Source organism: Pygocentrus nattereri, chromosome 28 (assembly GCF_015220715.1).
Source record: "Pygocentrus nattereri isolate fPygNat1 chromosome 28, fPygNat1.pri, whole genome shotgun sequence".
NCBI classification, from domain to species: domain Eukaryota; kingdom Metazoa; phylum Chordata; class Actinopteri; order Characiformes; family Serrasalmidae; genus Pygocentrus; species Pygocentrus nattereri.
In genome coordinates this window covers 24,574,043-24,634,990 of record NC_051238.1, presented here as the reverse complement: position 1 = coordinate 24,634,990, position 60,948 = coordinate 24,574,043, and the positions used below count along the sequence as shown (strand labels likewise).

At 41.6% G+C, this 60,948-nt stretch overlaps 4 protein-coding genes across 8 annotated transcripts in view; 1 reads left to right on the top strand and 3 right to left on the bottom strand.

Moving 5' to 3' along the window:
* The first annotated feature begins 311 nt into the window (after positions 1-311).
* prf1.5 (perforin 1.5) lies at positions 312-4,602 on the top strand. The gene is made up of 3 exons (XM_017714791.2): positions 312-439; positions 846-1,389; positions 2,074-4,602. Exons 2-3 carry the CDS (start codon positions 854-856, stop codon positions 3,092-3,094), a joined length of 1,557 nt encoding a protein of 518 aa, XP_017570280.2. The 5' UTR covers positions 312-439; positions 846-853; the 3' UTR covers positions 3,095-4,602.
* Positions 3,521-14,112, bottom strand: smarcad1a (SWI/SNF-related, matrix-associated actin-dependent regulator of chromatin, subfamily a, containing DEAD/H box 1 a). Of its 5 annotated transcripts, none has more exons than XM_017714787.2 (23): positions 13,706-14,112; positions 12,339-12,438; positions 12,065-12,194; positions 11,618-11,690; positions 11,331-11,407; positions 11,099-11,209; positions 10,918-10,999; positions 10,105-10,577; positions 9,070-9,266; positions 8,826-8,916; positions 8,601-8,700; positions 8,439-8,498; positions 8,182-8,257; positions 7,903-8,038; positions 7,628-7,759; positions 6,802-6,897; positions 6,525-6,642; positions 6,196-6,311; positions 5,727-5,915; positions 5,522-5,640; positions 5,214-5,396; positions 4,181-4,287; positions 3,521-4,080 (listed from the first exon to the last, which is right to left on the bottom strand). In XM_017714787.2, exons 1-23 carry the CDS (start codon positions 13,842-13,844, stop codon positions 4,019-4,021), a joined length of 2,967 nt encoding a protein of 988 aa, XP_017570276.1. In that variant the 5' UTR covers positions 13,845-14,112; the 3' UTR covers positions 3,521-4,018. The 5 variants fall into 5 exon arrangements, with proteins under 5 accessions (XP_017570276.1, XP_017570277.1, XP_017570278.1 ...); XM_017714788.2 differs by having other exon boundaries at positions 10,105-10,574; XM_017714789.2 differs by having other exon boundaries at positions 11,624-11,690.
* A 38,344-nt stretch (positions 14,113-52,456) lies between these two features.
* On the bottom strand, positions 52,457-54,003 carry atoh1a (atonal bHLH transcription factor 1a). Its single transcript, XM_017714796.2, has one exon. The coding sequence runs from the start codon at positions 53,834-53,836 to the stop codon at positions 53,309-53,311; it is 528 nt and encodes a 175-aa protein (XP_017570285.1). The 5' UTR covers positions 53,837-54,003; the 3' UTR covers positions 52,457-53,308.
* Positions 54,004-59,453: 5,450 nt separating this feature from the next.
* The window catches only part of grid2 (glutamate receptor, ionotropic, delta 2), a 652,613-nt gene continuing 651,118 nt past the window's right edge, over positions 59,454-60,948 (bottom strand). The window contains exon 16 of the mRNA XM_017712844.2: positions 59,454-60,948. This exon is cut by the window's right edge and continues 952 nt beyond it. The gene's annotated coding sequence lies outside the window, so the exon portion shown is untranslated.

Below are 60,948 nucleotides of genomic sequence, written 5' to 3'. Positions count from 1 at the left end.
GCATTTTTATTCTTAAAGCATTTGAATTGAATAAATCTATTTAAATGGTTTGTTGCCATTAGATACACAAAATATTTTTCAGCTTGAACTGAAATCTTTCTACAGTGTATAATAGAGCATACAGGTCACTAATCTCAGCCCAAACATTCTTTGCACGTTGGAATACCACACAAAAGGATATGATCTCAAAAGCCTCTTCTCTCTACATAATCCTGCCTCTGTCTATGCCAACCCTCTATTGCCTCGGAAAGTCTCGTGAGCACCCTCCCCCACAGCTGGGAGGGACTGGATATCAAAACAAAACCAGTCAGCGGACAAGATCTGTCTGCATCTGGAAAAAACGGCTGGAAAGGAATACACTCTTGCTTCAAATGCCTCAACCTTTCACAGAAGAAGTGCTGTAGCGATTCGTGAACAAAGGCCAAAACCAAGCATAACGGTAAGTGGGTCAGTGCCGAAAATCTTTTTTTTTTTTTTTTTTTTTAAACGCTCGTTTTGGGTTTTTTTTTTTTGCTGCACTGCATGAACAGAACTAAAGCCAGCAGTTGGAGGCCTGCCGGTTTGACCTCATTTGAAATAAAAGTGTTTAAGCAGTCAGTGAGTCAGTAGTCTTTACCCATGTTGTAAACATAGATCAAGTAATTCACAAAAATGAGTTAAAACTCTGTTCTTTAAAAATTTGACATATACTGCAACTTCCCTCTGGACATTTATGCTGGCTTTGAATCTCAATAAGATAACTCTGACTATATATACAATCTGGAATAAGCAATAGCTTAGAATAAACCATTTTGTAATACGAGCAATGACCTCACTTAAGTCAACCTTATATTTCCTCTCTTAAGAAGCAATCATGGGTCTTCAGAAACTCACTGGTCTCCACCCGTTACTATGCATCACCATAATCTTGACCACGTGGCACAGGAACTCAGGATGCCGTACAGGAACAAGGCCAGAATGTGGGGAAGCACCCTTTGTGCCTGGCTACAACCTGGCAGGAGAGGGCTTTGACGTGGTCCGTATGCGCCGCAAAGGTGCCTATGTGATAAACGTTAAATCCCACATGGTGGACAATCACACTTGTACAGTATGCGAGAACCGCTTCCAGGGAGGCCAGGTGCAGAAACTGCCCTCAGCTGTGCTGGACTGGCGTCCCTTCAGCCGCTGCAACAAACAGCTTTCAAGCACTCTTCACCATTCTATTGACACCCTCATCAAGAGTTCGACATCGCTCATCAACAAGAACTGGGCAATGGACCTGAGCCTTGATGATCTGGGCAAGGTGATCTTAGGAGGAAGCCATTCAGATATAGCCAAGTTCGCTCAATCACAGCACATGATGGACAAGGCGACCTTTGCCCTTCATGACATCAGCTGCATATATTACAGGTAAGTGCAGATGACTTGGTTTCAAAATTTCTGATGGTGTAGTATTTGGCACATTGACTCCTAAAGCCAGTCCAAAAAAAAAACAACAGGTCTCATAAATACAACGGAGGTACAGTAACCAGAAAAGTAAAAGACAACCATTAATTTATTAATTTCCTGTCAGAACAGCCAAGTTTATTCCACAGCATCAGGGGAAAAAATATAAAAAGTTTAACTGGAAATTACACAGATTCCTCAACAACTGAAGACATTGGTTGTTGGTTAGTTTAGTGGGTAACATCTGTGCCTTGTAGACTGGGGTTCAATCCCCACCTGGGCAAGCACCCTACACTATACCAATAAGAGTCCTTGGGCAAGACTCCCAACACCGCCTTGGCCTCCCTATATATAATGATCAAATTGTCGTTGAAGAGCGGCAGCCAAATGCCGTAAATGAAGACAAAAATTTAATATTTAGTGTGTTCATGCTTCCATTTTTGAAATAGTCATATCAATCAACAAGAATTTTATCTTCTTATTATGATTGAAAATCAACATTCTTTCATCCAACAACTTTGTACTTGGACAGATGTTTTCCTGACTCTTGTGACCACATTGACTGGCCAGAGAAAACAGATGATTCACCAGCCATTTTCAGATACCAGTGTCACAGCTGAACAATGAGGTTTTCCTTTTTCTCCCCAGTTACAGGGTAACGGATCACCCAGAGCTGAGTGCTGAATTCTCCAAGCACATACTACGACTACCTAGACATTATGACGAGAAAACGAAATCCCTGTACCGCAGGACTATTGACACATATGGCACACACTATATCCGTCACGTCCACCTAGGGGGACGTGTGAGACGAGTCACAGCTTTTCGAACTTGCCTTGCAACCTTAAAGGGCCTCTCTGAGTCAGAGATAAAGAAATGCCTGAACTTTGAGTTAAAGATGTCTCTAGGATTTGTGCCTGCCAATGCATCCCTTTCTAACAAATGCACAGATATCCTCAAGAATAACATGAACATGGGTTTCTACCAGGGCTTTATGACTCACAACATTGAGGTCTTGGGTGGGGAAAAATACTTTCCAGACCTCGTGCTCCATCAAAGTCCATCTGAGGCATACACGAGCTGGATGAAGAGCTTGTATGAGAACCCAGATGTCATTTCATATGCTATTTTTCCTCTCCATCACCTGGTCACTGACCCAGAGCTGAATGCCAATCTGAGAAGGGCAGTGACTGAATACATTGAGGAGAACATGCTTCCTGTGGAGAAGCAGAATCAAGATTGCACCCCCACACCAAACCTGGACCACAACTGCTGTCCTCTCAGAGCAGGGCGTGGCACCTTGAGAGTGGCAGTGCAGCGAGCTACAGGTCTAAACGCAGATTTCTTCACTCAAACAGACGGCTATGTGAAAGTATGGTATGATAACAAGTATGAAGAGACTGGAGTCGTGATGGACAACAACAACCCAGAATGGTACATCAGTTATAACTTTGGCTCGATAGAGTTTGGCCACGAGTTAATATTTGAAGTGTGGGACAGCGACGTCTTTTACAATGATCTGGTTGGAAGATGTGTGGTCTATCCTGAAAGAGGGATTCACTCATACAGCTGTAGACTAAAGAAAGGAGTTTTTTACTTCAGCTACAGCACCATGTGCGATGCTCACCTGACTGGCCATAAGTGTGGAAGATACTCTCCAAAACCATAAGTGCCTCTATCAGTCACTTTCATTAGTTTACACTGCTCTTGCTTCAAAATAGAAATAATGGAGATATCTTGAACACATTTCTGTAAATCTGTCACATGTTCCTAGAATCTCTTGAGGGAGCTGAAAGTATTTTTACTCGCAATATACATTTTTTTTTTTTGTTTTCCCGCTAATCAACACAGCTCTTCAAGAACCAATGACTGAACACAGAAAGGCAATACATTAGTTTCAGTCTATCATCTACATCTTTTTTTCTTTAAGGCACCATGGCTACATGATCACTGCTTGTTTTGAGCAATATTTTTGAATTGATTCAGAATTAATTTTTATTGCATGTACTGCATATACACAGAATTGTTACGTTTTACAGTAATGCATAACAGCATAAATTTAGACTTACCCCTTAGTCAAGGAAGCAACTCATGATTAAGGCTATAAAATGTCTTTATTTCACAGGGACAGGTTTATATAAATACAACAAGAACATATATACAGTTCACCAAAAAGACATAAGGAGGTGGCACAAATCCCCATGACCACTAATGTGAATCATGGATTTGGATTCAGCCCGGGAGTCTTGTACTTTCAGCCTGAATATAGGATATGAAACATGAGGTAAACATTACATTACATTACAGCACCCATACAAATCAGTCCATGGAGTTTTTCTGTGAAGTTTAGAGCGTCACAGCTGCTCTCGACAGGCCATTTCAGCTTTTTCTTTCCCTCTAGAAGTTGTGCGTAATTTAACACGGATTCAAAGTAACATAACATTCCCAACAGAAAGCAGGTACCGGGTTGTTCGGTCTGCCCATTAGTGGTCTTGCTCATATTTGTACTAACCACTGTCTTCAGATGAGTGGAATGAGAATGATGCACTGAGACAGGACAGTTAACACACTGGAATTCTTAGCTGTAAATGTGTCAAAGACCCAGCGATACCTTTAGCAGCTCTGCCATATCCTCAGACATGGTGCCCTCATCTCCTGCAAGAAAGGAAAAAGGTATAGAATTGGAGCTGAAGCAGTGAAACGAGTATAGCAAATGTAAAAGTTGTGTATGTGTTGACCTATCGCTTATCCTCACCTTCATCAGTAGTCATGTCTTGTTCAAGTTTGAGCTTTTCCTGTCCTACACGAAGCATACAGGCCTCTATGGAGTCTTTGCTAACCAGTTTAATAACCCGTACAGTCCTGCAAGTACACCATTATATTACCAACTCTTCATTTGCTTAGGCATTATTGTGATAATGTATTTTCAGTTTGGGAGGCAAGTGCCAAAAAAAGAGGACCCTCCAACAGCAATGTCCCTTGCCACTATTGTACAGGCTTGGCTTTTGTTATCAAAACTTTTATGAAAAATCCTGTTTTGTGAAATACAATTCTCATGACTCAACATGTAATCTGCCCGTTTCTATACCCGAGTTTAGACAGCAGGGTCAAATACACAACATGTAACATAATTGAGATGTTGTAAGAACCAAAGTAAAATGAGAAAATTAAAATGTGTTTTGATTTTTTTTTTTTTTAAGTCTTCAACAGACTGGGTATGTGGAGAGGGGAGGGTCAACTGGCATGACAAAAATGGCTATTTGAACTATGAAAATCCAACTGTAATGATGGTAAGCGGTTAGTTTTTAACACGGAAAGCACATGGACAAGGCTCTGAAGAACGACTTGCACTGTGAGCAGAATATCCTAAACGTACATGCAGTTTGCAGTAACGTTTATTTTACTGACCAACGTTTTGTTTTTATCTCTGAAATGATTAGTGCTTACAGAGCGGATCCTCCTACTGGTCACCTTTTCTTTTCAGAACATGAGTCCTTGCCTACATTTAAACACCAAGGTTAGTTAACCAAACGTTCAAGCTGTTCCTCTTCTGCAGTTACAGATACTGACCACAATGACCTTAATTCTAAATTCCCGACTTACAGAAAGACAACTAAAAAAAAAATGTAAAAATCACACATATAAAAGTATTGCTACATACAGCACATCTATTTCAGACCACGTCTTAATTCCACTGTTTGGGATCCACGTTTAAATTCTTAGCACAGGGCTAGAAAGAAACCTCTTTGCCTGGGTCTTCACCCGTTTCACACTGCTACTACACTGACCTGGTCTGCCCCATTCGATGACAGCGGTCTTCTGCTTGCTTGTCATTGAAAGGATTGCAATCAATATCATGAAGGATCACCGTGTTGGCAGAGGCGAGGTTTATTCCTTGGCCACCAGCACGAGTCGAAAGAAGAAAGACAAATATCTCAGGGTCTGTGTTGTATTTGTCAATAAGGCCAATTCTAGGACAGAGGGAGCAAAGAGGTCACCATCATCATCATCATCAACAACAACAACAAGAGACCGCTGTGAAGAGCACTAAGAATGAGCCCAGCATACTGATTAGGTGAGTGATATCCATGCCAACCTTTCTGCCATAGGTGTGGAGCCATCCAACCGAACATACTCATGGCCAAGGTGTTTCAGCAGAACCTCCACAATGTCCAGCATCATGGTAAACTGGCTGAAGAGCACCACCCGGTCACCCTGAACATTATGCAAGTTAGCAGGCAGTATTTATAATTAACATTCACACAAATGGATAAGGCCAAATCTCAAAAGCGCCATATTACCTTCTCTTTGAGCTTTTCCAGTAGGTTGGTGAGCAAAGCGAACTTTCCAGAGTCTAGGATGAACTTCTTTTCCAGCTGGAACTTACTGATGGATGCATACTCCTTACACAGGTTATGCAGCTCAAAATCTGACATGACTTCCATGTCTTCCTGGATCAGTGCAGGATCTGCATCAAAATGTGTTGGTTCCTAATGGAAAAAAACAAGATTACTCAGTGTCAAAACAGCAACCTGGCGAAAGGCTGAGTCTGTGCAGTACAAACTCGGCCAGCATAAAGGTTACGCTAAACAGCAGCCAAACCTCTTCATTAGTAAGAGTTTAAACATAGGTTTACTGGTACAGACATAAATAGCTTCGTATTATTTTGTCGTTTAACCAATTCTTTACCCCCAGAGTAACATACCTTACTGCACATAGTTTCTCACTACACAAATGCCAAATAATCACCAGTGATAGCCCTGTACTGACCTTCAGCATGGCTCGACTCATGGCAGCAAGTTTTTCAGTGGTGTAGTACTGCCGATGCAGGAGTGGGTGGTTGGCCATCTTCCGCAGCTGCATCATAACATTACTAAGCTCGCGCTCTTAAGGTGCACAAACGACAAAGGAGAACAATGAACTGATGGACATGCAAAAGAGTGACAGGGCCTGGTCTATTTTAACTCCAACATATTAGAAGAGTGATGTCAAATATACGAGCCCCGACCTTGCCAAGACACTGCATACAAAAAAAAAAAAGAACTAAAGGTGCGTCACAAATATCTAAATACTCCTGCATGCACAATTTGAATACATACTCTCCCCACTGACAGTCTTCTTGAGCCTACTGAAGAGTTTATCATAGAGCTGCTGCTGAGCATCACTCATGGGACACATTTCTATCTTCTCCACTTTGGGTGGCAGTTGCTTCAGCACCTGTTCGGACATTAGGAAGACACTTATTTCATTCACAACACTTTTAAAGATGAGTCACTTTAAAAACATTAACCTTTACTCATATTTATCATGGGGTCTAACGTGAAAGCTCGTCACTCTTTCTAATACAGGTTCCTCTCTTATTTTGGCAATCAATACCTCACTCTTGACTCGTCTCAGTATGAAGGGCTTCATAATGAGCTTGGCTTGAGCAATTCTCTCCTTATGGAAAGTACTCTCCTCTTCTGATGATTTCTATGGAGAAGGGCATCACAAAAGTTACAAAAACATTAACATCATGTATTATTTACTTGGTGAAAATTAAAAAAAATTGTTTTCTAAACAATATAACATGTGGGCATGTTTCTAGAATGCACAATAAATCAATGCTGCAAGCTAGCACTATAATTGAACTTTTTCCTGGCAAAATCAATCCTCATACTCAGTTGTTAATATGTGTAACTAATGAAATAAAATTTCATATTTGCAAAACATGTATTGTAATGATTAGGTTTAAAATACTTAGTCTGACAAATGTACACAGACTAAACACAAAGTTGTGCAAAAAAAATAAAAGGTACTGCTAACTGTCACTTAAATCGGAAAACGCTACTAAAACTATAAAATAATTCACTAAATTACTAATACAGTTTTAGTTAATTTGGGTCTAAATATGTCATGTTTCTGACAACAACAACAACAACAACAACAACAACAACAACAACAACAACAACAACAACAACAACAACAACAACAACAACAACAACAACAACAACAACAACAACAACAACAACAACAACAACAACAACAACAACAACAACAACAACAACAACAACAACAACAACAACAACAACAACAACAACAACAACAACAACAACAACAACAACAACAAAAAATGACGACAACAAGCTTGAGAACACAGCTGCTTCACTAAACCCGCAAAATTCCCCCATTTCTAATTGCTCCTTTCTAATTGTCTCCTTACCGTGGAGAACATCTTGGAGATTTGGGAGGTGCTGCTGGAGAACATGGAAGGCATGATGAAGTTGAGCAGAGATATTAGTTCGAGCAAGTTGTTCTGTAGAGGAGTTCCAGTCAGAAGCAATCGGTGTTCAGCCTACAGACAAATAAGCGATTTCTCACTGAAATTGAAAAATATGAGCACACCAAAAAAAAAAATAATAATAATAATAATAATAATAATTCTTGACTGAACACATTACATTACTATTGCCTAACATTTAATGAGAGTGCACCAACATTAATGGCCATGAGATGGCGGTAGCGCAGCGAGTTCATGTTCTTCAGCATGTGTCCCTCATCAAACACAGCATATTTCAGTTTCAACTTGCGGAAGAGGCTGCGGTCATTTTCATTCCCTATTGTGAGATTATACCTGCAATGGAACAGACAACCACAAAATGTAAACATTTGTACCTCCTCAACATTGTAATGTGGTATGCAACATCACTGAGAAGCACAAATGTATTTGAAACCTCAATCTTAGATGCTGTGCAAAAAAAAAAAAAAAACCCTTACGTAGACACTATGACATTGAATTCCACTTGATTGTTGAGAATGTCATGTCGGAGGTATCTACGGTCCTCCACAGAGCCTGCAAGAACACATAAGTAATAATTACAAGATATGAAGTTCACAGTTCATCTTTTGGTTTGGGGGAAAAAAAAAAAAATGTATGAACACTTTATAGTGTAGAATGCCCAAGTTTACAACTGCCTAAAAACTAAATCTCACCAAAGTAACATCAGAATATAGAATGACTGCAACTTACTCACCATAGTAAACAATCACCTTCAGACTTGGGCACCACAGCCTTAGCTCTCTTACCCAATTATCTGCAGGGGAGAGATGAGTTATATTCAAAAAGGTACGAAAAAAAAAAAAAAAATTAACGTGATGCATTTCCTGTATGTGGTTCCCAGAACTTCTTGCCTTACCTACAGTGGAAGAAGGTACGGTGATGAGATGAGGGCCCTTAATCCCCTTTTGATAGAGATACGCTAGGAAAGAAATTGCCTGAATTGTCTTTCCCAATCCCTGAAGGCAAAATAGAAAAAAAAAAATATATATATATATTTTTTTTTTCTTTTCTTTTCATATTCAGGTAAACAACTAATTCTCTATTTTAAAAAAAAATGAGTAACCAAAAGAACGACACTTACCATTTCATCAGCCAGGATCCCACTGAGCTTGTGCTGGTGAAGAAGTATAAGCCATTTCAAGCCTATCAACTGGTATGGCTGTAATTTCAAGCTGAAAGAAGGCAAAAGATAATTACAGATAATCTCAAACTCAAAACATATCTGGAAACAAAGCGTTGCCTTTCCTGTACTTATGCTGTATGTGTAGGTTTAACAAATAAGAAACTTGAAATAATTTCATCTCTGTAAGGAATTGCTTCCTTACTGGCTGTTGAGGATGGCTGGCTGCTTCATAGAGCACATGCCATTCTTGATGACCTGGGTGACATCTTTGGTCATCTTCCTGGAAATACTCTCACACCTGGTCATGAGCTGCTTCAGCACCTGCCTTTCTTTCAGCACCATCTTACAGCCGTGCACCAGCTCCATAGACAGGCTGTTATCCTTACAGAACTGCTCATTCTGGGGAAGAGATAAGTGATACTTTTTTAATCCCACCTCCCACCTCCGCATTTCACCCATCCGAGAAGTGAAACACCACATACACACTAGTGAGGCAGTGAGCACACTTGCCCGGAGCAGTGGGCAGCCCAATCCACGGCGCCCAGGGAGCCGTTGGGGGTTAGGTGTCTGTCGGCCCTGGGGATCGAACCGGCGACCTTCCGGTCACAGGGCCAGTTCCCTAACCTCCAGCCCACGACTGCCCATGAAGTGCAAACGAGTGCAAACACAAATGCCAGGGCAAGTCAGTTCATTGTCAATGTCAATCTTGTTGTGTTTCATATCAAAAGTAAACTTAACCTCTTGCTTTTCAAACTTATTAGTTTAAGTGATGGCACTGCAATGAAACTCCAAGAAAAAATCCGCCAAAAATGTAGAAGCACCTAACTGTTTAACTCAAGTCAACGAGTTGTCATATTCACTATATATAAGAGTAAAAAACGTGACATCTTTCTCTTTGTGCTCCGAGTTCATGTGTAGGGCAAAAGAGTGATCTCGCCACACTGTAGATTCTTTATACAATGTCTAGATTTACAGAAAGATAATACTAAATGGTACACTAACCCACCTGCAAAGACACTCCTTCAAATAAGCATGCAAAAGGTCTTTTAAGCAAGTCTGCTTGCTTAGTTTCGCATCAGCTGAAAGGACTAGTGGCATGAACTCAAAACACAATTTACATTTTTCCAGGATTTAGAAGTGGTGAGACTGAAGAAAACAGAAAACTCAAAAGCATTAAGTTGCGCAACTGTGTCTGAAAAATAAATACAAGAAAGTTGAGAGTACACGGAATCCTTACCACATCTTCCCATGTGTTAAACGGCCTCAGTAAGATTATCTTCTGGGCCTTCTTCAATGAACAACCAGATATCAAAGTCAGTTCATCTAAAGAAGCCTCCTGGAGAAACTGTAATATCTGGTCCTTGATACAATCATCAATGCTACTGTCTTCGGCGTCCGAATCAAAGTCGTCGGAAACACTGCCAGCTTCGCTATCAAGCTCTTCGTCATCTGAATCACTGCTTTGCTCGATCTTATCTGCTTTTTCTCTCTTAAAACGAGCGAGTGTTTTTGTTTCTATGGATGTTGACCTAGTAGAGGCGTTTTGTGTTTTTTGAGTGGATTTGCTCGAGACAGCCGAGAGCCATCTGGAGAGACCGGCATCTGGCCTTTGCTTCCTCTCTCTGTTGCTCTCTTGGCTGCTCTCTGCAGGCTTCAAAGTATCTGATGCTTTGGATTTGTTGTCTTGATCTCTTTTAGGGCTGGAGTCTTCTGAAGTTCAACAGAAAAACAATACGTTTCAAAATTCACAATTTACATTAAAAGACAACTTTTCAAAATTTCTGCATAATTCAACTGTTATGACGTTAAAAAGTCAGTCACGTTGGTTTGATGTAAAAAGCTACACTGCAGAGAAACTTTGTGTTTCTGACACAAATATAGAAAAAATATCTGCTACCCAAAACAACCAGTGAACCTTTAGCGAATTAGTGAATTGAGCTTTTATATGTAATGTTAAAAAAAATGTTAATGGTGTATAATTTGAAAAATTAGTGGACTTCCCAGTTGCTGTGTCCAGAAATATTTCAAGGATGAAATACATTTCATTTACCTGATTCCGATGAAAATATCAGTAGAGATCCCAAGGCATTCTCAAGATCCCAGTCATGCTCTCTCAGGACATCCCTCAGCACCTGTAAAGCACACAGAGCGAGAAAATAAGAGCAATGAAATAAGAACATAAAGAATACGAATTCTTGTCTCTCAGAAGCGCTTTACCAACTTCAGCCCACCTCATTTTCAAACTTAGGTAGGTTCTTTTTCAGTTTGCGCACCAGAGCTTCCTGTTGCTTTCTGCTCAGCTCCTGACTCTCTTCCTCAGGCTCAGGATCAGAGTCAGATTCCTACATTAAGATAATGAACTCAATAAACGTAGCAGGCGTATACTGTTATTATTCTGAAATAAAGTCCCAACAGTTGGCTGAGCCAGCTTTACAAACACCCGGGAGTTATGAAACATTTTACCACAGTTTTTCTCCGCTTCTTTGGCTGCATCTCACATTGATCACTGTCTACCGACGTCCCTTTCACTTTGGATGAATCTATTCACAGACCACAGACATTAACCACAGAACTTTAGTAATAAACATTCCTTACTTTGCTGTTTTAATATCATAAATTTTCCACAGGGGTTACTAGCTACTACATTTCATTTCATGTCACATTTTGTGTCAGTGTATGGAACATGTTAAACAAATGATCACCATACTCTGACCAGGTGGATTACAACGTGTTAAATGTCTGATGTATACCTTCACCTTTCTCTCCATAAACCAGCAAACAACACGCTACAGCTCCCTCCAGTGTGCTTGTGTTCTCAATCACCTGTTGGATTTCAAACCGTTTTACAAAAAGGTTAACAGCACAATCAAACCTTCAAACTGTAATCTGAACATTGCACGCAAAAGGTTTTATATTTCAACACATCTACCTACATATATACACATACATACACACATACACATATATACATACACACACATATACACATACATACATATATGAATCTTGAGTCATTTACATCATCTATTTTTTTATTTATTTATTTTTTCTTCAGCAGCAGCTCTAAAACCTTTTAGCCTAAGGCCCTGAGTTTATCATAAAACAATATAGCAGCTACACCCAACTGAACTGTGTCATTTCTCTCTCGCCCTAAATATCTAGGCTCGGCCGACCATCATCAAGAAAAACTAAATTACCTCCAGTATTTCACTTCGGCTCTTCTGGGGGAACATTTCCAGGAGTTTGGCCACTTTCTCCTCCAAATTCAAATCTATGTGCTCTTCACACTCTCTTGCCTTCTTCGCTGACGGCTGTACAGCAGGCTCCCTGCAAAGCAATCTTCATTTGGTAACTCGACCAATATTTTGAGAGTGAAAGCATTGCACTTTTCACATGTGACCAGTGAAGCAGCGGTCAAAAGCTGCCCAATTTCATGGTAGCATATCCATGTTATTTCAGCGTAAAGCTTACTTGACTTTTCTAACCACTTCATCATCAGAAGACACATCTTCCAGTGCATGCCTTGGGACTTTTCCTGGTGCACGTCTGCCATCTGGTTTCACCTGGTGCGCTGCCGACACAGAATCGAAGGTTTTCAGTCAAACAACTCGTTCAATTTTAACAGCACTGTTAAGTAGAGGTGGAAGACGAAGCCTCTCACTGCAACACACAAACATTTTCCTGACGGATAACAAGCATCATGATGTTTAATTTCACAAGACAGGCCAGAAAAAAGGATCCAGTGGTGCTACATTTTAAGGGGACCCTTCCTGTCAGTACTTGCATGCCTTAAATCGGTATTCATGTGCTACACTATTAAAGCATGATCTAAACCAAATGGGAATGTTTAGTGTATTATTTAAAAAATGAATAGATAAAACATTCCTCGACGAGGAGGCTACCGTCGTCACACCTGGTTGAACTGGAATCAGTCCTATGACAATAAGAGCATCAATAAAAGTTTCTCCTGAGCATCCCACTCTAGCCAAGGTTGAAAAGGCTGAATGATCTGCTGGAGTTAAATGAAACATTTCCTCACTCTGCGGACAAGACAGCAACCATTTGACGCAGAAGAAGAAAAAAAAATAGTTTTAAGTCATATGAACCCCAATACGGTGCTCATGTCCAACACCATTAGAATACACAGCATTCAATATATTCTAATGGTATTGGACATGAACACCACATTGGGGCTTGTATGTCTTAAGTCATTTAAAATCATTACCAAAACCTGAGCATTAAACGTTTAACCCGTGTTAGACAGAACTAACTGTCCTCTCCTCGCAACGAAACATGCAGCTGGACAGTCTGTAAATGACCATAAACTCAGCACGCTGGAAGGAAGGGTGTGACGTCACGTGTCACCCTGATGACCAAATGTATCGGCCGTCCAGGCGACTGAACCAGCTCCAGGGACGGACAGGGACGGTACTTATTCGCATACAAACCCGATAAAAACTCTCTGCTTCGCTAATTTGCTACCGTGACCGTCTCGACTCGCCAGAGCTAATGTTTCCCCACAGACGGCTACGCGCTTGCTGCTTCGCGCTATTTAAGACCACTCTCCTCACAAAACGGGGGGGCGAACAAAAATTCAGCCAGTCGGTAAATATGAGGAGCAGTGATCACACCGAAAGGGCCCAAGCTCATTCCTAGACGGCTAAAACCGACACTTCGCATCGGGTGGTTTACCGGCAAAGGAGCTAACGGCTAACCGGAGGCCTTTGTTATTCCCAGCAAGCTAGCTACCGCTAACGGTACTCCTTTGAACGTAACGGTCACTCTCGTGGCCTAACGCCTCTACATGCCAGCAGTAAACCTTCGCCGTAAATTCTTACCCAGGTAATTCTCTTTATCCGAACTGGACTTACTCAACACTCTGCGCTGCTCTTGTCTGGGAAGCCGGACCGGCGAGGAGACGCTTTCACCGGGCTTTTCTTTCTGGAAGCGGAATCTATCGAGGTTGAACAGACTCATGGCTCTACCTCAAAGGACCTCTCAGCAGCTAACGCGGCTCTAGAGAGGCTTCAGCAGCGGCTTAGCTACCGCGTCCCCTGTGTTCGTACGGCTGAAACAGTCTGCTGCTTTTCTAGCGGAACGCAGCGCATATCACTCCATCCTTAGCAATATAACACAGATACACTAGCGAGCGATAACCTGCACTTTCCTAAGGTAAACTGTCATAACCGATTCAGCCTCCTGAAGAAAGGATGCCGGGCCACACCAGTGAAGCTCATTCCCGCCACAAGCGAGGTTGCGTCATCCTCCCGTCATGTCCAAGAACCAATAGGAACGTAGCACGCAGGACGAAGCTGATTCCAGATCAGCTCATTTTGCCAGCATCCACCTGGGTTGCCAGACCGCGCTTTATTAAAGCTGACTTCCACCGATTTTTCGAGATTTCTGCACACATGCGGCCACGACCGGCGAGCCCACGCTTCTTCTAAATGTGTTGTGTAACGCTGACAGTGGTAAAAATGTGGTCATTCAGAAAAAAAGATTTTTTTCAGGTTTTTATATAGTTTTAATTTTATAATTTTTTTTTTACAACACTACATGTCTCTCTCTGCCCTGCCAGGAATGTCAAAACTTTAATATAGGACTGTAAAACCATGTCTGAGGCAAACATGCAACATATTCGCAAAATTTTCAGGTAAAAGTTCTCTCTGAGGCAGCTTTTAGAGGCATTCATGCTTCAGACGTCTGGTTCCTATCACCGCCACTATGAACAGTTCTGCCTGTGAGAGTCTGTAGAAGGACCAAGTTCACACCAAACCACTCTGAATGACTTTTAAATCTCAATGGTTGAATTATTCAGAAAAAAAAAATCAATGTAATTTTCCTTTTAGCACATTTTATGTGATGTATAATGACACCATATATAAGAACCAATGGGAACGCGACACAATGAGATGCTGATTCCAGACCAGCAAAATCCATAGCTTCTATAAAAGTGTGCAGCAGTACATCTGAAACAAAAATAATGATGTATCAAATTCCTATTGATCTGTTTGTGAGTATAGTGCTGGTATTCTCAAATATACTATTATTTTACATTGGCCCTTAACCACATTGTCCACTAGGTGACATACTTTCATAAGAAAGTCATAGTCGTGTCACCTGGCCTTGCTCAGCCTGTGGAGGGCGCCACTCAGCATGCTTCAGAGGTTGGGGGAGCAGCAAGCTCTTGCATAAGAGAGATGGCTAGCTATCCATGAGTGCCTCAGTGCTTTATAAAGGCCACAGACTGCATTTGGTTTGAACGTATGAAATGTAATGGAAAATTTTAGTGATTATAGTTGGATGTTTTACAGTTCAGTTGCATATGAACAAATAATCATAAGCCAAGAAATGATAACGGATAGATGTGACACATTAGTTATAGCTCATCCCGATTATGATTGTAAGTCGCTTAGCTGTGTTATAGTAAGGGTTTGTAGCATCACCTCTATTGGTGTTCACGTGTAGCAGGATTTCAAATCCATTTCCAAATCATTCAAAAACAGCCATTATTATTAAAATAGTTGATGATCGTCCTCGAATACTGCACTTTTGACAGAACTCGTCAGAGTCGTCAGAGATTTGGGCGATTATCCAGGTGTGCACTTGTTATTAATGCCTGTTATAAGGTAAATCATCTCTCAGCCAATCACATCTGTGTTTCTGTTAGTCTGAATTAGGCCTAGAGATGGGAAAAGGTGTTACTGAGGAAAATGTAAGCATACCTTATGCTGTTCATCTGTTTTTATTGCACTCACAAGGCGAAAAAATGTTTTGGATTAAACTATATGGAAGACTATGCTATTTTATTATATCTATTTCTAACAAATAACATTACAGAGCAATGATAAGACCCGTTAGCTAGCTACATTAAAAGCTAATACCACTGATTTTTACACTTTTAAAAAAACGCTCAAATGGTTAAAACGTAAACGAATTCATTCCGAGTGATTTGATGTGAAACGCTCTGATATAGAGAAATTTACCAAGCCAAAATTGTTTTACATTAAATAAACATTAATAGTGATAGGAGCCAGACATCTGAAAAAATTTCTAATACCTCCCTCTAATACCTGAAATTGTCAAGAAAAGGCTGCCGGATATCTGAGACATTGGTGTACAATAGTTCTGACAGAAGGCTTTGACCTAGCAGAGTGAAACACTAGGTGTTGAAATGACCGGGGTTCAATCCCCCACCTGGGTAAGCCCCCTACACTATACCAATAAGAGTCCTTGGGCAAGACTCCTAACACCACCTTCGCCTACTTGTGTAAAATGATCAAATTGTAAGTCGCTCTGGATAAGAGCGTCAGCCAAATGCCATACATGTAAATGTAAACACACAACACTCTTAAAACAGTCTTGGGGCAGTCGTGGGCTGGTGGTTAGGGAACCAGCCTTGTGACCGGAAGGTCGCCGGTTTGATCCCCAGAGCCGACAGCACATGACTGAGGTGTCCATGAGCAAGACACCTAACCCCCAACTGCTCCCCAGGCGCTGCGAATTGGGCTGCCCACTGCTCCAGGCAAGTGTGCTCACTGCCCCCTAGTGTGTATGTGTGCTCACTAGTGTGTATGTGGTGTTTCACTTCACGGACGGGTTAAATGCAGAGGTGAAATTTCCCCGTTGTGGGACTAACAAGGGTCACTTAATCGTAATTAATTAAAAAAGGTAGGACACTGTCACTCTGTGGTGGTACCATCTCAGTACCTTTACTCAGGGAGCATAGCTGAACCATAATCCAATAAAATTATATTTTTTAAGTGGTACTGACTCCACACACCCCGTCTCGTCTCCAGGCTTTTTATTTTATTGTTCTATTTTAAAACATTAGTTTATAATAAACATACAAATGTCTCCTTTTCCACTAGGAAAAACTTACTTAAGGTAAACAGTTGGACCTTAAAACTGCTGTTGCACCTTTGAGGGTCCCCCTACATTGTTTGTACCTTGATGAACGAATCATGTACCTGCATGGTACCTTTATTTCTAACAGTGAAGGCAGCATGAGGCAAAGTACCCCCCCCCCCCTCCCCCCCCCCAAAAAAAATACAGTCATTATTTCAGCATCATCAACCTTTTATATAAAAGTCAGAAGACACATGTAGATGGGTAAGTTCCTTTACCATCAACCATTTCACATCAAATCACTCTGAATGACATTGGCAACTGAATTCTGCTGGAATTCTGGAGAATCCATGGAATTCCCTTTCAACTCACGTTCAACTCATAACATAAATAACGTGATTATATAAAACGAACATGCGTTTATTAAAGCTTGCTAAAAGACCTTGTGTACAAGATGACATCTCCTCAGCATACACTGCTGTTCCCACTAGCTACAGTGTTAGCTTTAGCATTAGCTCATTTAAAGGGGTGGTTTTCTTGGCTTAAACGTTCCCGTTTCTGTGGGTGACAGATGCATCCTGATATTATAAATTTCCTGATATTATAAAGGCATGAAAAGAATATGTAAGTATTTTAGTCTCATTGTAAGCTTCTGTGCAACAGTAAACAGGTATCAGATTGTTTAGTGCCCCTGATATGTTCAGTGCGGTTCCTTCATAATGACATAGAAACACCCACCAGTGGCCAGCAGAGAGGTCAGGTGCAGCAGGCTGTGGCGAGATAAAGTGCAAGTGGACATTTACTAAATAAGTAGCCTAAACTGAAAATTGGACAGGCATAGCAAGAGTAATTAAGGGAGGCAGATCTTCTCAGGTCAGAATTTTAAAAAAAAACTGAGTGCCCCTGGAGGAGCACTCACTATACATCTTCTCAGTTTTTCAGGTGCTAGGGGGCGCTCATGAGCAGGACCAAAATGAATGGGCTCCTATGGAGATTTTTTGCAAAATTGTAGTTTGCAGATGCAGAATCATTTATTATGCATAAATAAATACACATGCTTTCCCAACATAGGATAACATAAAATATTTAAATATTTTTTTCAAAGCTTTTGAACTTGTGTTGAACTTGTGTGATATCAGTGAATGCAAACTGCTTTACTCTGCCAAGGAGCTCATGAATTTGCCAAACAATGAACATTCAGTAGCATGAATGTTCAAATCTGATACTGCCCAAAACCTTTTAACTGTAGAAAAACGGAAAAATACCGGTTTGATTTTTTAATGGAATATATTCTTTTGCGTACAAAATTAAAGGACATTCTTGCATTAATGGCTAAATGCCTGTTTAACATTTTGCTTTTAGCTGTTTAGCTCCATCCATCCCCATTCATTGGAGACTTGCTTGCAGGAGCCCTCTAGTGTTTTGCAGTCATTTGTTGGTATAATGGGAGAAACAAGAAACGGCCAGGCTCACCTTAAGCTTTGTTATTAACTTAAAATACCTTTAAAAGTGTGTTCTGTTTTAATCACACTGTCAGTTTCAGAGGAGCTTCAATTCTTAATGAGCAGGTAGCTGTTTAACTCAAAGTAATACAGTAAAGTGATACAGTTCAGATGAACCAGAGCAATTTGCCTGATTTGACAGCCCCGGATGAGCAAACCTGCCAATTTTCTCTTATCCAGCTTATGAAGTAAGCAAGTCACCAAATATACGCAATTACATCTGCAAACAATGCGGTGATTAATTTTTGTCTGTCATGGCCCGAGCCTGGGAACTCTTTGGACGTCATTTTTGGCACCAATGATTTCCATTACCCATAGGGCCAAATGTCAGTGGAGCCAAGATAAGAAAGTACATCCAGCACAGCGTACAGTCCTGAATTGTGCTAACTGGCCCATGCTGCCGCCACTCAGTCTCCCCTTGCTTGTCTCTATGGAGACCCCTATAACTTACACGAGTGCCATGCAGACAATGGCTGCTGTGACACTGAGTTTGATCAGAGTTCTGACCTCTCACAGCGGGGCTCCGAAATCATGGCTCCTTCTAAAGTTTTTTTGCATTTTTATTGCATAGATAAACCTCTTTATAAAGGTAATCTGGGTACAACCCAAGACTGATCTAATAAATATGGCGTTGCTCTCATAAGAAAACCTTGCGTCTCCTAACTAGTAACTCTACAGAAGAAGCAAAGAGCATTCTTGACTTTCAGCGTACATTCATGAAACAAGATTTTAGTCCAAGTACTTTTGAATCAGTTCTAATGGTCCATTCTTCAGTCACAACGTAAAGGGCGTGATTTACAAATGAGTGTGATAAAAACGGGGCATATAAAGTGTATGTAAAGATTATAGCTGCAGTGGAAAATGCATCAATGATGTTATTGTGTTTAAGGACGAAACACACTATAAGCAACTTCTGCTGTGAATACTACATAGGTTGGATACTCATGACTAGACAGAAAGCTGGTCAGCAAAAAGCTGGACCTCCTAATCAAGCAGCAAAGTGAATGGAAAAGCATTATGGGCACTAGGGTCAATGGCAAAGGCCTCTTTCCATCTAGTCTGCGCTGAGAGCAAATCAACACATAACAAGACTTGTTCTGGTAACTACTGAGTGCCCGCTTGAGGCTGACCCGCTATCCCTGTCACTGAGTCTGTCACTATCCAGTCTCCATGGCTCCCCACTCGTCTGAGACCCGACGGCGGCGGGGACTACCTTATCACCACGGCAACATGTCTGGGATCTGAAACCCACCCCCCTTTCTGTAAAACACAATGCTGCCCCCACCTCTCAGCAAGATCATCAAAAAATTAATTGCCATTGTGCCATTCTGTATCCATCATACATTATCTAACAGCCGTCAGAGCCGGGTTAAAAATGGCAAGAAAGATAATAGCAGCAAACGAATGATGTTGATATATGAGCATAGTTTCATGATTAAATGTAGGTGGTGATTGTTGCATGAGATAAATATATTAAGGTCAAGGGGCATATATGTGAAAATACTGTGTCAGTTGTAATGCACAGTTCCAGCACACTGATTACAATAATGCACTGTAGGGTATGTAGGCAACATAAATCATTCAGCGTACATTACAAGGTCTACATTCTTTCCAGTATGGAAAATATATGCATAGAAGATCTATAACAGTATTTGAAATAATCAAGTAACCACTGTTAAGGTTTTGTTCCAACAGCGAAAATATGTAGAAGTAAATATAGTCTAAGCAAACAAAAACAAAGCACTTTTTCATAACAAAGCCACAGTTGTCACATTTATTTGCACCCTTGCGTTTAATGCTTTGTGTAACCTCTCTTTGCCAATGCAACAGCAATGATTTCTCTCCCATAATGTTTAATGAAGATTAGAGAATGCAGAACAAGGAATCTGAGACCATTCCACAATACAGATCTTCCATGGTTCTAAGACCTCCCTTCTGGACTCTCTTGTTCAGCTCACCTGACAGGTTTTTAATGGAGTTTAGGTCAGGGGACCAGGATGACCATGTCAAAAGCTTCCTTTTGTGGTCATTGGTCCATTCTTATGTGGATCTGGATATATGTTTTGGGTCATTTTCCTGCTTGAAGATCAAACTACAACTCAGTTTTAGCTTTTTGGCAGAGACAGCCAGCTTTTCATTTAAAAACTCCTGGTACTTCATGGGGTCCATAAGGCCATCCTAACAAAGTTCCCAGGGCCTCTGGAGGAAAAACGGCCCAAAACATGATGGATCCTCCATCATACTTAACTTTTTGTGAAACTTAGCATGGAGGTGGTGTCTAATGGTAGTTTTGGAGACTTGGTAACCTCAAAATGTTGCCATCATCTATTCTGTTTACCTCTCTACCCATTCTCTACACTATAGGTGGTTTCACCACAGCTCTGGTTGTTTTAAACCATTTAAATATTGTCCTATTAGTCGATACAGGCAATTTCAGGCAAGTAGCTTCTCTTTAGACATTGCCTCATCTGTTCTGCCTGATCTGTCTAATAGTCTCATCTTCCTTTTTTTTTTGTTTATTCTCTGTTTAAATTTTTTTGTTTATTTGTTTTTTGAACATCCATTATATGTTTGTTATAAAATTATATGTTTTGCTGATGTTCAAAGTGAAAATAAGTGAACATATCCACAAAAAGAAACAAATACAATGAATACAAATATTGCCTATATATATATATATATATATATATATATATATATATATATATATATATATATATATATTAAATACAAAAAGTAGTGCAATGTAGCAATAAGGCAGCGACATTGAAGGAGAAAGTAAAAAGTAAATAAGAAATAACTTAAAAACTTCTTGCATATTTTTGTTGGATCTTAAGATCAGTAATAATGTCCAAATGAGGGGCAAGGTTATGAATACCTTAGATGTCCTATCATAAAATATGGATATGGGTGGAGTGGAGATGAGGCGCTAGGTGTACTGGCGGTGGTGGTGGGAGGGTGCAAGAAAGGCAAGTGAAGAGACATCATGTCACCCAATCAGGACAGTGACTATCATGAGAACATCACCCTTGTCTAAGAATAAGTAAGTGTATGTATGTGTGTGTCTAAGGTAAGTGACAGTGTCTCCCTACACTCCAGTGAGGGGTCGTACCCTGGCGCGCGGAGGCCCAGGGTGGTGCTGCTGGGGATTTTAATTAAATCAGGCCACAATGAGCGAGGCATGGCAGAGAGCAGGGGGGGAGGGAGGGGAGGAGGGCTGTGCTGGGGTTACTGAGGGGGGATTTGACCATCTCCAGGGGTAAAGGCAGTGTGGGAAGAGAATGTGCACCTCCTCGCTGGGTCTCCTCTTTGTGTCACACTGTTGCTTATATACTGTGGGAATTCCCAAGGAATGAGAGATGGGAAGGAGATCTGAGTCAAAACTCACACGTCAATACTGAGAAATCGTTGTCATTATGATGATAATTAATCTTAGTCATATGACCAGAACTGATATTACCCAGAAACAGCGTACAGAACATAGACAGAATGAGCTGCCTGAACTGGCATTAGCCTACTGAACTAGACTGACTTAGCACCGTGTGAGCTCAGCATCAGTTTGGGTAGTGGTGGATGGAATCTATGTTATGTAATCTGATTACAGAAATCAAGTACTTGTAATCTAAGTAGAATGCATTGGAAAATTTTAGTAATCAGGAAACTGTGGTTTTCTCAAACATCGCTGCTTTTGAAAGACGACTTTTTTGATAAGATATAGTCAATAAATTTGTCTGTTGAAGTCTTATTTTATCGAGTGTACCCATAAACAGAGCAGTAGATGTGCTATTAGAACTAATAACAATGGCTACTTGTTGTTTTGGTAGAATGAAGAAAGGATGAGGAGATATTGAATCTTCAGGTGGTTCAAACGTCTGGACAGGATGGAGCAGATACAACTTTACCTTCAAAGAGGCACAAGTTCAGAATATATCATTAGTAGTCAAAGTAATCCAGCAGTTATCAGCTACACGGGACACTATTTAGCAATCGAAAGCATCACACTACACAGTACATTTTAGTCATGTCATTTCTAGCGATCCAAACACTGCTCGAAAGATAAGACAAGGGTAGCAGCAAAGGGTTACGGTATGCTGAATGTGAGGGAACTGTTAATGTTATTGCAGAGAGTCCAGTGTCTTGACTACTCAGCCATGTGACTGACACTTATATTAGCACCATGCTGACAGTAGACGTGATATGTATAAGCAATTAATGGATGCAAAAAGTGAACACATCACCAGAGCCTAGATTTTAAGATTAAAATGTGAAGTTTAATCACGTTTGAAATAAATAAGCTAACATGTTGGTGTTTGTTTCTGAAGGTTTGGCTCGTGTGTTCTGGTGGAATTCCCCTTTAAGTAGTTTGACCTTTTTGGACTTTTTGCATTGCCATTTTTGACACTATCGTCATGTATTATAACTCCATCCTCAGATTCAGCACCAACTTATAAATAGAAAAAATATGAATTTATATATATAGATAAATATATAGAGAGTTTGTTTCCCCCGTTGCTGCAGTAAAACTCTCTGGTGTGTAAGGGCCAGTGTGGCTACATGTTTTCATTCCAAAGATGCTGGAGCACACCTAATTCCACTTGTTTAATCAGCTGGTCTCAATCTTCAGCAGCTCATCAGGTCCATTCTTGCTTTGCTGAAATGAACACATGAAGTTTGGACGCTCTTGCTCTACACCAAAAACACATAAAACCACATTTCATTCAAATAACAACAAAAATTCTGAGACTTTATGCAGAGCTAATGAATAGTGAGAGTTTGTTTTTATTATTTATTTATTATATACTCACTCATTCACTTTAAAAGCAGAGTGTATTTCATTTTTTTTACTGTTGTTATGTGTTATGTAAACATTTATATATATATATATATATATACACACAAATGTATGTACATACATACATACATATGTAATAAATGATTGTGCATTGCAAAGCAGCGACATTGACAATATCCTATGATATTGACATTCCACCTCCAGAATGTTCAATCTGATCAATAATGGTGTGGCTCAATACAGCTTTCCCATTAGACGTATGGTTTCTGTACAGTCATCATTAAATGAGGAATTTTTTTTCCTAGTGGGAATGAATGAGGTGCAACGGTTTGTGCACCCAATTTATTCAATTATAAGTAATATTAACCATGTGGGGAACAATAGCACCTACTTGACAGCACCCTAGCAACCACCTGGGATATCATAGCAACCACCTAGAAGCACCTTATTAACCACTTATCAACACCTTAGCAACCACCTGAGATACTACTACCTGAAATACTATAGTAACTGTTCAGCAACTGTCTAACTAAAGCCTAGCTTAGCTTGAGCATCACACTTACTCTGCATTTTTTCAAGAAATGTACTTCCAGTCGACAGATTATGATTGTAAAATGCAACCCTATTAATTCGTTTTTTATTTGCACTACTTGCAACGTTAACATCAGCTTGCTTTAGTCTAGCTCCAGTAGCTTCTGTTTAGGCTACAGGCCCTATAGTTGAATATATTAGCAATTAGATGAGAAATCTATATTGTGTTACCTATTCAGAACATATTACATCCAGCGAGGGAAAGTTCAGTGTTAACGAGCACATTAGAGATAGATTTTCCGTTAAAGTGTTTTAATGTGAATAGATAGTGAGAATAGATGGAAGACAAAAACAAACTGACCGTTGGTGTAATAACCATATTCACCACTTAGTGTGAATATCTAGGAATATCTATAATAAATTAATGCAGTAGTCGGTGAAACTTGTAGTTGAAACTTGTTCCCATTGACAAACTGGGGCTTGCTAGTTCGACCAGTATCTCTAGTTTTATGGAGAAAAAACGGCATCTGTCTCACTCAAAGGGGTGAGAAGACAACATAGAACGATGTCCTGCCAGCAGGATGGCGGGTCTGATGAAGTTACTCTGTAAAGCAGAATTGGAAGCATACAACAGATCATATGTTCAGGCTTATTCAGCTCATGAATCAGCCATAATGTAGCGTTAAACAGACAATCCTGACATGATCAGGGACGGATGAGACTCACAGACAGACAGACAAGAGAGATGTGCTCAGTCTCAGTTGTGTCTTTTTTAGACTCCAGAGACACTGGGGTGTCAGTGGAAAGCAGGGTACACCCCCCGACTGGTGCGGGCTGGTGGGGTGGGCCAGAGCCGGGACGCACCCAGTGGGGGGGTGGTGACAGCCACAGCGGACGAGCTTCAGCCCACTGTGGGGGCCGATGTCTGACACGACCTCTCCCAGCATGGCCTCGGCAGGAGAGCAAGGAGGCCATCGCCAGAGCCGTCACCATGGCTCCCAGACTCGTGATCTGTCATTGTCCCACCACTCTCTCACTCACGCTGTTCTCGCTGCCAGAGAGGACCATGCCCAATAACAGTTCATCAAGTGATTGATTTATCTTTGTAAACACACAATGGACGTTTGGAGGTGATGTCCATCAGAGGCACACTGTGGCCTCCTTATCAAACGATCAAATACAGTGCAGCTAAACTTCAATTATTCAGATATTCAAACGCTTTTAGCTGACTGTGAGATATGATGTCACTGTTATAGAACAATTTTAAAATGCCAGCAGCACTTTATATTGTGTGATAGTTTCACTTACAATGAATCAATAGAAATGATCTAAAATCTAAGTCGTTAGAAGTTAGACGTTGCGGTTATTGCCAGTGGAAACAAAAGCTTTGTGCGATTCAATATGAATTATTTCTCACTTGTAGCTCATTGACCCTTAAACTCATATTGGTATCATGGATTCTAAACTTTCAATCAATACCAATTCAAACATATGTGTTTGTAGATAGAAAAGGAGATATTCTAGTGATTTGAAGATGGACTTATTGATGCATCCTTAATCTGTGTTATACAGGAAGGAAAATCACAGTTTGCACAGTGTAACAGTTGTTAAGGAGCTATAGGGGCAGTCGTGGGCTGGAGGTTAGGGATCTGGCCCTGTGACCGGAAGGTTGCCGGTTCGATCCCCAGGGCCGACAGTCCATGACTGAGGTGTCCTTGAGCAAGACACCTAACCCCCAACTGCTCCCCGGGCGCCGTGGATAGGGCTGCCCACCGCTCCGGGCAAGTGTGCTCACTGCGTGTGCTCACTGCACCCCTAGTGTGTGTGTTCACTAGTGTGTATGTGGTGTTTCACTTCATGGATGGGTTAAATGCGGAGGTGGAATTTCCCCGGTTGTGGGATCAAAAAAGTATCACTTATAAAACAATATACAATTACACAGTAAATCATGGACATCTATGTTTGCTGGACAGCATCAGTTCCTGAGCGAGTTTTTTCACCCTGTGGTCATAGTGACATCTCTGTGGTGAGGCTCTTGTTCAGAAGTGTGAGCTTCTGTCTGGCCTGCAGAGCCGAGAAAGGAAGTAGCGCAGACCCCATTCTCTCTTTCATCCCTGCCTGACACACCATCAAAAAAAAAAAAGAGAGAGAAAAATCTCTTGATGGACATCACACAAGTGCTGGTGTGTAACTTAAGCAGACATTCACCTAGCCCCCCACCGTCACTCTCTCTCTGTCTCTCTCTCTCTCTTCAATCTTTCTTTGACTCTCTTTCATTTTCTTTCATTCTTTCATTCTCTCTTTCATCCTTTCTTTCTTTTTTCTTTCTTTCCTCGCTCCATCCTTTCTTTTTTTCCTTCTTCTCTCACTCCCTCCATCCTTTCTTTCATTCTTTCTTTTCCCTTGCTCCATAGTTTCTTTCTTTCTTTCTTTCTTTCTTTCTTTCTTTCTTTCTTCCTTCCTTCCTTCCTTCCTGTCTTTTCTTTGCAGGACCACATGAATACTAGAAGTTTAGAGTAACTATTTTGTGATTTACTTCAGAAGAGGACATCTCTCTTTATGATTCTCCTCCCTCTCTCTTTTCCTTCTGTCTCTTCTCCATCTCTTTTTACCTCTCCTGACCTTTTCTATCTTCTCCACCTTCAACTCGAGAATCCTTAAGGTGCATTCTACGTCTTCCCAAGCATGTCCGTTTTTTTCTGAGACTCTTTCTTTTTCTCTTGCTCTCCTTTTCTCTCTCTCTCTTACTGCCTCTCGACCAGGGGACCGTTGCTGTCACAAAGCCGCCACTGTGTCCCTCCCTCACTTGCTCTCTCTCTGTCTCTCTCGTTCTCTCTCCTAGTGTCCCCACTGGCTCTCCTGCAGGAGTACTGGAGCGTGAATCGGAAAGGAGGAGCCACTTATCTCCAAACCCCCCCATCTTTCGCCCCCCACCCTTCACCTCAGCTCCCTCTCCTCCAGTTCTCTAAGCACAAAGGCCACAGCTTTTAACGGCACACAATGACGCAGACCTGAAAGGTTACTTACTTTGCTGCGTTTCCCCTCCATCTCCACCAACCTACCCCTCCCCAAGCCCCCCTCAAACGTCTCTTCGGCTGTCAGCCCCCTTCCTTGGGCAGCGCCCATGAAAAGAGCATCTAATGGCTGCTTGTTAGCCACTCCGCTGGCTGCACTGATCCGCGTTATCTGCCCCATCGGTTGTTCACTGAGATGTCTGTGCGAATGTCAGCGAGATCCTGGTCGGGGTCATGTTTTTATTCGCCCAATCAGCCGCTGATCCGATAAGACAATTTGTCTGAAGGAAATCAGACACAGGGGCTCTGGTCACTGGGGTTCAGGGGCAGTAGAAGGAGGCCCCAGGACAGGCAAGCCCCTGCGCTTCACCTTTCATCCTCCTTCCTGCACTTCACTTCTCTATCCTATCTCTCCTTGCTGATCGGTTTACATTTTAAGTAATTTAGGTTCACAGAGTTCAAAGGTATAGGCTGTCCATCTCTGAAGTCGTCCTGACTCTTCTGAATCTCATTCACTATGATGCGAAAGTTTTTCAAAAGAAATTGTTGCATGAGATGGCAGCTTAGAGATTCAGAGATTTGAAAGGCAATTTAAACTCACAATAGCTTTCAGAGCAGCAATGTTTCGGCATTACCTGGGAATTTTCTAAAGGAAGGGATTGGGGACATGCTTCCTTCTAAATGTATTATATTTATGTCACATTAACACATACATCATTTTTCTTTTACTTTTGCTCACTTGCCTTCTCTTTCCTTCAGCCTCGCACATCCTCCATGTTTCATTTCCTTGTTTATCATCTTATCTACTAATCAGCACTCGGCTGACACATTCCCACTCACATAATTGTATACAGACATGGAAAATGCCTTCCGTTTATATGTGTTAAGTGAAGTCAACATCCATCACTGACCACCTCGGGAATGTGATGAGAGAGAGAGAGAGTTTCAGCCACACTCATTGCTAACAGGTTTATTAAATCAAACACATAGCCATTCAATCACCATAGACAAACATTACCAATAGAATTAGGATTGGTAGCTTAGGGTCAGTGTCATAGGATGCCACCTGTGCCACAAGTCAGTTCAGTGAAATTTTTGCCCTGCTAGATCTTCTCTGGTAAACTGTAAGTGCTATTATCATGAAATGAAAGCATCTAAGAGCAACAGCAGCTCACCCACAAAGCCGTGGATCATGCAAACTCACAAATGGACGAGGTAAAAAGCACACACACACACACACACACACACACACACACACACACACACACACACACACACACACACACACACACACACACTTTCTAAGCTGCTTCTCCCTCAGGGTCACGAGAGGTAAAAAGCACTGATTGCCTATTGCACGACCCACTACAGAGTGTAAAGAACATTTCCTCTGGACTCCGGAGTGATGAATCACACTTTATGAACTGGAAAAACGATGGAATAATCTGGGTTTTTTGGATGCCAAGAGAATGCAGGCTATTGGAATGTATAGTGTCAGCAGTAAAGTTTGGTGGAGGTTTTAGTGAAAGTAATGTTAATGCTACAGCATACAAAGACATTTTCAACAGCTTCCAACTTTGTGACAGCAGTTTTAGGAAGGCCCCTTCCTGTTCCAGCATGACTGTGCCTCTTGTGCACAAAGTAAGGTCCATAAAGATGCAGTTTGACGAGGTTGGAGAAACTCCGGTGGCCTGCACAGAGCCCTGACCTGAACCCTACTGTGCACCTTTGGGATGAATTGGAACATCAACTGCATGCCGGCCTGTCTTGTCTTACAAAATCAATACCTTACTTTACAAATACTCTTTTGACTGAATGGGACAAAATTCTCATAGACACACTCCAAAAGTCTTGTGGAAAGCCTTCCCAGAACAGCAGAAGCTGTTATAGCTTCAAAGGGGGGACAGCTTCATATTAATGCCTGTGGTTTTGGAATGGCATGTCCAACAAGGTCATACAAGTATGGTGGTCAGGAGTTCACATACTTTGGCCTAAAAGGGTTTTATGTATGGTTCTAGTAAAAAACCTTGAAAATCTAGGGAGGAGATTCTTTAGGGAATGAAAAATGGTTCTTCTATGGAATCACTCCGAAGCATGGCACCTTTAGGGTGCACCTATAGAAATGTACCGTAAGTTATAGAGAAATGTTCACTTTATTGTGTCATGCTCCAGGTGGGGTTGCAGAGTTGCTCCCCCTGTCTCTGATCAGTATGCCTCCCCAGTGGTCAGTTTCCTGCTCTCCCCTGCAATTCAATTGTGCCCTGTCCCCACAGTCAGTGTGGACCTCTGAATTTTGCCGTGTACCCACCACGAAAGCTCTTAATAATCAGCGGTTATTGCTTGGGATCGAATTTACAGTGAGGGGGCAAGTCTTTAGTGATATGATTTTGGTCACCCTAACCCAATCTATTCCTCAAGCCTTTCTTTTACACTGTTCCGTTCATATTGTCTCGAAGCGGTGGCATTTTAATTTTCATTCTCGCATTAGCTGTTATTTGGTTAGCCACTCACTTTTTCTCGCCTTCTACACAGATACAGGTTGGTACTGGTCATTGAGAATGACATTATTTCTCCCCTTGGGAGTGAAGGGAGAGTGTTTTTGGCAGAGACTATGTTATTGCAGACATGTCCCTGTTCCGTTTGAGCCTTTGTGTAGACGAGACAAAGCAAGCAATAACAGTGCTTTGTTCTTCATTTGGAAATATTGAGTTGCACAACTTCTCTCTGTGGTTGGGTTGTTGATCATTTCTTGCTTAAAGGGGAATTGCAATAATTTTCCTTTATGCTTTGTGTAAGGGTCAAGGCTTTCTGCAGAGTGTTATTTGAATTAGTTTCTAGAATCAATACAAATATTCTTTGACAGGGAAACAAATTATAAGCTACACTTATTGGGCCTTTTGGCTCCTGCAGTGTTTGTAATTGGCTTATAAGAATTCCTGTCACAGAAATGTACAGTGCTGAGAAGTGAAGTTGGAAAAAATACTACATATTTTCTTGCACATTTTAGCTGCAAAGCTGCTGGAAGGTTGAGTGTGTCCGCACTGCTACTTCACCTGGATTTATCAAGCCATTATCTGCATGTTCAAACGGATTGAACATGGAAAGCTAAACATTTTCAGCATTATCACTCTGCTGATGTCAACAGAGCTGAGCAGAACACTGTGAAATTGTTGTGATGGATAAATATGGAATACATTTACATATACAGCATTCGGCAGATGCTCTTATCCAGAGCATCTTACAATTTGATCATTTTACACAGGGATGCAAAGGTGGTGTTAGGAGTCCCAAGGACTCATCGATATAGTGTATCGAGTGCTTGGCCAAGTGAGGGATTGATCCCCGGTCTACAGCATAGAAGGCAAAGGTGTTATCAGCTACCAAATGAGTATTGAGTTACAACAGATAAAAAAAGTCAGAGTTCGCCATATTTTTTAAATAAACCACGTGAAAGTTATCTGATTATGCAAAAGGAGAGATCACTCTTACAGTTCACGATAAAATTAATTACCATTAAAAACTGAAAATTCTTTGTGGAAAATGTTTATTTAGGTGGGCTTACTGAAGGCTTTTCCCCTATGCACAGTGTCAGATACATATTATCCCACTTTTGATAAACTCAGCATATACTGAAAAACTAAATTAAGAAATATTTTCTTACTACAGCATTAGTAGCTGTGCAATTTTCAGTTAATCATGTGTATGCAACATTATGCCACAAAATGCATGCGTAAGTCCAGTACAGCACTAATGTACACTTCCACTACTGAGGAGCCTTTTCAGTTTAATTACCCCTTAAAAGAACTTAGAGTTACCCGTTATTTGGATGCCAGTCAACAGATTATCTATAGATTATTAAAAGCCAACTGGTGAAACTTATTATCATCAGTGTTGAGATTCGAATTAGTACCAGGGTTAGGTTTAGGCTAGATGAAGGTCTGGTTTAGGTTTTGGGTCAAGGCTGAGATTTGGGTAGGGTCAGGTTTGGGGTTGGGAAAAATGAATGTGAATTTAATAGATATTTATTTGAATGAAAGTTAAATGCAAGACATCTACAACAGGCTATCCAAATAAACTGTTACTGAGCTTAGTAACACTGAAATAAATAACTGGCTCATCACATTGATTTATCAGTCTACTCAGGCTTTAGTAGGAACTTTTCTGTTGAGTTTCTCTATAGAATCTGTCTAATGAGCTTGTTTACTACACTCTGTGCTCTTGTTTTAAAATCATTAATAAATAAGCATTGATTATATTTTCACTTATTTAGTAGGTAGGTATTCTAAAATCATTCTCTGACAAATATAAAAAGTAATCGGGTCCTGAATACTGCCCTCCTAATATGCAACTTGAACTGAACACAGATGATCAATTTTTGTCCACACACACACACACACACACACACACACACACACCCACACACACACACAGACACACACACACACACACACACACACACACACACACACACACACACACACACACACACACACATTTTCTAAGCCGCTTCTCCCTCAGGGTTGTGGGGGGTGCTGGAGCCTATCCCAGCGGTCATTGGCATGAATGGGCAGGATGGGCTCTGAATACTTTAATTATATTTCAACCCTAGATATCACTGATCTGATGTTGACCAGTTCATGCTAGAATCTTAGATAAATAAGACGAAACTGTCGTGATAAAACAGGCAGTTCTGAGAGCAGTGGGGGAGGCTGTCTGAACCACATTAACAGCCAATGGAGAGTAGAGCAAATGATGGCAAACATCAGTTGAATACCGTATTAATATGCCTATCATATACTTAGCAACGGCTGTTTATTATCAATAGTTGTAACAACAGACAATGGACAATAAATACATAATAGACTAGGAACACAGAATTGTAATGGAGCAATGAGTGTATAATAAGCAATAAATGCTGATTACAAAAGACTTTGTTACAAAGACTTTGAATATAGTAACCATGGTAAAAATGTAACACACTGCGTCTCATAACTTATTACTTTATTTAGTCATATTGCTACAGTTTTCTGAGAGAGGGGGTGTGAGAGTAAGATGGGGGTGGGGGGGGGGGGGGTGGGCAGGCAGACTTAATAAGCTTAATGAAACATGTCAGTGTGTTATTTTCCGCCCCATGCCTCAGTCATGGCCAGTCAAAGCCCCCCTACAGAGAAAGGCCTATTGTTGCGATGCTGGACTAGCTCAGGTCCCAGGGGTCCAAGCACTCTTCAGCTCCATCCGTCACTGCCATCACCAGCAAGCTTCACACACACACCTCTTGACATTGATGACACGACGTTGTCCCCTTCCTCCTACATATGACCCTCATGAAAACATGTAGAAGTGGACATAGAAGTTCTGCTCTATTTATCAACCATGATAGGGAGGGGTCTACAGGCGGGGTTTTCTGTCAGGTGGTCAGTGGGGGTGTCTCACTCTCCACGGCTCCATTGCGAGGGTTGGCGGGGGCCATAACCCAAGGGTCAAAGATCCCGACATGGGCTTTCACACACTGCCAGAGGCAGTAATTAACTAGCTGACTGACAGGGAGTTGATGGCAATGGGCCAAGTGGAAGGAGAAGTCACATCACTGTCAGACTCATCACTCATATCAAAACCTCATAACTCTGCTCTGAAAATGTAAGCTGCCCTTTATGTGATGCAAGCACTTTGTCTAAAATGACGTAAACATTTTTCTCACAATGTAATCAGACACAAAATTAATGCAACTGTTAGTTGTTACAAAAAAAAAGCCAGTAAATAGTTTACAGGTATAAAATGATAAAAACTGAATGATCACCAGCAGCATTACATTATCACCCACACAGCAAGATGTTTCAAATGGCAAAACAGACTTTTTTTAATTTATTCTATTTTTGTAAAATTTCATTTCACTGGTGTCTCTCGTCTCAGTAGCTGTCATAACAACATCTAATCTGACCAGATCACTGGGGTCCAGCAAATACAACTTTAAATTGATTATTGTGTCTTCTGCTTTACCCTGTGTGGTGTTGCATCGCCAAAATCGAACGAGTGTGATGCATTTGCTTTTCCAAAATGGAATGTTTTTGTGCCTTTTTTGTATTTACATGGCTGCCTGTGGCCATAAATAAGGTATGAAATGACACTTTTTCTACCAGCACAATTTTTTACCAACACAGCATTACATTAGCTGCTACACTGTTTCCCCAGAGTATATGTAGCTGAGCTGTGCTAGTTCCTAGTGTAGGCTTTTACTAATTTAGCTTTAATGAGGCAACTCAGCAGTAAAGTTTAAAAAAAGACGGCCTTTACCCCTTTTTCCACAATTCTGTTCAGTGTTTAACATAAAAAAATTTAATAGAAAAAGTCAGTGCAGACCTGTGGATCTAAATTGTAAACAAAATGTAATTGTATTTCATCATGTAAGAAACTATGTAATTAAGCATGTAATTATGTAATTACATGTGCATAATATACTTGAACAAAAATAATAACAATAACAACAATGACTAATTTCATCAAATTTATGTTAGAAAAACTTACTATACAATCTTTAAATTCCTTTGAACTTAGGCGTCTTTGAATGAATTAGATCAGAATTTTTATTTTATTTTGTTCCATAGGAGTGTTTTTACTGGTTTTGGATTATATGCTGGTCTTTCATAATTACCTTTTATACTTACACTATATTTCCAAAAGTATTCACTCGTCTGCCTTCACATGCATATGAACTTGAGTGACATCCCATTCTTAATCCATAGGGTTTAATATGATGTCGGCCCACCCTTTGCAGCTATAGCAGCTTTAACTCTTCTGGGAAGGCTTTCCACAAGGGTTAGGAGTGTTAGGAGACTCGTCCATCGTATCACCAGATGGAGAAGCGTGATTGGTCACTCCAGAGAACACGTCTCCACTGCTCTAGAGTCCAGTGGTGGCGCTTTACACCACTGCATTCAACACTTTGCATTGCACTTGGTGATGTAAGGCTTGGATGCAGCTCTGCCATGGAAACTCATTCCATGAAGCTCTCTACGCTGTTCTTGAGCTGGTCTGAAGGCCACATGAAGTTTGGTGGTCTGTAGTGATTGACTCTGCAGAAAGTTGGTGACCTCTGCTCACTATGCCCCTCAGCATCCGCTGACCCCGCTCTGTCATTTTACGTGGCCGACCACTTTGTGGCTGAGTTGCTGTCGTTCCCAATCGCTTCCACTTTGTTATAATCCCACTGACAGTCGACTGTGGAATATTTAGCAGTGAGGAAATTTCGCCACTGGACTTGCTGCACAGGTGGCGTCCGATCACGGTACCACGCTGGAATTCACTGAGCTCCTGAGAGCGACCCATTCTTTCACTAATGTCTGTAGAAGCAGTCTGCAGGCCTAGGGGCTCGGCTTTATACACCTGTGGCCGTGGAAGTGACCGGAACACCTGAATTCAATGCTTTGGATGAGTGAGTGAAAACTTTTGTCTCCATACACGGCCACAGCACTTTATTTTAACCACTAACATGTAAACACAGCATTACCCTGCTCCACAGTTTATCCTGACTGTAGGAATGTAGATGAGTTATGCTTTTTCCTACATACTTAAAAATGGTTCTTCAAGAGTTCTTTAATCAAGGAAATGGTTCTATTTTGACCCATGAGTTCTGAAATGGTTCTTCAGACTGATGGAGAATGTGTTGTATATGGTTCAGAAAGTGTTCTGCTCTTGTGACGATGTCTAGCTTGTAACAATAGAACCCATTTTTGGTGCTATGTAGAACCGCTTACAAAAAGGTTCTATATAGAACCATATACAACACAATCTCCATCCGTCTGAAGAAAGATTTCACCAAAGGACCATTAAAGCATAACATAGTTCTATATAGAACCTGTGACAGAAGGATAGCAGCAAGAGTGAAAGGGAAGGTTTACAAGACAGCAGTGTGTCCTGCTATGATGTCTGGTTTGGAGACTGTGGCTCTGTCTAAAAGACAGGAGGCTGAGCTGGAGGTGGCGGAGATGAAGATGCTGAGATTTTCATTGGGAGTGACCAGGCTGGACAAGATTAGAAATGAGCAGATCAGAGGGACAGTGAAGGTGGAGCAGTTTGGAGATAAAGCCAGAGAGGCCAGGTTGAGATGGTTTGGACATGTGTTGAGGAGGAATAGTGGATATATTGGGCAAAGAATGTTGGAGATGGAGCTGCCGGGTAGAAGGAGAAGAGGCAGACCTCAGAGAAGGTTTATGGATGTAGTGAAGGTGGACCTGGAGATGGTTGGTGTGAAAGTAGAGGAGGCAGTGGATAGGGCAAGATGGAGGCAGATGATCCGCTGTTGCGACGCCTAAAGGGAGCAGCCGAAAGAAGAAGAAGAAGAAGAAGAAGAAGAAGAGTTCTATATAGAACCTGTGGCTGTTATTTATATATATATATATATATATATATATATATATATATATATATATATATATATATATATATATATATATATATATGTATGTATCTAAATTTTACAGTTTTTTACATAATTTGAAAATGCCTGTTGCGCTTTACGTTGTGTGTAAATTTCATGATGAATGGACCCAAAGAAACATCCAAAAATGACAGAATGAATGGAAATATGTCTGGTTCCATGGACGTACATTAAAAGTGGAGTATGTTTTTTGTTTCTCCTGTAAAGTTATCATTTTAGAGATATGAGTTTTTGTTCTGACTGCAGCGATACATATATACTATAATTTGTTTAATTAAATTATATGTATATAATTTGTTTAAACTTGTCTTTACTTAATTAATTAAATAAGTAATTAAAGACAAGCAACCAAAAGCAATCTAACTCCTTTAATATAATAATAATTTAGATTTGGTTAGACAGTACATTTTCTAACATGTTATCATTAATCTGTACCGGAATATGTTTTTAACCCCTTAAAATCTCAGGCTTATTACATACTAAGCCTTATTAATCAGAATTACGTGGACTACAATGCAAATTGGCTGAACTATTCTTAGGTTATAGAAGCGTGTACTAAAACTGTGGGTCCGCTGGCAGCCCTGATGATTTAAGGGGTTGAAGTTACCCTGCCAACCTTGCCCAACCTGGCAATTAACTGTTGTGTGCAATGTGGTCTAATTGGTTACATCGCTGCATATATTTTGTTACTGTTCTGTAATGGGCTCAACTCAAAAGTTGTTAAGCAATTAAGTTCTGTAAAGCAGTTTTCACTGGTGATAATAAAAGCATGCCTTTCTCACTTTTAGCTCGCTGAAAAAAGTTTCAGATAAAATCTTCTGGATTCTGAACTTCCAGTTGATCCCATATTTGCGTGTGTAAGTGACACTGTTTTAGGACTGACATTTGATGAAATGTTATTGTTGAGCAGTTTTGTTCTTCTGAAAAGAAAAAACATATTTTACCTTTTTCTACTTTTTTGTTCAGGGTTACAAAGAAGAACAAATAGAAAAAGTCAGCGCAGACACAAACCTGTCGAGGCAGAGAGTAAATCAGCTGTAAATCATTATATAACAAAAAAAACAATAACAACAACAATAATGGTTAACACGTTCAATTTAGTCCGACTTAAATCAAATTGATGTATGAATAACTTACAGTACAATCTGTAAGTTTTCCTTCCATATCATTCCTTTAAACTTAGGCCTCTTTGAATGAATCAGAAAATTCACCGAAATGTTTCTTTGTTTCACTTACAGGTTTTGGGTTATATGCTGGTCTTTCATATTTTTTAGACATTTTTTGTCCAAGCTTGAGGTTCACCACTGAAGACTGTGTAGGAATGTGACTCTTCTCATGGGACCCTGAAAGGCAGGACTTCTCAATCATCTATACATCTAAGATTTGAGGGCGGGACCACCTCAGCTTGAGAGGTAACAGAGCTCCTCCATAGATAACATGTTCACCTTTGAAGAATGCACTTAAAAGGGGAAAATGTGCAGAATTAAATGGTGTCTCTCCCCCTTGCTGCTGAGAGGGACATTTTCTCCTGCTGCACAAAAGGGCCGGGATCGCATTGCAGCACCGCATTCACCGGACCACTTTGTTTTCAAATGGTTTTGTTAGTTGTGACACTGCAGTCATCCAACACCTTCTAAGAATCTGAACTGTAAAAAGCTCTTGTTCTCCAGCGGCTAACCCAGAAACAGACTTGGGGGCCCTGCGGATTGTGCAATGCCTCCCCGCTGGTGATCCACTATGAGTGCCCCATGCCTCCAGGGCTTCGCCCATGTTTAAGCTGCTTAACACAGTCATGTCAACACACTAGTCAATTCTTTCACATGTTCCACGCTGCCTGCTTCTTGACCTCTGGCTTATCTCTGGCTTCCTAAGTAGAAAGATATATGTGTATGTGTGTAGGTCCCAAACCTAGCTGACTGGATCCAATCCAAATTGCTCATCTCATGGGAAGATTTTAAAGGGAAGTAATGTTACCCCATAAAATCCCACCCTTATTACATGCTGAGGTTATTATTTGATAGCAGTGAGTTTGTTGCAAACTGTTCTTAGCTTTGAGAACCGTATAAAAAAACATTGGGCCTGATGGCAGGCTTCGGTCTTTAAGTGGTTAATGCAGCCTATATTAATTTATAGCGACTTGTTTGTGGCCCGCACGCTTATAACGACTGACACGTTACATATTAGTGTCATCGTAAAGGCTGAATGTGAAACAAGGGTTCTGGAAGCCATAGAAGAACCACTTTGGTTCTATAAAGAACCTCTCAATTGAGGCTTTATCCATTGAGAGTTTCTTTAGGGAACTAAAGGTTGAAAATAAAATGATTATCATGAGCACTAAAAAGACCGCTTGAACGACAAATGCCGCGCTTGAACACCTTTGTATAGGCGGGAAAGAGGATCATGAGCTGTCGAAAAGCTCGAGAAACGCAGGGAGTCCTGAATGAGATTTTCCATGCTGGGGCAGGAGGGTGCCCATCCCAACAAACAGACAGAGGAAGGCTTTAGCAGGGGCTCATGGAAGGCAACAGAAAGACTATCCGCTGCATTAACCTTCGGCGGGCCCGCAAGAGCTCTTTCTGCACTCCTCTTTCAGCAGGACCCAGGGGAGAGTAACTGTGAGCTCGGCCCATTCTCCTCGAGAACTTTGATTTCCTATTAGGTTCCTGCGGCCCGGGAGGAGGCGGAGGGAGCCCATCGTCTCACGTTCGACGGCAGGCCCCGTGCGGGACAATGGCTGGCCCCGGCCTGGATACAGGCCCTTTTGTTAGCCGTGCCATTTTGTTTCTCGCCCCTGTCCCTCTGGCAGAGCGGAGCGCTCGCATCACATGCTCTTCCCCAAAGTGCACACTTTTAGCCTGGGATGGGTGGAAGGGTGGGGGGTGGGGGGGTGTGGGGGGTCGGGAAGAGAAAGAAGGAGCAATAGAGTGTCTGTGCATGAGGGGGCAAGAGGGAGCAGAGAGCAAAACAACAACTTTCCCCGCTGAGCTCCAGAAATGTTTGATTAGCATGTTTGGCACCATCTAAAGAGAGCTACGAGTGATCTACTGTTTGGCCACTTTGCACCCTTGAAAATACTACGGCACCTTCTCGAAACCATTAAAACTGGCTCCAGAAAGGGTTGTTTGGATCAAGGCCATCAAAGAACTTCCTTTGGTCCCCTGAAGAACCTTCCAGTGGATGGTCCTTTAACGAGACATTTTTCTAGTCTGAATGTGAAGGACCTTTTAAAAAGAGCTTCCACAGACAGTACACCGAAACGTCACTCAAATCAACCGTTAAGTATAAGATAATTTTTCAGCATCAGGAAAAAAACTAAATATATTTTTACCAGAAAATTACAAAGAAGTATCAGCAACTGAACATATATATATATTTCAGTGTTTAGTTACATTTTTGCCTTTGTCTTATTTGCAGCTTGTAAAACAAAACAGCACCTCCAAAGTTCAGTCTTAGAATCTGGTTGCACTTTCTGTGTCTTACACTCCAAATAATCCCAAACACATTTAGTGACATTAAGGTTTGGACTCTGGGGTGGTCAGTCCATTGTTCTATGAACACCAGCGACTTCTTTGTTTGATTTGAATACTTCGTTTCCCAGTAACACCTTCTTGGGTGCTGTGCATGACCTATAGTGTCTTCTCACAGTGGGTAGATGGACCTGTACGTTTTTCAAAGTTGAAAGATTTAAGTACTATTTATTCGATGCTGACTGCTTTGGTGGTCTTCCATGTCTTGTACGGTCATTAAAAGTCACATTTTCACATAATTTTTTGGAAACTGCAGTTTTTTTCACTCATTTTTCTATGATTTTCTCCTTTCTTCTGGATTATGATCAATATCGTCTTGATAGGAACAACTTGTTTTTAATGGCTATTTTAAATGGACATTAAAATAATGAGGCGTGGGCGACGACTTCTGCATAGTATTATACTAATAAGAGGTTTTTCCTAAAAATATACATCTAAGCCAAAAATCTTTTAGGATCGTCTGCTTTCAGGAGTGTGGCCGACAGACCTGCACTTGATTAACTGCAGGATGAAGCAGCTGATCAGTTAGTAACTGTGGGTGCTTACTGTCTAAAATTGATTAAGATATTAAGATGAATCATGACTTCAGTCTGTAACCATCTGCAAAACTGTGAACTGCACTAAAATGTCTAAAATCAGGAGGTCTAAATTAAGAAGTTACTGCAATGAGAGCAGCCTCTCTCTTCCTGCTGGCAGGAGTGGACGATTTAGGTTCACTTCAGTTTACGCGACATTTGTCTGGCATTTGAGGGCAAATCTGTTGCATCTGCAGAGATAGGCCTGAGAGAAGAATGGAGTGTTTAAGGCATTTCGGATTTTGTTTCACAATGTCTCGGATCTTAGCTTTCACAGACTGCTGAATAAAAATGAGCGTGTTAGGGAGAAAGAGTTTAACCTACACTGAGTGAGCGAGAGAGCGAGACAGAGAGAGGGAAAGAGAGAGAGAGAGAGAGAGAGAGAGAGAGAGAGAGACTATAATTGTAATTGATTGACAGGTGCAGTGAGGCAGCACTGATCTGTGAAGGACCCCTCTGGAGATGGAGGATGTGGATTGAGCTCAATGATGTGACAACAAGGGATGTAAAAGTTAACCTGTGAGGAGGGGTAGATAAGGTGGAGTGCGGGAAACTCATTTCAGAGTTTGCTCATTTGCTGTTTCATCTATTCCTGAGTTTCTGACGCAAATGACAAATTAGAAGTGACCCTGCAAAGAAAGAACAAGGGAGGGAGGGAAGGAAGAAAGAAAGAAAAGAAAGAAAGAAAAGAAGAATGAAAGAAGGAAGGAAAGAAAGAGGTAGGGAGGGAGGGAAGAAAGAAAGAAAGAAAGAAAGAAAGAAAGGCAGAAACAAATAAAGAAAAGAAAGAAAGAAAGAAAGAAAGAGGAAAGAAAAGGAAAAAGAATGCATAAAGAAAGAAACAAACAAACAAATAAATGAAACAAAAGAAAAAGGGAGGGAGGGAAGAAAGAAAGAAAGAAAGAGGAAAGAAAAGGAAAAAGAATGCATAAAGAAAGAAACAAACAAACAAATAAATGAAACAAAAGAAAAAGGGAGGGAGGGAAGAAAGAAAGAAAGAAAGAAAGAAAGAAAGAAAGAAAGAAAGAAAGAAAGAAAGAAAGAAAGAGGTAGGGATGGAAGAAAGAAAGAAAGAAAAAGAAAGAAAGAAACGGGAAAGAAAAGGAAAAAGAATGCATAAAGAAAGAAAGAAAGAAACAAATAAATGAAACAAAAGAAAAAGGGAGGGAGGGAAGAAAGAAAGAAAGAAAGAAAGAAAGAAAGAAAAAAGGAAAGAAAGAAAGAGGTAGGGATGGAAGAAAGAAAGAAAGAAAAAGAAAGAAAGAAACGGGAAAGAAAAGGAAAAAGAATGCATCAAGAAAGAAACAAATAAATGAAACAAAGGAAAAAAGAAAGAAAAGAAAGAACAAGGAAGGGAGGGAGGGAAGAAAGAAAGAAAGAAAGAAAGACAGAAACAAAGAAAGAAAAGAAAGAAAGAAAGAGGTAGGGATGGAAGAAAGAAAGAAAGAAAAAGAAAGAAAGAAACGGGAAAGAAAAGGAAAAAGAATGCATAAAGAAAGAAAGAAAGAAACAAATAAATGAAACAAAAGAAAAAGGGAGGGAGGGAAGAAAGAAAGAAAGAAAAAGAAAAAAGGAAAGAAAGAAAAAGAGGTAGGGATGGAAGAAAGAAAGAAAGAAAAAGAAAGAAAGAAACGGGAAAGAAAAGGAAAAAGAATGCATCAAGAAAGAAACAAATAAATGAAACAAAGGAAAAAAGAAAGAAAAGAAAGAACAAGGAAGGGAGGGAGAGAAGAAAGAAAGAAAGAAAGAAAGACAGAAACAAAGAAAGAAAAGAAAGAAAGAAACAAAGGAATAAAGAAAGAAAGAAAAATAAAAATTAAAGAAAGAAGGAAGGGAGGGAGGGAAGAAAGAAAGAAACAGAAAAGAAAAGGAAAAAGGATGCATCAAGAAAGAACCAAACAAATGAAACAAATGAAAAAAGAAAGAAAAAGAAAAATTAAAGAAAGAAAGAAGGAAGGAAAAGCATGAAAAGGCAGAAAGACTGCAGACAGGAGGAGGTGCTGTATAAACGAAAGGCCGGATGGTGCAGAAGGTGTTCACTCCTCTCCAGCTCAGTGTGGATAGTCACTTCAGTGTTCTTCTGTATTTTTAAGTGATTCAGTTCATTCAGAGCTCTGAAGGACTTTTATATACAGTGTGATCTAATAAGCTGTATAATAACACAGCTCCACTACTGAAACTGAGACCTCAGGACGGCGTAAAGTAGCATGTTAAGCCGAGTGTGGGACTGTGGGGGATGTGTATTGGTTTCTGAGGAACCTGCTGGCTTGTTAACTAATTACTCAGATTTCTTTGCACCTCTGGTGTCTCTGAAGTCAGGGAGCTCCGTCAGGAAGCTACGTTCTGTGTGTGTTGTGGTCTCCTCTGATTTAGAGAGGAGCGTGTATTTTAAGAACAGCCACAGGCATGGATGCACTCCTCTGTTCTCGTGTCTCTTCACTGGACTCATATTACAGTTGGGATCGTCTCTGATGGCTGAGTCATCATAAAGCTGAACAGTGATGTTTCTCTCCCTTTGATTTCTTTCAGTTTGTGAGACTCAAACTATGTCAAATATCTAAAGTAGATTTGCCACCGCGACCCTATCTGGATTATGCGGTCATCACGACGACGATGATGATTTGCTAACAAGCTCTGCCAGCCAACCAATCAGCACTATTTGCTGGTGTTGTACTGCCAAAAACCTGTAGAAAAAAAGAAATAAACACGTTTTCTTTGCTTTTTTAGTTAAATGCATCCTTCCACTTTCAAAAATTTAAGGAAAGTTCTCCGCAAATGATTAAAAAGTATTTTAACTTTTCGTTTTTAGCCGTTTAGCTTGTTCGTTGGGAGTGACAAGGATGGACAAGATTAGAAATGAGCAGATCAGAGGGACAGTGAAGGTGGAGCAGTTTGGAGATAAAGCCAGAGAGGCCAGGTTGAGATGGTTTGGACATGTGTTGAGGAGGAATAGTGGATATATTGGGCAAAGAATGTTGGAGATGGAGCTGCCGGGTAGAAGGAGAAGAGGTAGACCACAGAGAAGGTTTATGGATGTAGTGAAGGTGGACATGGAGATGGTTGGTGTAAAAGTAGAGGAGGCAGTGGATAGGGCAAGACGGAGGCAGATGATCCGCTGTGGTGACCCCTAAAGGGAGCAGCCGAAAGAAGAAGAAAAGTTTTTAGCCGTTTAGCTCCATTCATCCCCATTCAATGAGGACCCACAGTTTTTGATATAATGGGGGACATAGGAAGAGGCCAGGCTTCTCATAAACCGGCTCCGGTAAGAGGTGCTTGTGTTATTAACTGCTTTAAAGTTATGGTGGACTCAGGAACATGTACCACACATACACTTATTAAAGAAGGCCGAGAGGAAGAGTGATCAGTGTTCAGAGACAAATAAGCTGGACGCCTGATCCACCACCGTCTTGTAAAGTTCAAAGCGTAAACTTCGCTTCACTCCTCTGCAGCCCAGTTTCTGCTCCCACCATGTGGAACATTATGAATTTGAGTGTGACGCAGGCGCACTTGCACAGAATGTACTTAAACTGTCCAAATGGACATGTAATCAGATACAGGCGCTTACATGGCTATTATCCTTCTGTTTAACGGTTCAGTTGGATAGAAATTGTATAATAATAATTGCCTCAACTGGACTAGTCTATTCCAATTAAGGTGTATATATGGATGTATTTTATTCTGAGCTATTAGTTGGATGATTCATGAATAATTAGGCTGCATGTAAATGTGGCAAATTTTAATTAATTAACTATTTTTGGGCCTAAAACCTATTTTGAAAGGTTACTCAGGGTGGAGAGGTACGTGCAGGGCGCTGTAAGGCAAAACACTCTCTAAAGAAAACCTATTGTCTCAGATTTCAATTGTTTCACTGCTATCAACAATACACTACAAAACTCAGAAGACATGCAAGTACACAGTGGGTTTGGATAGTAAATAAAATGGCTATATTTGCATAGCTGACATCGTGACCTCTGGTTCCTATCACCACGACTGTAAAGACATCCGAATTGGCAGGTTTGTCAACAAACAAACCACTTCACATTAAACCACTCTGGATGACTTTGTTTATGTTTTAACAATTGAATTGTGTAGAAGGTATGAAAAATTGGTGGAATTCCCCTTCGTGGCTTATTGGCTAAATTCTTTTGGTCTGTATCATTCCACTCTATTTTCCTGTGAGTGACTTCCTTTGGTTACGTTAACTGTACGACAGTCATGAGTCACCTTTAGAAAAACTCTTTCAGGGTGCTACTCAGCTCAGGTGCTTCAATAGCAGTGACTCAACCTGTGCAGCAATCAGTGCTTCCAGATAGCCATCTAATGTTCTAGGAGTTTATGCAACACCACGAGTGTGTCTCCCAGCACACGTGAGTCAGAGCTCACAGTGACCTGAGACCAGCATTTTTCATGCAAATTTTAACCTTTACCACTGTAATGGAAACCGCTCAACTGATCTCAGAGCAGGGCAGGCAGTAATCAATCATATATAATATATACAGTGGGCCCCAAAAGTCCAGACCACTGCTGAAAATCCTTCTATTTTGCATTCCTCTCTAATTTGACAAATGTTTTCATTACAAATGATATGATCAGCACAACAATTTGAGTGAATTTTCAAGATTTTCAGTGTGGATTGTGTGTAAGAACCGATACCTATATGTAGTTGCTTTCATATCAAAATCATTATGAGAGTGTGTAAACACTTAATCAGCCTCAGAAACTTACAGGTACCAACCAGTATCTAGTTGATCTAATCAATGCTTCACTAACCATCACCTAAGAATAGTTCAGCCACTTTGAATTGAAGTCTTTGTAGTTACTGACTAATAAGTCTGAGATTTTAAGAGGTTGAATAAAGTCAGCTTGAAATCTATGTTCTCATAACAGCATTGTTCCAACCGAAATACTAATAAACGTTTTAAGACAATAAAGTATTAGATTTTACTGCATTTTTGTTTGTCTGTATTTATTCTAAACCAATATATAGACACACATAAGTTCAGTACTATGACTGTGCAAATCTAAGAGACTATGCTTCAATTATTTTAATAAAATAATGACAAGTTATTTATTTTTCAGCACCAGGAAAAAAAGCAGAAAAAAATCTTTCTAGCAGAAATTCATGATATCAAAATTTTAAGTATTAAATGAGTCTGCCCCTCGCTTTTATTACAGCTTCCATTCTTTTTAGGAGACTTACTTTCAGTTTTTCAAAGAAATCTGCAGGTATATTTTTCCACATCTCCAAAGCTCAAGTTTAAACGTACAGTGATGTTGAGGTCTGGACTCTGGGGTGGTCAGTCCGTTGTTGAGAGAACACCAGCTTTACTTGTGAGTTTCATTCCTTGTTCATTTCCTTTTCTCAGAAAAGCTTCTTGACAGCTACACATCCTTTCAGACTCATAGTGCTGAGCTGTCTTCTCACAGTGAAAGGATGAACAGAAACAGCAGTGGATTTTTCGGATGTGAAGCAAAAGTGGAGCTTGACTTTCTCTCCTCTCTCACAGACGAACGCTTTAACTGCTGTTTATCTGATAGTGACAGGTTTTGTGGTTGCACGGTTGTTAGGATTCCTGTTTCCTCTGTATCTTTTAATCATTGCTTTATTTTGGGAAACATGTTTTTTTCACTTGTTTCCTTTTGATGATCTTATATCTAACCTCCTCACAAATGCATAACTTATATTTAATGGCTGTTCTGCCTGGAATATAAAACAAATGAAGGGCTGTCTCTGACTTTTGCACTGTACTGTATAAATAGGTCAATCTATTAGGACTCTCTTGTCCTGCATCCTTGACCTGACACTCCGCAATTTCCAAATGTGATTCTGTGCAGTTCTCTGTTGTCAGATGTTACAATTTTACCTAAACCTTTATACAATTCCACAATGAGGCTTCAGTTCTAGTTGTGAAACTGTATGTTAGTGCATTAGGCTAAATTGCAGGTCATTGAACTCTGTCAAGCTCCTCAGTTTGGGGGGTGAACAGGTGAACCTAGGGGAAAATTGAAAGTGGGCTCAGGCATGTACCCCTAATTGGGAGAAAGGGGAGGAGGGTGGGTGGACTGAGGGATAGGAGGGGGTACTGTTGTCTCTGTGCTGGGAGGAAAGTGATACCCTTGTCTCTCCCAACCTGCCCCACTCCCCTCTGCTCCACCCACGAGATACCTGAGAGTGGGGGTCTCAAGGGACCAGCACCAGGGGAGGCTTTCAGCAGCCGTGAAAGGAGAGCGGAATAAAACAGGAGAGAGAGAGAGTGAGAGAGAGAGAGAGAGAGAGAGAGAGAGAGAGAGAGAGAGAGAGAGAGAACTCCTGACAATATACAGTATCCCTCCCCAGAGTGGGGCTAGCAGGTGAAATATTATCTGCCCAGTGACTGTACAATGGGGGCAGGAGTCTTTAATAGGCGCAGGGCCTTCACAGGTGAGTGGGTGGGACGGGCACTTCTCTGTTCCTGTTGGAGTTAAATGAGTTCAAGCCTCTGAGCATTGAGGGAGCAGAGAGGGCTCAGGGGCTCAGAGCGTCCACAGTATCCATGATGTCCAGGAGAGAATCACTGGAACGTTTTTATCCAGTGTTTGTTTGTATCCACAAATAATGTGACGAACAAATGACTGCGAAGAAACTCATCATACATTTAATATTTAACTATGATCAGATCTGCCTGTAGTTTCTATGTAAGTTTTAATTTATCAAACCCAAAAACTTTCCAAATAAAGTTGTATTTTTTGATTGTGCATGCTTTTTTACATACAGTTTGATGGCATATCAACATCTAATCTAAAACGATGACCGTGTATGAGCCAGTGGTGGCATGGGCGTGAGTGTGTGAACTGGAATGCACATGTCATGTATTTATGGCTTTGTGGAGACTGAGGAAAATGCTTTATCCAGCTTTCAGTTAAAACAGAAAAAGAGGTCACTGAAGTTAAGGTTAGGGCTGGTTTAGTCACATCAACATTCAGCTACGGTAGTACAGGATTCAACACAAATATCCAGAAAGAATCCGAATATGAAACTCGTGGGGGTGTGTGTGAACAGGTTGAGGGCGAGAGTGGTCAGGTCCTTTACTCAGTATCCATTTCTGCTCTAATAATCAATCTAATTTTGACTGTCCACACTCAGAATGGTTCTGTTGTGAGGTTGCTATTTATGGGGGAAATGCTGGGGACATGTCCTTAAAACTGATTAAGTGGTTCCTCCTACAACCTTTACAATATTTGGAGGTTCATCTCATTCACAAAATGGTCCAATGAACTGTCCATTGAAAGTTTTTTTTAAGGAACCAAGCGAACACTGGCAAATGTACACTTACCTGCCACTTTATTAGGTACACCTTGCTAGTAAAAGCTTGGACCCCCTTTTGCCTTCAGAACTGTCTTAATTCTTCATGGCAGACTTTCGACAAGGTGTTGGAAACGTTCCTCAGAGATTTTGGTTGATTATTTGAGTTCCTGTTGTCTTTCTATCATCTGGAACCAGTCTGCCCATTATCCTCTGACCTCTCACATCAACAAGGCATTTTGGTCCACACAACTGACCGCTCACTGGATGTTTCCTCTTTCTCTGACCGTTCTCTGTAAACCCTAGAGATGGTTGTGCGTGAAAATCCCAGTAGATCAGCAGTTTCTGAAATACTCAGACCAGCCCGTCTGGCACCAACAACCACGCCACGTTCAAAGTCCCTTAAATCCCCTTTCTTCCCCGTTCTGATGCTCGGCCTGCACTTCAGCAAGTTGTCTTGACCGCCTCTACAGGCCTAAATGCACTGAGTTGTGGCCGTGTGATTGGCTGATTAGCTATTTGTGTTAACAAGCAATTGAACATGTGGTTTGATCTACCCTTAAACCAGCGCATGAGCAGCTATAGAGCACTTTGCTGCAGGCCGTGCGCACAAATTAGAAATTCAAAGCTCAACGGAAGCTCAGCGGGGCATCTGGAGCAGATTCAATGGTAATTTGTACCACTAAACGTGAGGAAAATAGACTAACATCAGTTCTTTGTGTACTTATTCTTATACGGAGAGACGTGGTTATTATCATTAGACTCAGTGATGCGTCCTAATTAAGTAATGTTGACGGTCAACTTTGGCTGTTCACTTGTTGTGGTTAACTCGTTGTCGGTTTAGTCAGTCAGGTTAGCTTAGGCTAGATTTGATTGATAGTGAGGCAGATTCGCAGTGAAGATAACAGCCGCTATGTTTTCTTTAGGTTTCTGGATCTCAGATAATCAGGAATGAGTTAAGCAGTTATGTGTCTTCACTTGGTTCAGCTAAGCGAGGTGAACTAACAGAAGGTTAACATGTTAGAGTGGCTTAAAGGTAAGTAAACCTATTAAAACTGTTACAAGCTAAAGTTTAGAACTGTTTCAAGCTTGACACCAAACCCTTTTTGGTGCTATATAGAACCAATTTTATAAGGGTTATATAGAACCAAATACAACATCAACATTTCTCCATCAGTCTGAAGAAACATTTCACCACGTGAAGAAACCCACAACCATGCAGATGGCCCTTTGAGTGTTCGCATTTCTATGTAGAACCATCGTCTTTACTAAAGAACCCTTGAAGAACCATCTTTTTTAAGTGCATTTGTACAATGTCAAAGAAGTTCTTTATAGAGCCGTAGACAACACGTTCTCACATTCTCCGTCAATCTAAAAAAACATTTCACCATGCAAAGAATCGTTGAAGCATGAAGCAGTTCCATATAGAACTCGTGGTCCTAAATAGAACCATTGTCTTTACTAAAGAACCCTTGAAGGGCCTGGGATAGTTCAGCTTCAAGATGATTTCTAACTTTTTATGGTTTACTATATATTTCTGATGTTTCGAACGATGTACTGGGTGAGGCCACTCAGGGCACACAATAATATCTAGCAGTGTCTCAATCAATAACCCTTATATGCATATCCAAAGGTTTTTTTCTATGTACAGTATCGCCTGACCTAAAAACATAACAGAGCTGCCTGTGGTCCCAATGTCAGAGGTTCTTTTAGTGATTATTATTGTTTGCAGGGGAACTACTGAAAGTTTTTCTTTCAGTCTCTTGTAAAAAAAAAAACAGTTAACTGTAACAATAAACTGCTCTTATTCCATCGGTGTGAATAAAATATGGTAATGCATTGCCTGCGGCTCATATTCTAGACATGAGTGTAGATCCCAAACTGAAACGATACTGAAAGTGTAAATTCATATGCGAGGGCGTTGCCATTTCATGCATTTTTTGCTTTGTCCTTGCTCCCAGCACTTTTCCACACAAAGTGCCACCCATATGTGAGGTGTAAGACTGGGAAAAGTGCCCACTGCCCTGAGCAGCTCCACAAGGAGTGACCCTCCGCTCCTCAGCTGCACGATCGGCACTCAGCCCTCACACCTCTGAAGGGGGGCAGCGTGCCGGACGTAACCTGAGCTGCGAGGAAGCCACCGAAAAGAGTAAATACCTCTACAGTCAAGGTGTTTCCTATACATATACACACACATCCATATCCTCACAAAGAATGTAACTGATGCTCGGAGGCCATTGAACGCCATTATAATTGACCTCGCCATTGTGTGCCTTGTGAATGGGACGGTTACCCAAGAAGCCTCATGTTGGTCTAGGTACATTCGCTTTGAACATTTCGCAGACACAAAGGGGCAGCCAGGAGAGGCACGAAGATGAGAGGACTCGATCGTGCCCTTTCAGTTTTTCTTTGACACTGCGAAGAAAGACAAGTGGACAATGCTGTCTAATAAGCTGTTCATACTCCTTTATCACATTATATCCTTAGGCCCGGGGCTAGTATTTACAGTATAATCAAAGGCTTTGTTGGGCAAAGAGTTGGATCATAATGGCTTTTTTATAGCTGCGTTTACCAGAATGATTTCCGCATTGAGGCAGCCTTGCACGCCTCCTCTATTCTATCTTGTTAAGAGTGTTTTAACCTTCACTCACACAAACGTTCAGAAACACCACGCCTGGACATTGGCCAGTTTTGAGCGTTGTGCTGTTTGAAAGAAAAACATGAGCTATGCGTGGTGAATGACATACCACATGCGGTAAGGACAGACTCAGAGTTATCTCTTCTACACTGATATGCATCATGGTTGGGGGGGGGGGGGCAGCAGTGCAGACAGCAGTTCACAGGCACTTATGCATTATTCATTGCATTTATTCATCGTCTCGCATGACATTTTCTATTATTTTGCAGGCTTGCTCAGATAATGATCAGTCTAAAAAGGCACCAGAGCTTTTTTACCTCTGTGGTGCATCCACAGGTGTGTGCATGGTGGAGGGGGGGGGGGTAGTGAGGTTCCTCAGGCTGTCTGCCATTAAAATTTTATACAGTCTCTTAAAGTTGAGATCCAAGTGGTCCTTTTGTGGCTGGAGGAGCCAACTGATGCCTGATGCACCTGCATTCATGGTGCATGTGTGGGTTTGGGGAGGTTAACTTGAAAGTTTTTACATGGAGAGGGACGTCTTGTTTCTCCTGTTGTCTCGCTTCTCACTTATATTTTGAGTGCATCTTGGCCCTCAAACCATGTTTCTCTCTCTCTCTCTCTCTCTCCCTCTCTCTCTCTCTCTCTCTCTCCCTCTCTCTCTCTCCTTGTTGCTCAGTCTCACAGCAGATGGAGAGTACGGCCTAGTTTTAGCTTTTGTTCCGCAGTCCCCAGAGAGTCCGAGCCCTTTTTCGGCCTCCGACTCTCCTTATCTCATATGAAATTCAGATACTTTTCTTTGCAACTAGATAAACTACAGCAGTGACTGTACAATCCTTTGCCTGATCCCTGACTAAAGAGTGCAAATTCTGACACTTTCACTGCAGGAAAAAAGAAATAAAGGCACAAAATATGCAGAACATCCAAATGTCTGTGTATTCTGCACAAAGCAATAAAGGCATGAAGGCATTCTGCACATTTAATTTGAAATTCAAAGCAAACAGAAGCTGCTGGAGAAAGACACATTCTCAAAACAGTGGCACAAACACAGGTTTATATCATAGGTTACTAGTCGATTCTCTTGACTGTAGAAGGTAAAGTTCGCGGAAAGTCCTAAAACATTGCTGCCTTATCTAATATAGGGTGGCGTAACAGAAGAGCCTACGTGAACTTTAACGCATGGACGTGATATTTAACCTAAGAACTGATCAAATAAACACCTGTTGACTGCCTTACGGAGAACAGGTGAACGCGCATGCGCAGTGAAGACTGAACGCGTTTGTTTATGTTTTTCTCCAACGCCCCGCGCTCAATATTTAATGAGAGTGAAACCTCAGCGCGTGCAAGCCTCGCAGCTGTTATTACAACACGACGCGCACGTGCGGGGCAATGAGGACGCTTTTTTTCATTGAGCAGGAGAGAAATAACGCAGCGAGGCGTGAGTAACGTTACAAAAATCACAAATAATAAAAATACATACCATAGGTCTTTTGTTATTAACAGAAAATAACGTGTTACTGTAAAACAAACGAAAAACAAAGTTAAAAATGAAAGGAAATAAAACGAATAACGGCTGCATTTTATAGGTTTTAACATAAAAGATCGTTGCGTCGTTTGAAGAGCAGACAAATCATTTGGACGCGAACGTCTTGGTTCCACGCTGTGTTAGAACAGCTGCGGTTACAGTAGAGAGAAGATGCGCGTGGACGAGAGCGTTTGGTGGTTGTCTTTCGCCGCTGACGAGCCGTTACAGCGCCTGCTGTCACTGTGAGAGGCTGGAGCGCAGAGCTTGTGGTCCTGAAATTTGAGCTGATCGGCGGTTCGAGGGTCGCGGGTGTCAGGGCGGCGCAGATGGCCGCGCTCCTGCGGAAGATAAAGGTATATGGATAAAAGCTGTAAATAATTGAAGATGCAGCGCGCGTGCATGATATTGCCTTTTATTATCCGTGTTAATCTGGAGAGGGATCTCGGAGTCAGAGCACAGCTGATTGGCTGAGAGCTGGATGGGACACACAACAGCGCTCATCAATAATTTGTAGGCTTTTCCAGTGAAGTGTTTGGAAAATGAGACGGAAAAAAAAAACTTTGGAAAATTATCAGGCAGGTAATAAAAAAAACAACAACAACAGAAACAGAAACGCGGAGAACCTGAGGAGGAAAAACGAAATAAAATCAGAAGAAACGAAAACAACAACGAAACTTTCTCTTCGTGCCAAAGAGCCAAAACGCGCTCAGACTCATCCAGCGCGGCTCGTGCATCCATTGTAAACACGCGTGTATGTGTGTGCGTGAGGGAGAGAGAGAGAGAGAGAGAGAGAGAGAGAGAGAGAGAGAGAGAAGGCGCGTGTGTGCCTCGCTCTCTGTATGCGGGTCCTGAGGGAGCGCTGCTCGCGCGGCGTGTTCGGGCGGCTCGCGCGCTCGCCAGCTGCCAGCGCGTGCTGCAGTCAGGACACCCAACACCCCGCGCGCCACGGGACTCACACACTCACACACAGAGTGAGCGGCAAAGTGAGCGCGCGCGCGTCTAAGAGCCTTCAGAGCGACGTCACCAGCGCAGAAACGCCGCTCAGCTCAGCAGCATCTGCAGAGCGAGGAGGAGAAGGCCAGGCCTGACTTTAACAACAACGCTCAAACAACAGGAAAACAACAACAACAACAACACCACAATAATAATAATAATAATAATAATAATAATAATAATTATAGGCAACGAACTAAACCAATACACACGCCAGCGGGCATTTAGATCAATAAACACGCTATTGCGTTAGAAATGGTGCAGTTTGGGGCTTTACGGCTTCTTTTAAGTTAGATAAAGTTTCCTTTCTTCTACTTTTTGAGGCCGCTTGAACAGCCAGGAAACGAACTCATGAATCTGGAGTTTTTTTGGCATTTCAGGGTTTATAAAACTAAAACAGTAAACCGTTTGCAGCAACACTGACAGCTTCTGCTGCGCATCCCAAAGTCCAGCGCTGAGCGCTTCGCCCGTCAGTCCTTCGGCTCGTGCTTATCTACCTTTCTAATCTAAAGCTGATGTCGAGCGTTCGTCGCCTCCTGACAATCATTTCTGCCATCGGGGTGTTTGTAAACGACTGCTGGTGTTCTGGCTCATCTAACAGGTCTCTACATACTACACGGCTTTTCTGTCTCTGCATTCAGTCCAGATACAATCAGATGGCTTGTTGTGTGCCTGCCATTCCCGTTTCGTGCTGCATGTTGGAATGATTTGTCTTTCATGAAAACTGTTTTAGGAGACGAACTGTCTCAATTGATCACAATCAGGACCCACTCGTGGATCATCGAGGTGACGCTGCTGCAGGCCTGCTGTCACCAAAGCTCTCAGAGAAATGAAATCGGACCTAAAAGCGCTCCAAGCACACCGACACGCGCATTGTTCAGTTTATATTTTTTTATTCCAAAATCATTTAAAACATAAAGCATGTGGCAAATTCTCTAATTTCCAAATAAAATAACAAAACATAAGTGAAACAAAATGAATAAATAAACCACTTAAGCAGAAGCCAAAAAAAACAAAAAAAAACAAACAACCTCGCATTGAAATCCATTATTCAAAAGCAACAAATATACAAAACATCTAATGGCTCCTATTAAATATCTTCATCAAATTGGCATGACTAGGCTACGTAAAAACAAAACAAAAGTCCTCCCGTTACAAAAGCGTGTTCCTCAAGCCTATGGCCCGTGTTTAAAGTGCAAGTAAACTTTAGAAGTCGCAGATTCTTTACAGAGCTCAGAAACAAATCACCAGCAACCGGGTTCTGTCAAAAGCTCACGTGAGCATAAAAACGAGTGTCATGTTTATGGAAGACAGTTCTTTGCGTGACTTTCGAGCCCATGGCACTGCTGCGCGGTGGCGTGGTGGGGTTTGTGTTTTTTGTATTTTGTATGTTATGGAAAGGCAAAAAATTATTTCTGTTGGCGAAAGAGTCTTTGAAAACAACAATAACAGCGCATTTTAAATTCTCAAGAGCAATTGTAAAACAGTCACACGGAAACTCGAAGCGGCCTGGTTGTGGAAAAGAACGGAGCGACCGTCGTTTTCGTTTCCCACCCGTATTCCGGCAAGACGCTCTGTCGAGTCCGAAGCGCTGGCCAGTTGTAGCGAAAGCAGCGGTGCACTGCGACCAATCCCAGCGCGAGGGGGCGTGGCTGGTCTCAATACGGGTGGGAAACAGACGGCGCGCTTTTCCAAACTCCCGAACTCCAAGCCCCTCGATTGACACGAAAAATGCAGGCCTCTCTCCGCGGTCGCTCATCAGAGTCTGCGTCAGTGTTTCTCTTCAGAACGCTCCGTGCCCGAGCGCCCTCAGCTCGCTGAGCTCGTCCTCGCTGGGCAGTTCGGCGTGAGCTTCGTCAGAGTCGCTGAAGTGGGAGCGCGGGGACAGCTCTCCGTCGCTGCGGCCTGCGCGCGCCTCGTCCTCGCGCCTCAGCGCCGCTGGTGGCACCTGCGATGTGCCGGGCGCGCGCAACAGGTCGGCGAGCGCGCTGATGTAGATCTGTGCCATCTGCAGAGTCTCGTACTTAGAGAGCTTCTTGTCGTTGTCCAGCGCCGGGATGACGCTGCGCAACTCGTCAAAGGCGTGATTGAGGCCGTGCATGCGCCGCCGCTCGCGCGCGTTGGCTGCGATGCGCCGCTGCTTCTGCACAGCTGTGCTGCTGCCCGGCTTGGCCGCGGGAGGGCTCGAAGAGGTGCGGTTTGAGCGCGGCGGGTGGGCGGCGCGTGGCGCAGGCGCGGGGGCAAGCCAGGCGCGCGCCTCAGCGACATACGGGAGCGCGCTCGCGGCTCCGTCCAGCCCGTCTGCGTTCATTCCCGCGCTGGTGTCCTCAAACAGTTCTCAGAGTCCAAAGCTGGTGGCGTTTGTGGCAGGTGTGTATTTGTGGGTGGCGTGTGTGCGCGCGTGTGTGTGTGTATGGGAGTATGTGTGCGCGTGAGAGAGGGGTACGCGTGTCTCCTCGCACCTGCCGCTCGCGCTCCGTCCACAGGAGGATTTCTTTACTGGTGTCTCAGGGCGACGCGGCCGGTTTAAAAGCGGCACGCGCCTGGGAGCCCCCCTCCTCGAGCCGGTCGCGTGGCGCTTTGACCAATAAGAGCGCGCGGGGCAGGCGCGTGTGGGCGGCCAATGAGAAGGCGAGAGGGGCCAGTGCGCGTAAAAGCGGGTTTGTAAAACCTGTTTAAGGAAAGTGGGGGTGTCGCACACGCACAGGAACGGGAGAGCGCGAGCAGAGCGACACACACACACACACACACACAAACTTTACAAAAGTGTGGTGTGTTTGTGTGTGAGACTGAAAAGAAGTGTGTCACTGTATGCTGTTACTCCAGGTGTGTGTGTGATGATACTAGAGTCTAAAGGCGCTCACAGTGTTGAGGCTGTATGAGTCCCTGCAGTGCTGAAGTGTTGAGTGAAGTCAGTATGAGTGGCTGCAGTGCTGAAGTGTTGAGTGAAGTCTGTATGAGTCCCTGCAGTGCTGAAGTGTTGAGTGAAGTCTGTATGAGTGACTGCAGTGCTGAAGTGTTGAGTGAAGTCTGTATGAGTCCCTGCAGTGCTGAAGTGTTGAGTGAAGTCAGTATGAGTCCCTGCAGTGCTGAAGTGTTGAGTGAAGTCTGTATGAGTCCCTGCAGTGCTGAAGTGTTGAGTGAAGTCTGTATGAGTGACTGCAGTGCTGAAGTGTTGAGTGAAGTCTGTATGAGTGACTGCAGTGCTGAAGTGTTGAGTGAAGTCTGTATGAGTGACTGCAGTGCTGAATGGTTGAATGAAGTCTGTATGAGTGACTGCAGTGCTGAAGTGTTGAGTGAAGTCTGTATCAGTCCCTGCAGTGCTGAAGTGTTGAGCGAAGTCTGTATGAGTCCCTGCAGTGCTGAAGTGTTGAGTGAAGTCTGTATAAGTGACTGCAGTGCTGAAGTGTTGAGTGAAGTCTGTATGAGTCCCTGCAGTGCTGAAGTGTTGAGTGAAGTCTGTATGAGTGACTGCAAGGCTGAAGTTTTGAGTGAAGTCTGTATGAGTCCCTGCAGTGCTGAAGTGTTGAGTGAAGTCTGTATGAGTCCCTGCAGTGCTGAAGTGTTGAGTGAAGTCTGTATGAGTCACTGCAGTGCTGAAGTGTTGAGTGAAGTCTGTATGAGTCCCTGCAGTGCTGAAGTGTTGAGTGAAGTCAGTATGAGTGACTGCAGTGCTGAAGTGTTGAGTGAAGTCTGTATGAGTCCCTGCAGTGCTGAAGTGTTGAGTGAAGTCTGTATGAGTCACTGCAGTGCTGAAGTGTTGAGAGAAGTCTGTATGAGTCACTGCAGTGCTGAAGTGTTGAGTGAAGTCTGTATGAGTCCCTGCAGTGCTGAAGTGTTGAGTGAAGTCAGTATGAGTGACTGCAGTGCTGAAGTGTTGAGTGAAGTCTGTATGAGTCCCTGCAGTGCTGAAGTGTTGAGTGAAGTCTGTATGAGTCGCTGCAGTGCTGAAGTGTTGAGTGAAGTCTGTATGAGTCCCTGCAGTGCTGAAGTGTTGAGTGAAGTCAGTATGAGTTCCTGCAGTGCTGAAGTGTTGAGTGAAGTCTGTATGAGTCCCTGCAGTGCTGAAGTGTTGAGTGAAGTCAGTATGAGTCCCTGCAGTGCTGAAGTGTTGAGTGAAGTCTGTATGAGTCCCTGCAGTGCTGAAGTGTTGAGTGAAGTCTGTATGAGTCCCTGCAGTGCTGAAGTGTTGAGTGAAGTCTGTATGAGTCCTTGCAGTGCTGAAGTGTTGAGTAAAGTCTGTATGAGTGACTGCAGTACTGAAGTGTTGAGTGAAGTCTTTATGAGTCCCTGCAGTGCTGAAGTGTTGAGTGAAGTCTGTATGAGTGACTGCAGTGCTGAAGTGTTGAGTGAAGTCAGTATGAGTCCCTGCAGTGCTGAAGTGTTGAGTGAAGTCTGTATGAGTCCCTGCAGTGCTGAAGTGTTGAGTGAAGTCAGTATGAGTTCCTGCAGTGCTGAAGTGTTGAGTGAAGTCTGTATGAGTGACTGCAGTGCTGAAGTGTTGAGTGAAGTCTGTATGAGTCCCTGCGGTGCTGAAGTGTTGAGTGAAGTCAGTATGAGTTCCTGCAGTGCTGAAGTGTTGAGTGAAGTCTGTATGAGTCCCTGCAGTGCTGAAGTGTTGAGTGAAGTCTGTATGAGTCCCTGCAGTGCTGAAGTGTTGAGTGAAGTCAGTATGAGTCCCTGCAGTGCTGAAGTGTTGAGTGAAGTCTGTATGAGTGACTGCAGTACTGAAGTGTTGAGTGAAGTCTTTATGAGTCCCTGCAGTGCTGAAGTGTTGAGTGAAGTCAGTATGAGTCCCTGCAGTGCTGAAGTGTTGAGTGAAGTCTGTATGAGTCCCTGCAGTGCTGAAGTGTTGAGTGAAGTCTGTATGAGTCCCTGCAGTGCTGAAGTGTTGAGTGAAGTCTGTATGAGTCGCTGCAGTGCTGAAGTGTTGAGTGAAGTCAGTATGAGTCCCTGCAGTGCTGAAGTGTTGAGTGAAGTCAGTATGAGTGACTGCAGTACTGAAGTGTTGAGTGAAGTCTTTATGAGTCCCTGCAGTGCTGAAGTGTTGAGTGAAGTCAGTATGAGTCCCTGCAGTGCTGAAGTGTTGAGTGAAGTCTGTATGAGTCCCTGCAGTGCTGAAGTGTTGAGTGAAGTCAGTATGAGTTCCTGCAGTGCTGAAGTGTTGAGTGAAGTCTGTATGAGTCCCTGCAGTGCTGAAGTGTTGAGTGAAGTCTGTATGAGTCCCTGCAGTGCTGAAGTGTTGAGTGAAGTCTGTATGAGTCACTGCACTGCGACACTTTCTGCTCTTCTTTTATGATTTTTCAAACCTCCCTTTTACTTTTTCACCTCCATCTGACAGAAAAGTTTAAAATGACCTGCAGTAAATAATATTTTGTAGCATATGAGGAAATGGGACACTTTCCAAACAGTATTATTATTATTAGTAGTAGTAATTTTACATAACTCAAAGAAAGACTAGTGGGTGTGAATATTTTTTTTATTTGCATTATTTAAAATACTCATAATTAAACAATGCCTAAAGATGTATAAAGATCTGTACAATTTATTACTTATTCATATATTTATTTGTATAGCCTCCATACTGAGAGTTAGACGTTAGATTTTCTTGAGTCTTTATACTCGAATCATAATAATAATAATAATATAAATAATAATATTAATAATAAAATAATACATTTCGTTGCTTTGTTGTTATTTTTTGCTGTGATAACAACAATAATAATAATTATTATTATAATTACTATTATTATTTCAGTTAATTAATCTGAATAAAAAAAATACTTCATTTTTTTTGTTGATAATAATAATAATAATAATAATAATAATAATAATAATAATAATAATAATATTTATTATTATTGACGATGCCAAATAATGTGACTGGAAGAACACGCTGAAAGAGCTTTTAGCACAAATTAATCGATACATTAACGAATAAAATTCCGCTGCGTCATATTAAACCAGCTTTTGGACTGAAATCCTGACTCCGTAAGAGCGAAGTGGTTGTATGTTTACATGTTTCTGTATCTGCTCATATTAAATAATAATGCTGTGAAGACGAACTCGCGCAGTTCCTCGTTTCTGCCCCTAAAAGGCCGCGAGCCGCGCGCTCCTCCATTTATTCATGAGTCTGAGAGCTGCGCTCGCGCTCTGGCGCCTGAGCGCAGTCCAACTGGAGCCCCATCCAGCCAGCCCGCGCGGGCTGCAGGAGTTTCCTAAAGCAAACAACAGGTTGGATATTGTTGCTGTCCATTATTAAAGTGTCCCAAACACAAAGGCGACTCTCTGTTCCATTGGACACGCCTGGGGAGCCTTTGGAAAGTGGGCACAGAGTGAATCTCCGCGGGGCTTCAGCGCGGTGGAGTCTGCAGGCTGCCCGCTTCATTCCTGTCTCCTGGGAAACACACAGATATGGAGGAGCGCGATAGAGGAGCTATATATTACCTGCAGTGACAACAGCAACAGTACAAGCACAACAATGCATTAATAATTATTATTAACCACTGCAGTGTGTCTAATAGACTAATTCATTAGGAGATATCCATCAGAAGCAAAACGACTCACCTCGTCGTCTGAAGGAGTTCATGTCTGTGAGCTTTTTAAAAAATTGAAATAGCTGATTTTCCTGCTGGAATCTGCACGCTGTTCCAACAGAAAGAGACTGAAATCCTGCTGGGTGCACATGTGTCTGTCTGTCTGTCTGTCTGTCTGTCTGCCTCAGGCAGCAGCAGAGCAGCCACAGTGCTCAAAGGATTACAGGCGACATCCAGTGGACACTAAGAGCCTTTACACCAGTGCAAATAAGACTTAAACGCCCAGAATACTGAGCACAACACCAAAAGCAGACAAAGAAGAATAAGCAGCAGAAGAAAGGGTGGCCTGATGCTGAAAGGCCCATGGGAGTACCAGAAATAACCAAAAGTTCTACTATTAATGGTTTTCACAACCAAGGAAGATTCTAAGATCTATTAAAATAACCAGTACAACTTCGAAATGAATCGATTTTATTTACAAACATAAATGATAAGGCAAGTTTGAATAACGTGACCATAAGGGGAATATTGTTAATGCACTTTTCAGTAGCAGGCCCTCATAAACAGCAGCTAAATCCTTATCTAGTAGCTCCTTGATGACTGTTATTCATATTGACATATGAAATTAGTATAACTAATAATTAGAAATGATCAAACTTTATTATCGGGAATTTACTTAGTAGCGTAAAAGCAATGAATAGTAATTATGAATGAACCACTTGCGTCTTGCACTGAGTAATTATTTACTATCTTACTACCCGACATCTGATAAAACGTCCTGAATGCTTAGGTAATCATTATTAAGTGGTTATAAATGAATAAACTTGAATTGGTCTCGTGTTACCAAGTCTTTAATTATTTGGGAGTCACTAAGTGAATATTGAAATAATTGATCATTAAAATAGATCATAAAATCTATATACTCATGAGCTACTATTAAGTAGGGATTACTTGGCTATTCATAGGAGCCTGTTACATATAAGTGTTATCCTAACAGATATGTATATATATATATATATATATATATAAAAATATAAGCATGCTCATTGAAGAACTTGGCCTTTTGAAGCATGTGGGACGCGACTGGCGGGGCAGCCTTGGCTTTTCTCTACTCACTCAAGCATGATGTGATCTGCTGCTGTGCTATTCTGTGTGTCTCTGAGGGCATGACGTCTGGTGCACACGGTCAATGATCAGCCAAAGGCAAACACTTTGTCCAGGGTACCTGTGGTGTGTTTAAAACTTGTTGCATAGAAATCTGAGAATCTCTGCAGAGTCAAAAGTGAGTAAAATGCAACAGCACAGAGGACATCACAACTCATATTAAACATACCCAAGCCTAAAACAGGCCTAAACCAAGTCTTCTGATAGAGCAAAGACAACTAAACCCACTGTAGAAAACATGTTTATTAGACAAATTATACACAGAAAGCTTTGCCACTTGTAACAGAGGCCTCAGTTTGTTCCATTTGAATAATATGCAACACATACAACAAAATAGGCCTATATTAAATACTGTACATTATAATCAGTCGAAAATGATCAAGTAAATCCTGTACATACTATGTAAGAAATTAAAAATGTTACAGGCTTAGCAAGTTGTACATGCTTTTTTTTCGTATGGAAAATAACTTGCCTTCATTAATCCAGAACTCAACATGAAATGAAGCCAAAATCTGAAAATGCCTCACCAACTGGGACTGTGGAGAACTCAATTAGTGCAATGGTGTCTAACGCGATGCTCGGCTTTTTATGTTAAACTCTATATCTTCTCTTTAATCCAACCAAAAAATTATCTCCATGTAAAATATACATTTTAACGTCTTCTCATTTATACTAAATAAAAATCTTGAAATTGATACTAAACAAAAATTGTTCCTATTGTCATTCAGTAGCCATAGCTTAAGAAAAGTACATCTAGAATGCTGTCGTCAAAAAACACTGTTGCTGTTCTCTACACACGACGTTTGGCGAATTAGTCTGAGGATAACAAAACTGAAAGCTCATTCTAAACAACTAACATTAGTAATATTAATACAGTGTTAGTGAAAACTGTTTGGATGGTTTTTTTTTTTGTGTTTTTCTTTTTAAACTTCTCAAAATGTTTTTTTTTTTAACCTGTCATCACACTTTGATGGCCTTGTTTTAACAATTAGCACTTAAAAAAAAGTTAGATAAATATTACCCCTTAACATTTATGAAACAAAATAGAAAGTTATTTCAAGGAATTCCCCCCCAAAATGACCACTGCGTCTGCTTTCGGGATGGCCTGCTGTAGGTTTGAGGACGCATGGCGAAGGATTAAAAAGAGCCCTCCATCTAAGGCTTGTGTCGAGAATCCCTTTGAAAGTTTGAAAGCTCTTTCTCTTCTTGACCCCCGAAAACTGCGGCACGTATTAGCCATAAGCCGGTGGTCCACGCAATGAGGCTATTGTACAAAATGTAGTTGGTCAAACCCAGGCGTACAGCTGCGAAAGAGGAAACACAAAAAAAGCTTTCCATGACTTAATGATGCAAACCAGTGTAAGATGATGGCACTGAAGCAATTTCAAAACTTATATAAGTAAACAAAAAAAAAACAAACAAAAAAAAAAAACAAGAAAGAAAACAACAGACAGCACTGATCTTTTTTTTTTCTTGTTTAAACTTTCTGACCAGACACATTCCACACATTTTAAGATTTGTTATACTTCAAACAAAGTCAGTAAAACACATTTAGAAGCCTTAGCTGCATCCCCTCCTTCTACACTTGGACTTGTCAATGTGTTTTGTTTTGATTCAGTCTTTTTCTTATTCAGAGTGTCCCATGTGTGTATGAAGGAGCCCGGTGGGTGTAGTGCCATTGGTCACAGCTCACTCTTAAAAGTTGCCATTAACCAAGCTCCCA

Coding starts and splice junctions, on each gene's coding strand:
- prf1.5 (XM_017714791.2), top strand. CDS start 854: ATGGGTCTTCAGAAACTCACTGGTCTCCACCCGTTACTATGCATCACC. Junction 1,390..2,073: donor ATCAGCTGCATATATTACAG/GTAAGTGCAGAT, acceptor TTTTCTCCCCAG/TTACAGGGTAACGGATCACC.
- smarcad1a (XM_017714787.2), bottom strand. CDS start 13,844: ATGAGTCTGTTCAACCTCGATAGATTCCGCTTCCAGAAAGAAAAGCCC. Junction 11,210..11,330: donor AGAAGCGGAGAAAAACTGTG/GTAAAATGTTTC, acceptor ATCTTAATGTAG/GAATCTGACTCTGATCCTGA. Junction 9,267..10,104: donor TTAACACATGGGAAGATGTG/GTAAGGATTCCG, acceptor TCTCTTCCCCAG/AATGAGCAGTTCTGTAAGGA.
- atoh1a (XM_017714796.2), bottom strand. CDS start 53,836: ATGAACGCAGACGGGCTGGACGGAGCCGCGAGCGCGCTCCCGTATGTC.